Genomic DNA, 72,089 nt, shown 5'->3' with positions numbered 1-72,089 from the left:
TTGACTCACAACCTTATCAATTTAAGCAAGACTTATCATTAGTACGCTAGCTTCATCAAAATATTAATTTAAGTTATTTTCTCTTTTGTTGATATTTTCTCAATACGATACATTTATTATATGAAATTTAAATTAACTAAATGACAACAGATTAGAATTGTCTTGACTTGATGGTTGATTAAAAAGCTCCACAAAACAAATGTGGTGGATTAAAATTCTTTGGTTTGGAGGTGATGACATGGTCACGTGTAGGCTACAGATTATGGTCACAAACGGTTTGAAAAGTCTAACACCAATTGGTTTCTCAGAGACAGGGCTTAAGTTCTCTCTTACTCGATGACAAAAAAATTTACCAAAAAAGTTAATTAAAATTCACAGCATTCATGTAACTGATAGTCTTAGTCAACCTGAATTTTTTTTTTTAAGTCACACAAAAATGTTGTAAAATGTTTTACATTTCCATGATACACGATTTTGCTTCCCTTTGATAGTCTCTCCCTAGCACCATCGCATCACATTGATTGCATTATCAACCCTGACCATCGATGCTCAACTCTCCATCCAAGGTTCATGTGGATTGCTCCAATGCCTACATCACATTGCTAGATGCTACACTCTTTAGTCTTTTGGTCCTGAATTCAGTGTCATTTCATCGCCACACCCAAGATGAGAAACAACCTCGACCTCGAGATGAGCTTGTCTTTGCCAAAACATCTTACAATTCAAGACTAGATTCCCTAGTCATTGCATTAACTTTCAGACCTTTTGGGCTTGGTAACACCATCCTCTAGGTTTATCACAGCACAAAAAAATTGGTACTTTTGGTTTGATTTCTCTTTGAAATTTGGAAATTTGGCTTTATTTTCTTTTTTAAAATTGGGTTTTTGGGGTTTATGTTGTGAATGAATTTTTTTTTATATAATTTGGAATCACATCAAAAATTTTGTGATAGTAACTGAACAAGGCAACACAAGTCATTTTCCTTAACTAATTATATGTTGAAATAAATGTAAGCTCATTAAAAAGTTTACTTAATTAAATTCACAATCCCACTTTTTATGAACTATCGATCAACTACTTAAATGAATTTACTATTGTTACATAATTACTATAACCATGTAATAAAGATTCTCAAAGTAAAGTGAAAGCCAAGACTTCTTGAATACAATTTTTTTTTTAACGCTATTGTTAAATTGAATAAAAAAAAAATATATAAAAAAAAAAAAAAGGTCGCAAGAGGACCAAGACAAGCCTGTTAAAGTCTGTTATTGTCAAATTATTAAAATAATTTTTTCTTTTCATAATTTTGTTTATTGGGGTGTTAATAGCAGATGAATATTTTTACCCAAGAAAGAGAAATTTAAGATGTAGTTTACCTCAGCGGGGCCCAAGAGGACCAAGACAAGCCTGAATTTTCAAGGCCCAAAATATGGGCCCACAAGGCATGTCAAGAGGGGGCCAGGCCTAGTGGTACGACCTATCTCTAACGGGTTGTAGCAATAATTTACTTACCAAGAAATCTAGTTTGGAAAAAGAAGAGGTTATTTAGAATGGAAATTGGGAGGGAGGTAAGGATAGAAATATAAAATGAGATTGCGATGGATATTATGATAAAAAGATAAAATATATTAGACTAAAAGAGAGTGGGAAAAAAATAAGCACTTAAAATATATGAAATGAAATAGTCCAGTTAACGATTGTCTTTAAGATGGAAATTTTAATGCAATCAAGCTACATTTTATGGACAATCAATCACTTTCAATTAAAAAATCCAAATATTAATTAACTTTTGCCCATTTTGCCATTTCCCAATACATGTGAGTGAGACAAAATAGATGCTAAAAAGAAAAAATGTGTTAGATAAGAAGAGAGAGGAAAAAAAAAAAGTATATGAATTGGAAGGATGAGTTTGTCCTCAAATTTTACAAAGTAAAATAAAATGGGTAAAAAAAAGGGGAAATAAAGGGTCTAGTTAATGAATGCCCTAAAAATGGGAATTCCAATTCAATCGAGCTACATATTACAAATTATTCATCCATTAACAAAAATCATTGATATGAATCCGTTTAATAAATGCTCTAAGCATGGGAAGCCCAATACAATCAAGTTACTTTTTATAGACAACTGATAAAGGTTCAAATTATAATTAACTTTTGCATCTTTCAATTAAAAAGCTCAAATTTTAACTAACTTTTGCTTCTTTTACTACTTCTGATTCCTTATACATATGAGACTCAATCGATGCTTCTTTATCGAATGTTAAAAGCACCTGTTAACAAAGAGAGATGAAAAATTAGCTTCTTCTTTTTTGGGTACTTAAGCTTTTTGGGTTTTTTTTTGTTTTTTTGTTTTTGTTTTGTTTTGTAAGAGGGTATGCAAGTTGAAACTGATAAAGTAGTACTGGTAGTGTCAGTTAGGCAAGTATGCCCATCTCATTGACCCCATTTGCCTTACTTTCTGAAGTTATTGGAGTACCAAAGTCAAGTGATAAAATAGCTAGTGTATGCTAATGGAGAGACAGGCCGGCAAAGTTCTTCACATTCTGCAAATAAATGGGCATAGCACAGAGCTATTAGGCATTAGTCTCATCATCTTCAGCTCTTGGAAGGCGTTAAAAAATTGTGAGTTGAGGGCCCTTTTTTCTGTTCTGTCCCTCTCGTATTTGTTGCAAAACTAGTACTTCACTTCTTAATTTACTTCGTACTCATACGGTCTGGACTCTGAGACCACGTATGATAAAAGTTAACACTTCCCACACAGACCCATTAAATTTATGTTAGCAATTACATCATGAAAAGAAATAACACACCCTTGTATATAAGCATGCAATTATTGAAGAATGATTTGCTTTAACAATGACACAAATCTTTTACAGGCAGCACCAGACTCCAAAAGTTGTGCCACCCCATGAGTCCATGACTTGACCCCACGAAGTGCACTTCAGTGTACTGTACCAGACCTCAGATTCACTTGCTGTGCTGATTCTGCAAAACTCTAGGAAACAAGTTGGGGTGCCATTCGAGAGGCTTTTGTGCATGGAGTTATTATGCACAGAGCTCTTCAACTAGAATTTAATAAGGTCTTCAAGATGCCAACTAAATTAGGATACAAGCTAGTTTAACACATTATTATTAAGAGACTTTGAGTTCAAAGTTCCTTCATGTGTCAATGCACATAGCTAGATTTGTGTGCTCAAGACACAACTAGATTTCAAATCTTTTCTTGAATTTGGAAAATAACTATAGGAGTTCCCATTATTAAAGATGGAGGGACAAGATCCTACACTAGTTTCCAACAATTAGGAATAGGCTTTTTAGGCTGGAAAACTAGGACACTCTTATAGCAGGCAGAATCGTTCTCATGAATTTGGTCACAACAGCAATATCCATGCATTGTGTCCTCCCAAGCACAGCCTGTAAAAAGTTTGATAAACTCAAAAGGAACTTCCTTTAGGGAGACACACCAGAGAGTAAAAAAATAAAAACTACACTGAATTGGATGAGGTAGTCACCGGGGAAGCACGGGTGCGGAGTTTGGGCCGCCGCACCCGCGTCCGACGCGGCGCGACATGGGGACGCGCAGGCGACGCCGCTGCCTGTGTGTCCGTGCCCCGTCGGACATTAAAAATATTATTTTCAACGCGATATGCGCCGATTCGAGCCAACGCTCGTGAAATCGGGCCAATTCGCGCCGATTCGGCCCTAATCAGTTCGTATCGGGCGCAAACCGATACTGGCAAAATCTGCTGATACCGGCGAAATCGGCCGATACCAGCTGAAATTCAAAAAAAAAAAAACAACAACAATAACAAGTGCGTAACAGTTTAACTTGGCCGAAAAAAAAAAAAAAAAGAAAAAAAGTGCAAACGCACCGTTTGGAAAAAAAACCAAGACCCAGCCCTCTCCCTCTTCATTTTTCATGCGCCTCTCTCTCACTCTTTACCTTCACTCTTCAGCTAGGCTCTCTCCTATTCTCTGTATTCTAGTTATTATTTACTATTGTTCTTAAATTTGGTATATATTTATATAATGTGAAAAAAGTATGTTTAGCAATATATTAAAAATATAAATAAAAATATTTTTAATAATTTTTTAATTGCCGCACCCCGCCGCACCCGTACCCTACTTTTTCAAAAATTGCCGAGTCCCACACCCGCACCCGAATCTCGAAACGCATCCGTGCTTCATAGGTAATCACCAAACTAAAGGTTCAAAGGGGTCTATAGGAATCAAAGGTGCAATTGGTGTAACAAGGCCCTCCTTGCCAAAAGAGCTTGATCCTTGTGGCAAGGATTAGAGCAGATTTGGGCCTCAACACTAAAGAAGAAATATCTCAATAAATAGGGGTGTGTATAGATAAGGTTGAAAGGTTTTTTTTAACCAAACTTGAACTTGCAATGTTGATAAATTTCTAACTCAACAAAACTCATCACGTGTAAAAACCATCACAACCCATGTAAGTTGGGATGCAAAGTAGGTTGTGCTTGCATATTTCATACATTGTAAAAATTTGGATTTTCATTAACTATTTATTTTTTTTAATAAATTATTACAATTCACATAATATGCCTAAATTATATTGCAAATTCCCAAATTCATCATAAAAAATAATTTAAAGGCCAAAATAAATCAAACTAAACAAATTAAAATAAGGTCATAAAACAAACCTATATCTATAATGCATCAGGACCAGATTGGTTGAAAAAACTATCAATTTGAATCTAACTCGACTAAGACTTAAAATAAACTTCCAACTCAAGTCAACCCACTAACTCACAAAAACCAACTCAAGGCTTCGGGTTGAATCAGTTTTGTCAGGTTGGTGAATTGTATGCACCCATGCATAAGTAATGCAAAGCAAAAAATATTTGCACTAAGAGCTCAGGTTAGGTGATAAAAAATGACATGTCCTTAAAGCTTTTGGAATGACAATTGGACTAGCATTGGACGCCTACAAGGGACCATTAAGGGCCCATTCAACAAGGAGGAGGATAAACTCAAACTTATATATGTCTAGAATGCCTTTGGAAACCGGTCTTGAAAAAACTTCTCTATTAGTTTAAATTTTCAACTCATAAAAATCATTAGCGTTGTTCAAAACCTCTAATCTCAAACCAATAGGAATGTTTAACTTGGGCTCCATCCAAGGACAAAGCTAGAATTTTAAGTTAGGGGGTCAAAGTATAACAAAAAAAAAATTATGGGCTGATGATTGGTTGTCATTTTTACCTTTTCTTTTAATCATTTTGTAATAATTTTTTGATAAATTTTTGGGTTGATGATCTGAATTATTGTTGTTTGGCTAATTTCTGATATTATTTGGGTTTAATTGTGAAGTTGTTTGGGCTAATTTATGAAAGTAAGGCCAAGTTTTATTTTCCTTGGACACAATTTAAATTAGGTCCTAAAAAAATATCCCGAGAGATAGATTTGACCTAACAAATCACCATTCCTCGACCTAATCTAACCAATTGGAAATGGCTAGTTTGTCATGAAAGTCTCTCAGACTAATGACTTCTTAAAACAAAGAAGAGCGTACATGTTTGTCCTGTCTGTAAGAATGCTCTTAAGATTTTGCTCCATATACTTCAAGACTTCCCTTCCCATGCTAGAAAGGATTAGGTGCCTTGTGGGTGAGTCTATCTAACTTCTTCCTCCAATTGGTGGACAAAATGGAATAAACAACTCTCCAACTCTGATTCATCAACCTTCATCAATTATCAAGGGGCCCATAGTCTTGTGGCAAATCTAAACAACCTGATATATATATATATAAAAGATAGATGTCCTTGAAAACCATGTTTTTGAGCCCATAACAGTTTTCAAAAGAATCAAAGCACTACCCATAGATTTCTACTGTTCTCTAACTCCCAAAGGAAACAGACACAAAAGTCTTAGACTTGTCGACTGGGTACCATGGCTCTATGTTAGGAAATCCAGATAGATGTCCTTGAAAACCATGTTTTTGAGCCCATAACAGTTTTCAAAAGAATCAAAGCACTACCCATAGATTTCTACTGTTCTCTAACTCCCAAAGGAAACAGACACAAAAGGCTTAGACTTGTCGACTGGGTACCATGGCTCTATGTTAGGAAATCCAAGACTTATTAGGAGAGCTTGGTTCAGTGACTTTTCTAGAAACATAGCTCACACAAACACACTTATGGCAAAATTTTCGGCTCTTACACTAAAACTCAACTTAATCATTCTCAAAATCATTATAGAAGTCGATATCAAATTTGTAGGGGACATCCTCGCTTCTTGTAGTTACATGTGTTTTAATTGCCACTTGTACAATGCCAGAATCTCTTATTGCAGGTTTCTACTTCAACATTTTAAGGAGGGCTCGACTCCAACATTCTCACCATAAAAAGAACAATTATATAGATTTGCAAGCTAAGGCATCAAAAAAAAAAAAAAAAATTGTTGGGATGCTTTTGTGTTGTACTCTAATACCTTTAATTTTGCTATAAGCCAACTTTTGGCGAGTGGTTGGAACTTTACACTTCTAAACATGGTTGTTAAAATTCTGATCCTAATCCTACAATTCTATCTGCTTAAAACGATCTTGATCTTTCAAGGATCTTTGCAATCGTTCAAGATCGTATAATTCTGACGATTTCAAACAATCCTAATTTCTTATAATCTTATTTAACTTGATAGAAGGCTTAGTTGGACCCAAATAAAAAATAACATTCCAATAGACCAAGTTTTGCTATTCTAATGTAGAGAGAGAGAGTGTTAGTTGGACCCAAATAAAAAATAACATCCCAATAGTGTCACATTTTGAGGTTTTTGGTCTATTTTAAATGATGCTTATAAATGAATGTAGTGATGTATAGTAATTACATCAAATGATGCAAATTTTTTTATTTATTTTTTATTTTTTATGAATGTATAATTTATGAGATTTTTTAATATATCAATGTGTATTTTTTGTTTTTTTCTCAAATAATGTAAGATCTTACGATTTATGATCCGATCCTATGATCCACGATCCTACGTAGGATCCCAAGTTTGACAATCTTGCTTCCAAATTATTTTGTACTTAATTTTGCCTTAATTATACTTCATTTTTTTTACCGAAAAGAAAATTTTGCTATAGGGCCAAACTAGAGTATGGAATGTGAAACTTGGGAATCTTCTTCCTGCTCGTTTGACATTGCTGTAAGTAGAGCTTTGGCCTGTAGAGTTTAGTAGAATAGTTTTTACAACATAAAACTTTAACTGAAAAGATCTTTAGCATTTCAAGTATTTGACAAACTATAGTAGATAATGCTTTAAAATTATAGATTTATAAAGCATGAACAATGAATTGTAAAATTCTTCCTAAAACTTAAAAATTCAGTTTTAAGGAACCCTCTTAAAGCCATTTAGCGAAGTTGTCAAACACTTTTCTGTTAATGCGTTATTAACTGGGAAAGAAGCAACGTAAAGCCACTCCAGTAGAGGGGCCAATTTAGCTAGATAATGCCATGCTGCTTTTGTGATCTAATGAATACTCTTTTCCACCTATCAAAAAAGAAAATGAAAAATGAATACTCTTTTTACAATATGTTATAGGTAAGGATAATCTCAGATGAGTCAATCCATTTTTCCAAAACATTATAGTTTTGAGAATCAGATCCAATAATATTTGCAAGCAAACACATCCTCAGAATAATTGCTTTTTGAATATGACATCCTCCACAAACAAAAAGAGAAGATTTTTATATTCTTAACAGATTGATAGGCTTCCAAGGTGGCGTTCATATGCAGCTTAATATGCAGAATTCTAATCCTGCTTTCTAACACTCATGTAATAGTTGACAAAAGTATCACCAATAGTGCGTTCGTTAAGTGTGTTTGTTTGACAATGTTGGAATCAAAGCATATATTCTTTGGACAAAGAAGCAAACTTAATGGCAGAACATTCTCATTAACTTTCATGCTTTCAAAGCTACATATTCCCTCTTCACCAAGTAAAGAACCCAAATAAAAAAGTAGTGTCTATGTCTGCTGGATTTACACACTTTTTTGATCTCAAACCTTTAAATTAGGCTTTCCTTTTACTTTATAATTTATGAGGTGGAGAACTCATGCTTGCGTGCAATGCAATAAGCTTTATCATTCATAAATAGAATCCAGTTCTAAAAATAAAAAATGTACCAAGATTGAAAAAAGCCAAGGGGGTGCAAGTGTAAACATAAGCTATTTCAATTCAACAAGTTAAAGCAAAAGGAATAAATGCTAAATCGGGTTCACAAAGAACAACAAACTGAACAGGCTTGTACTAGCTAAGCGAACCACGCTAATGCAATACATGTAACAAAAACTGAAAGGCCTACCGTGAAACCATTAGCTAACTCCCCTAGAAAAAGCCAACTTATAAGACATTATTTAAGTGCCGACCAAATCTTCCTTTCTATTCAATTGCCCCTTCCAAAACTAGATACGAGCTAGTATAAATACAATGACTCTGTGATAACCATTTAAGCACTACATAAAGGTTGATACCAGTGAATAAGACACATCACTAGCTAGCAGCTGTTTCTCTTCCCAAATGCCAAAGTCAGAGACACAACAAGAGACTCCACCTGCAGGTTCCTCCTAATACATCTCTCTCATTGATTCTTATTCATCAAGGGACACAATTAGAGTACTCACTTTTTATCTTGGTTGTTGTTGAAAGGATACCCAAATGGGAATCCCCCCAAAGGAAATAAATGCTGCACTCGGGGTAGCAAGAGCAAAGGAGACAGAGGCTTCATAGAGGGATGGTAAGTAACATCTTTTTTAGCAATTTAAGTAATGAGATGGAAGCAGTCACATACACAACCCCCTAAAAAAATTAAAATCAGAGGACAAAGTAGGCTTTTCTAACTAGATAATTTTGATCATTGGAACTAATGACCTCCACTTCATGAGGCGTAGTCAGCCAATTATGCTATCACCTTGGAGTAAGAGGAAGAGAGTATAGTGTCGAGAGTCTTGTAGCTCAACTAATTGGCACTTCCTGGTGTTTCCAACGGAGATATCTAGAGTTAAAATCCTCCCTACCTATTATAACTATTAAATTATAAGAAAAAGGGGGGGTGGGGGGGGGAATTATAGTAAACAAAAATGTTTCTAACTTGTATCATTAACTACAATGAAAAGTCCTGGATATTCTTCCCATTAATAGTTTTGGCTCACACAGCAATTGAGTACCAGAAAGCATCAGGTTTGGAAGCCATTCTTCCAATGGTGACTTGAAAAGCTGCAGCCCTACAAATTTTTTTTTTCTTCTAGTCCACTTTTTTTTCTCAATCTCCACGTAAACTAATCTTGTTTCATTTAATTCTTATTGATGCAGCCTTTTCGCTCTCTGCTGCTGTTGGCTCTGTGAAGAATGCTTCTAATTGATGCTTCTTGTTGTAAAAGAGGATTTCAATCAAGCAAAGCTATTATATCAGCTTACCAGTGTTGATCTGTCTTTTGTTTTTCGTTGGTTTTCTGACTATTGTTCTCTATGATTATATATTATAATAACATGTGAGTTGAAACCTAAATACGATCCTACATCAGCTACTTGATGCTGATTGTAGAAACATATTTCTCTACTCTCATCACTCCCTTTTCTTCCTTCATTCTTTCATATTAGTAAGTTTTATGTGCATAATGTTGTAATATTTTATGTAAGATGGTATAAAGTTGTAATGTTTTATGTAAGATGGTTTTGAAGAATGTTTTACATATATTATAGCATAATTGTTATATAACTTTGTTAGTAACGAGCTCTTCATAAGAAGCAACAATTATAAATTGCATACACATATCCATTATAATTATTTAGTTCAAGTAATGAGTAATAAAAAAAACAACTTTAGAGAAATATTGTAGAATAAAAGTTAATATAAAATGTGTCTTTCTCTTTTTCCTTAATTCTAAAACAAATACACTTATAGCACTCCCACATCAACATCTCAAACATCCATAGTCAATCATAGCCTTTAAAAAACCCACTAGTCCACAACATTCGAACTTAACATCAAAATCATAATTGCCGCTGTCACTTAATATAAAATGCAAGTCTCCTTCCCTGGTTGTAACCAACTCATACGAGTTAATATTAGATGGGACAACAATGTTGGAGCTAGGTAGGTGTCGTCGATAGATTAAAGGTAAATGACATCGTTTTTGGTCTGTATATTTGACATGGAAATATATAAGGGTTATGGGTAGGTATATATAAATGTGTTTTGTTTGTACATACGAGGGAGGAAAAGTCTTGAAACAATGAACCAAAGGAAACAATGAATATTTATTTTTTAATTTAAAAAGTTTTGAAACATTGAATTAAATGAAACAAGAAGTCAATATTTAATTTGCAAAGAATGCGTCACATGACTGAACCTTATGCTCTCCCACATGAGGTCTCTCTTTATATATTATATAAATTGATGACTGATTTTACTAAATTTATTTACAATGTCAAATTATCCTAAACCAAGAAATTAAATAAGGCATATTATTTCCATTGTAGAGCACAAAATCAATTCTGATTTGTGTAAAATCTGGACAGATTTCTGTGTAAAATCTGACTTAACCGGCACACTAGGTAATACCAAGCAAAAATTTGAACCATCATGCGACAAGTAGAACTAGATTCTTTGTAGTAACCACAAGGTTGAGTTTTCGATAAAATATCCTTTCCTTCCCCACTGGCTAGAGTTCTAGAAAGGCCATTGGCAAAGCTTGTGCCACCACTAAAAATAACTCGGGTGTTTGTTTTTTGCCAATTTCCATCCAGGTGTTGAAATTAACACTATGTTTGGTTGCACCTAGGGAAAGGGAAGAGAAAGTGAAATGAAAGGAAAGGAAAACGGAAAAATCTTCCTCTATGTGTGTTTGGATGTAGGAACAAAAGGAATGGAAACAAATTCTTTCCCTTGCTTGGTTTTCAAAAAAATGGAGAGCAAAATAAGTATTTTACTTTTATACCCTTGAATATATAACTTGTAAGAAGAATACAAGGCATATTTGTAATTTTATAATAAAAGTTAAAATAAACCCAAAATCCCTCTCCTTTCCCCTCTCTTTCCACCCAATTTGGGCTGATAGCAAAAGGGTTGGCCCCACAGAAATTATATCACTCCAAATCAACCCTCTCTTTTCTCTTCTCCCATCTAATCAAACTAAGGAAACTAAATCCCTTCTCTTCTCTTCCTCTATTTCTTCCAATCCAAACATAGTGTAAGTGTAAAAATTTAGACTACAACAAAAGGGAAGAACTTTCCTCTGTCCTTGATATTGCTCCCACTGATAATTTAAAGAAGTACTTGATTATCCCTATTATTCAAGGGAAGGCATACATGCAAAATTGAAAACAAAACTGCTCTTCCTTGCTGGGTGAATTACTCTTATGTCCTTGGTGATGAATTATGTAAGGTAATATGCAGCATTTCTGAAAATAAACTTGTGATGATCTATAGGATCTGAGTTCACTGAAGATGGGTTATATATAATGGCGATGAAAAATCTTTGACTAATTCTTGCCTGTTGATATAGTGATCAGTTAGGTTCACAAGGGATCAGTAAGAAGGGCAGAAAGTTGGGCACTCAGATTAGGAGGCTCTCCAATTGAGATCCAACTTCCAAGTGGAGATGTCTATAAGGACAAAGGCAGCTATCCAATAGTAATGATGACATTTAAAACCAGTTCAATTGTGATACTCAAATGAACTGGCCCATTTGTCTCACATACTAAAAAGATTGATATCCCACTTATGTTTACTTAATCCATCCAAGTTGTGACCCTTTCATAAGGAACGAATTCCTGTTGCTGCTTCAAAAATAGACTCTTAAACTTTTCTTCACCCTGTTTTTCTACTCTCCTCTTCAAGATCGAAATCCCACTGCAGCAAGATTTATTATGAGTGTGAAAAGATTGATAAATAGCATATTGAATCTTCTTGTCTTGCTTAGAGGAATAGTATGAAAAGGATTGGTTGGACATCCGAGAGATCAAGGAAGGAATGGTTTCATCTCAAAATCGTGTTCTTCTCCAACACAAAGAAATCTGATGTGGGAAAATTTAAGCCCAAAAAAGAATGCCATTAATCCACTGTCTTTTACTTTAGTCATTATTATGTCTTGAGTAATTTAAAAGGTCATGTGACCAGCATGTGACTTTTAATGAAGTTGGACAATTTGGATCTAATTGTTATATGTAAGTGAAGGGCTAGGATTCTAGGGCTAATAACAGATATTATGAATACTCTTTTGAGCCTTTCATAAAATTTCAGATTTAAGCCTAGAAACTAGAAATTGATATTTGATTGCTCCAACTTCAATCCTATTAAACCCTTCTTCTAGACTAGACCAAAGTTCTTGTCACCACCTCACATTCACTTGAAAAAGTACTAGTTTCATGCATTTAATGGGATTGTGTCACCTAACTTTTATACATTAATAAATAAGAATACTCAATTCAAACTGTTAAATAATTTTCTGAAAATCTCACCCTTCAGCAGCAACTAAATACTTGCTGAATTTTTTAACTTCACTTGATCGATGAATATGAATTTTATTCACCAATTTATGGTGACTTGGGTACAGCCATATCTAAAACAATATGCAAAATAAATGTACATTTTGCATCTCTAGAGTAAAAATCTCTATATGGTGCCACATCAGAACTCAACCAAAGTTGCATTCAATTATATTTATTTTTTATTCAGAAAAATTAACAAGTGGCAAATTTTACCCAAAAACAAAAAACCAGCACAACTAGTACTAGTTGGTAACTGCATTTTTATACAGAATTTAGAAAGAATATATTGTCAATAAAGTAGGAAAGCACCAAAGACCAAATGCTTGCTTATTTGTTATTATAGATAAACCTAACAGAAAACATCCTTATATCTCAAAGCTCCCCTTAATTTAATGTACAATGAATACAGGATTGCTAAAGATCCTCACAGCAATGAGTAGACACAAGGAAAAACAAAAATAAGATGCATTTGAATAAATTACAAAAACTACAGATGAATAACTAACCATCATAGCATGCTTCTCAAACAGTGTCTGATGATTGGAACAGCTTCTCCAGCTTGTTATTAGAAAGGATCATGTTGGGGTCCAATTCCCTTCGTGCTTTATTGTATGCATCCACTGGAAAACGCTTCCTTAGCCTTGCTTGGAGAGCTGCCAGCTCTTCTTTGTCCTTTGGAACCTGCATTGTGTGTGGATATATGAATTAAGAAGCAAATCCTTGTAGGGAGAGGAATGCTAGGATTTTTGAAGGAACCAAAAGATCAATTCAAGATTTAAAGATGTATTTCTTCCAGACTTTGTTTGGGTGGACAAATGCATCAAGTGTTTCTATTTTACTTCTTTGACTGATCTGCTTGATAGATGTAGTTTTTATACTTTTTAGTTATGTTTGTTCTCTCACTTACCTTAGTCCATGTCCTGTGTGCTTAGGCTCTTTGTATTGATTTTTTCTATCAATGAAGCTCATTTACTTATCAAAAAAGAAGAAAAATCCTTGTAATTTAACACCCTCTTGTTTCGACAGTTGGTTCACCAAGATTAAATCAGTGCAATCCTTTGAAGAATCAAACTTGATGAGCTACTCAAAGGTATCATGTTTTGTACATTTTAAGTTGGTTCACACTACTAGACTTTGTGGAATATCAAAAAGTTTGAAATAAATTTAAGCCAGAAAAAAGGCTCATTTCCTTCCAAGTTACCATGTGGGTGACTCTTCATTATTTGAAACAAGTCAAAAGTGCAGTTTTTCCATGATCCAATTAGTACCTCTATCTTAGCCCAATGTTCATAAGCAGAATACCGATCCCACAATCGTGACTGGGTCAGATGCCGGTAGTGGAAGAACTCTTCTGTTATTTCCTTTCTCTGGCGGGCATCCATTGTAGGCAGGTACATGATAATTCCAACCTGATGCACAATCAAAAGTACACTGACTATTTTTACTTATAAAAAAAAGTACATTGACTATTTTTTTTTATAAAAAGTAAAGTTTCATGCCACTATATTAAACAGGATGAAACATCACTTAAACACCACTTTTTTTATCGGTCAGTTTAACCCCACAAATTTATCAACAATTAAGCATATTATAACAAAGAATGTTAAGACCTAAGATTTCTGTATGATCGGATGGCTGCTTTAGAAAATATTACTTATTGTTCTTTCTTTTTTTGACAGGTTACTTATTTTTCTTTCTTAGAATTACTATATAATGACAGTGTAACCTTCTTTGTATCTTGTTCTGTTTCTTACAATAAATTTCTTTTTACATATATTATAAAAATAAAAAAAGAAGACGAAGAAGCATTTATAACTATCTATTTCGTCGTTAAATTTGGAGACCTGAAAGTTCAATAATTTTTTAGGTTTATTTCATAAGTACTAAGTTTTGGAAGTGTAATTTGTCCATTTGATTGATTCCAGAAATATAACAATCTATTGTAATTTCGAACAAGGCCAGTTTACGGTTTACCACAAGTGAACTTCATGTCTAAGCAATGTCATAATATTTTGACAAATAATCCTCACCCAGATAAGATCAGGAAGACTCTTGGATTCAACTTACTGTTCAAACTCTTAAAATTTTCTATTGCAGAAGGGTCAAAATCTCAGCTTGTCAAGAAATTGGAGTCATTCTAGTCAGAGCAGACTGTCAAAATATTTTAACAATGTAAAATTTAGCTTTCAGTTCCCAGTCACTCACCAGTAAGACATCTAAAAGGTATGAAAAAATAGTAATATACACAACAGACTACAACTACATAACATTATATCACCAATTTATGCATCATCATATAAATCGAAACGCTGTCCAAAACCTCAAAAAATATCTCAAATTGTGCTGAGGGTATGTTCAAGAGAGCAACGGCCACCCCAAAGCCCTCCTTTTGTATGATTTTTCAGGAAAAAAATTCTACAATTCAAACTTTAACCAGATCATACCAAGTACATACATTTACTTCACAAAATTTTAAATGAACCCCCCCCACCCCAAAAAAAAAAAAAAAAATTCCATATTAACATAAAACCAACATTCAAAATTAAGAAAGATGGAAACAAATTGGGTTAAAGCAAAGATGCAATTGAAATTTTACCCATGAGAATATATCATTCTCTCCAGAGCTTGAAGCTGGACTCATGGGACTCTTGCTGCGAGCTGTCCAACGCTGCTCTATTGGTGCAGGTGCAGGTATATCTTGCTTCTCTATGAGCTGCTTCAGATCTTCTATGAATTCAAGGTCTTTCATGCTTGGCTTGGCTAGCGTTCCCGCAGGGAAACATGTTTCAGAAACCCACTGTTGGCCACCACAATCAAAGCCCAATATTTCATCACTCCATCCCACTCTGTATCCCTCTGACTTCCTCCAGAACTCAGCCTCGGCTTGATTGATCTTTATAACATAGTCCTTGTTGAGAGGATCCATGGCAAGTAGTTTATCTCTCAACTCTGTAAATGAAAACTCATTTATGTCTGGTTCATTGCTGTCTGGAGATTCAGTTGTAATTTTTCTGCAAGTAACTAACGTAAGCAATTAATTGACAGAATCCAAGTAGCAGACAATAGCATGCTAACATGTAAATAAAATAGACAAAAGATGACAATATAAACATATATAACAGCTTAGCTCAAGCTTTTTTTAAACAGACAAACCAATAAAGCTGCAAACTGATCTAAGCTCTTCTAATTCAGATTGTGATTGGCTAGTCTAGCTGCTTGCTTCTATATTAATCAAGCTGAACTTGAACAGAAATCCTTTCTAATTATTTTTTCAAGCCAAGCTTTCAAATATTAGATAGCAATATATCTATATATCTCTGGAGTTTTTTCTTCAAATTGTCATGAATTCTTAGAGACTTAGTTGCCAACCTTACCAGGATAGTTAAATGAGAAGTTACTAAAAAAAATTGATAAGTGAAAACAAAAAATGAGAAGTTATAAAATTGATTGCAATTTAGTTTACACTCTTAACCCAAATAATAGTAGGTAGTGATTCAAGGTTAGCAAACTTAACCAATGTGATCAAGAAAAATTTCAACACAAACTCGCAAAGGAAGAGGAAACAAGCAATCATCCATAAAATTCTAAAAATTATTAGTTTCTTCTGACAAAGCCAAATAACTTCAGCACTCTTCCCACATATATGATCAACTACTCTTTCTATGCCCTTCACTAAGGACTATATTAAATGTCAGCAAGTAAAAAAGATCACATCAAAATAGAAGGAGAGAAGCAGTAAAATTATCGATTCACACTTAACAAGCTAGAATAAGTTTTCTTTATTACACATTAACAAAAGCAGACACCAGCCTTACCTGTATTTCTGGAGGGATTCCTTATAGAGATCTCGAACATGCTGTATGGCTTCATCACTACTATATTTGGGTGTGAACTTTGGGGGGCCTCTCCACTTTGAAACAGGATTGCACGTCACAACCACAACAGTGTCAGTATATGGAATATGTAGGTACTTCACATGCTTATTCTCAGATAGCAATTTCCTGCAAAAGGAAAGAAGCAGGAATATTAGTTGGAGAGTAACAAATTTAATCCTCCCTCATCCAATAATTGATTATAAATTATGCTACACCCACACACACACACAAAGAGAGAGAGAGAGAGAGAGAGAGAGAGAGAGAGAGAGAGAGAGAGAGAGAGAGAGAATATTCCATAAAGAAAGATGAAATAAGAGAGCATATTGCCTCTGAACCTTATCACAGAAATAGAGGTTGTTTAGCACCAGCCCACAGCCATCATAATAATTCAATTTTGTGATGCACAACTAAACCCTAGGTGCACTTCAAAATCCTCATTTCACAAGTCATCACAATAATAATCTTGTACTAATTGAACAAAGCATTTCTCCAGCACTTGCTCCAGATTATTTCACCTTTCAATACATCATGGTAAATTCGTATGCTCAAAAGTACTAGATTAATTATTCAAAGTACTGCTAGGTCTCAATCATTTAGTTGCTAGTTGCAAGCTATATCCACAAACCATAATGTTCTTACAATGAATGAAACAAAGAATTTGCACATTAAACAAGCTGGTGATTACTTGTGGTTTTTCTTGATTTCTTTCACATTTGAGACAGTTGTGTGCTCCACAAGCTCCTGTCTCTCAACACATTGGATTGTGACTTCAGCTACCACACCAAGAGCGCCTAGACCACAACGAGCTAAATAAAACAGCTCCGGATCTTTCTCTTTTGAAACCTCTATTGTCCCCTTGGCAGGAGTTACCAGTTTCATGCTGATGACCTGCTCATCAATGGGAGGCAGTCTTGCACCAGTACCATGTGCCCCAACCTAATGACATGTAAATTTTTAAAAAGCTTAGAACCAAACTACACATAAAAAAGACATACCTTACTGCAATATGCTTTTACAGACTAACTACTTGTCAACTAAATTCTGTCTTCACCCGCTTTTGATTTTTATATGTTTTTCTTTTCTTCCTTGTTTTATCACCAGAAATTGCAAGTGTGATGTTGACAATCTCAAACTCTATTTTGCATAGCAGTGCCACAAAATTATAACTGCTCATTAGTTTCAAACTCTGATGTTCAAAACACAAGTACATTCTTAAAGATGAAAGACAACTACAAGATTCCTATGAAAAATAAAGTCACTATAGGCTCACATTCTTGGATTTACATTTTCATGAAATGGACGGGATATGAAAGTTTCCTGAGAATAACGTACATACACACACTACTGTAAGAAGATAAACCCAGTCTGTATCAGAACCAGGGCTAAAATATATGCACAGACAGATGTGAATCGCACTCTGGTGTGGTTAGAGAGCCGCATGGGGTGGGGCTTTGGAAGCACATCAGGATGGGATGGAACCATTTTGTGTTTTTCATTCGGTTTGAGGTGGGAAATGGTTCCCAAATTCTATTCTGGAAACATCATTGGGATGGAAGTAAAACATTTCAAGGCAGATATCTGGAGTTATTCAGATTTTTTAGAGATAAGAGATGCTCGGGTTTCAGATTATATGGAGTGGGTAAATGATAAAGTACATTGAAAACCTATGTTTACAAGCGAGGCACAAGACTGGGAGTTGGAGTCAATGGCTCAATTCTTGGATGATCTGTATACTGCACAGGTTACTCCTAATGCTTATGATAAATTGGTTTCGATTTCTTCTTCCAAAGAAGGATTTCAGACAGAGCTATTATAGGGCGCTTCAAGCAGGTGCTAAGGTTACTTCCCCATTCCCTTTGAAGTGTGTATGGAAGTCTATCTCCCCTCCTAGAGTATCCTTTTTCGGTTTGGGAGGCGGCCCTAAGAAAAATTTTGGTGACTAACCACTTCTGATGGAGTGGTTTTGTTATTGCGGATTAGTGTTGTTCATGTAAATTTGATGGGGAATCTGTTAGTCATCTGTTGCTGCATTGTCCTTTTGTTTCTGACTTGTGGGTGATCATTTTTTATCTAGTCGGGATTGATTGGGTCATGCCAAATTCTGTTGCCGCCATGCTGAAATCTTAGGATGGAGTAAGGGGAGGTCAAAGATGTGTGAAAATTTGGAGGGAAGTTCTGGCATGTCATAGTGGTATATTTGGAGGGAACGAAATTGTCGCACATTCGAGGGAAAGAAGCTATCTCCGTCAAATCTCAAGTTTCTCTTTTTGAAGACTCTATTCGAAGGGGCATCACAGTCTCTTACCCTCTCTATGTACTCTTTAATGGAGTTTCTTGATCCTTCACGCATTTGTTGTTGATACAAAGGTTGTGATATTTCTTGCTATGTTCTTGTTTTCTCTCTGCTTTTTTATTTATTTATTTATTTTTAACTTTTAGTATACTTCCTGCATACGTTTTTTTATCAGTTTTCCAGGGCTACTTTGCAAACTAGATGTTGAGAAGGCTTTTGACCATGTAAACTGGGAATTTCTTATGCAATTGCTAGAACGGGGTGGGTTCTCTACTAAGTGGAGGCGGTGGACTTTCTTTTGTCTATCTACAGTTCACTTCTCTATTCTGATTAATGACTCTCCTTGTGGGTTTTTTGAGAGCTCCAAAGGGTTGAGACAAGGTGACCTATTGTCTCCTTTGCTGTTTGTCTTGGTTATGGAAGCCCTTGGAAGAATGTTGGATAAAGTTGTCCATGAAGGTCGCATGTCAGGCTTTAGTGTGGTCAATTTAGATGGAAGATCCTTGGCAGTGTCTCATCTCCTTTTTGAGGACGACACTATAATTTTTTGTGATGCTGATCTAGATCAGATTTTGTTTCTCCGTATGATCCTTATTTGGTTTGAGGCGGTCTCTGGTCTAAAGATAAATTTGAGCAAGTTAAAGTTGGTTCCTATTGGTGTGGCGCATAATTTTGACTTACTATTGAATGTCCTTGGCTACAAGCAAGGTACTCTTCCAATGAAATATTTGGGTCGTCCTTTGGGAGCTAAATTCAAGGATAAGACAACATGGAACCCAATTCAAGAAAAGATGGAATGGAGATTTGCGGGATGGAAACGTTTGTACTTATCCAAAGGAGGTATAGTCACTTTAATTAAAAGCACTCTATCTAATTTACCCACTTATTTTCTATCTTTATTTCCTATACTTGCTATTGTGGCTAACCGAATTGAGAAACTTCAGCAGAATTTCTTATGGGGTGGCATTGGTAATGAACCCAAATTTCATTTGGTTAAATGGGCCTACTACTTGTTCTCCCATTTCTTCGGGTGGCTTGGGGATAAGGAAGGTAAGACTTTTTAATGAAACTTTGCTTGGGAAGTGGCTATGGAAATTTGGGATTAAGAAGGCTGCCCTTTAGAGGCAAGTGATAGAGGAGAAATATGACAGCACATGGGGTGGCTGGTGTACTAGGTTTGTTAATGGTCCATATGGTGTTGGTTTGTGGAAATATAGGGGGTGTTTGGAAGAGTAATTTGAGTTAGGTTGTTTGAGTGTTTTTGATATACATGTGGGTGAAAATGTGTGTAATGTTGTTTAAAATGTGTTAAAATTATGCTGCCAAACACCCCTTTAATAGTCGGGAATGGCCTTCTTTTTCTTGTCACATTCTATATGATATTGGGGATGGTTCTAGAGCGAAATTTTGGCAAGACCGTTTGTGTGGTGAGACATCTCTTACAGTCAGCTATCCTGAATTGTTTAGATTTTGTTGAGATAAGGAGGCTAGTGTGGCTAAGCTTATGAAGTCCATTAATGGAGTCCTCTTTTGGGATGAAAGTTTCTTTAGGGGTATGCATGCTCGGGAGAGGCTATGTCAAGTTTCATGGATACCATATATGGTTCTTTAGTAAGGGGGTTTGGTGAGGATAAAATATTTTGGAAACCTGATAGAGATAGGGGTTCATGGTTAAGGATTATTATAGTATTTTAGTGGGATCTAATGACTACTGTTTTCCTTGAAAAAGTATTTGGAAACAAAAGATTCCTTCTCGAGTGGCTTTCTTTGTTTGGACTGCTGCTTTAGGGAAATGCTTAATGATTGACAATTTACGAAAAATGAAGGTTTGGATATTGGATTGGTGCTGCATGTGCAAGTGTAATTATGAATCAATTGACCATCTCTTTCTTCATTGTTCGGTTGCTATGGATTTGTGATCTATGGCGTTTGGTTTATTTGGAGTAAGCTTGGTTATGTCGCAATCTGTTGTGGGGCTTCTAGTTTGTTGGCAAGGCAGGTTTGGTCGTCATCGAAATGGGTATAAATGGTTGATTGTTCTCCATTGCTTATTGTGGTGTCTTTGAAGGGAGAGAAATAGAAGGTGTTTTGAAAATAATGAGAGATTCATACCAGACCTCAAGTTATTTTTCTTTAGAACTTTATTGGATTGGTTGGCTGCTATACGAAACCAATCATTCTTTTCTTTTCTTGATTTCTTAGATTCTTGTAATTTTTGTTCTTGATTTGTTTGACCACTTGTACGCTCTATGGTACTAGGGTGTTCCATTTTTTATTATCAATAAAACTTATTACTTATCAAAATTTATTTTCTTATAAATTCAAAGGCTTCTCTCTTTTTCTTTTCTTTTTTTTGATAGGTAGTATGAGTAATATTATTGATGAAACAGTAAAAAAGAAACATACAATGGGTTTGAGGATGAACAACAGCAAAGCACAAACATAAAATTAAAAAAAAAAAAATAGAACAGCAAACAGGAAACTAAATTCAAAGGCTACTCAATTCTTTCTTAGCTATCTTCCTCAGTCCCCTGTTCTCACATGCTCTACAATACAGTTAATTCTCCTCACATGATCAATCATTCTTTTTAAACATGAATAGTTCCATAAGTGAAAAGGGGCACTAACATCACATCAGAGTGTGTTTCCAGAGTTGATGACTAAAACACATTCCTACGCTAATAACCCAGCTTTTTCTAATAGTAGATCCATTTCTTTCCCAAACCTTCCATTATATTAATAGAATGTGCCAATACATTTGCTAAACATTTCCTCATTCTCACCTTCAACATGCATTTGCTAATACCTCCATTTCACAAATGGACAATTCCTCCATTTCCTCATTCTCACCTTCAACATGCATTTGCTAATACACGTGCCAATACTAAAAGTAAACAGCTGCTAAGGAGAGATTGTACAAGTTGAGAATCTGGTCAACTTGAATACATTCTTCCTACCACAAGAAGAAAAGATATACAACGAGCAATCTTTTTTTTTTTTTTTTTTAATAAATCCTGGGGTGTAGCTTTTTCTGAAAGCTGATTTTAGCAAATGTTGATTAAAGTGTAGTTATACTGAGAAAAAAGTGAGGCTTTAAAACTATAAGATAGAAAACCAAAAAAAAATGTAGCTAAACAGAGACACGATCTCCCACCAAGCATGCAAATGAATGAAACCAACACAAACCCAATAGGTGAAACCCTAGGAAAGTAGCAACCTTTAATTTTTTTTGAATTGCCTTCAATCTCAAGCAAGTACTATATAAATGAATTGAAACCTTAAAAAACAAAAAAAAACAAAATCATTTCCCACCAAACCCAACACGCGAATATATCAAAACCAACACAAACACAAACCCAATAACATAAACAAGCCCACCTGCAAAATAATGAAACCTCAAAAACACTCATTTCTCACCAAAACCAACATGCAAAACTAACACAAACCAAATAGGAAAAGCATAAAAAATAAAAAAAAAAACAGCAAACTTTTGTTTTAAAGGCTACCTTCAATCAACATCAAGAAAGCAATATATAATTGAATTGAAACCTCAAAAAAAAAAACACTCATTTACCAGCAAAACCCAACAAGCAAAAATATATGAAACAAACCCAAAAACCTTGATCCCAGATAAACCCAATACCAAAAAAAAAAAAATCCCACCTGAACAATGCCACCAATCTGCTGCTCTCTAATGGAAGCAAAATTCTGCAAAGTAAGCCCAGAATCCTTAATCCCATCAACCAATTGCTGAACCCTTATCCCAGCTTCAACTCTCACAGTCTTCTTCCCTTTATCCACTTCCAAAACCTTATCCATCAACGCCAAGTTCACCATCCCAGCTCTGGATAACCCGATCCCATTCGGGGAAAGCCCCGACCCGACCGGCCTAATCCGGGTCTTAGCTTTATGAGCTTCCTTAACCACATTCTCCAGCTGTTGGAGATTCTCGGGTTGGTGAAAAACCCGGGTTTGGACCTCGTGGGTCCCACTCCAGTTGGAGACAGTGTGGAGGTCGTCGGGCAATGGGGCGTAGCGGAAGAATTGGGCTTTTTTGTGCTTGGCGTTTTCGGGGAATGGGAAGGAGTAGTAGGTGGCGACGCCGCAGAAGAAGACGAGAGCTGTGTAGCCGAGGTATTTGCGGAGCTCTGAGGTGGTGGAGGAAGCGATGGGTGTTGGGGTGGTGGTGGTGGTGGTGCAGAAGGTTCGTCTGGGTGTGGTGGCGGTGGTGGTGGCGGTGGAGGTGGAGGAGGTGAGGGGTTTGAGGAGGTGGTGGTGGTGGTGGAGAGAAGAAGGGTGAGAGCGTTTGAGAATGAGAGCTCTGAGCATTTTTGGGAGTGTCTGTGGGGTTTAGGAGTGGTTTCAGGAGAAGGGGAGATGGGTTTTTATCATTTTTCTTTTTGTTGAGAGATAACCTGTAAAAAAAAGTGTAAAAAGGCTGTAGTGTTTTATTTGGTAAATTACACTGATAAATATTTTGTATTTCTCATATAAATAAATAAACAAATTAAATTTGGAATTCTTTTTTTTTTAATTTGAAAACTGAAAGAGTTGAGATTTTTTTTTTTTCAATTAATACTAAAAAGAGATTCCTTTCTCAATTTTTTTTTTAAAAAATAAATATACAAAAGTTTTGTAGTTGAATTGGTACCTTTCGAGTGGCAGGATTAGAAGCATATTGTAATTATCTCTCAAAAAAAATTATAGAGAGTTTGATCATGGGTTTAAAAACTCTTTTTAGTCCTAATGAAGTTGAATCCTATGTTGCTTAAGTGAGTGTCCCAAGTTTGGTTCATATGGAGAGATGTCACTCTTTATTGTAACTATGCGTTTTTTCTTCCATGGTCAAGTAAGGGGAGAAGCAAAGTCATGAGGGCCTAATGAAGGATAAAATACACCATGTATGGGGTCTACATCCATGTGATATAGAGGAAACATGCATCTAATGCATAATATACCTCCTCTTAACGAAGTCAAAACAAATTTTAAAATATTAAAATTTTATTACTAAGAATATTTATAAAATAAAATAAATTTTTTTTGCTATAAATGTACTTCATTATTAAAGTTTCAAAATTTTTAAAAATATTATTTTCATCAAAATTTTATCATTAAAGATATTTATAAAATTTTAAGAAAAATTATTGCTATAAATATTTAAAACTTTTCCATTCAAAAAATGCAATATCACTTAGGAAAATTCCTTAAACTCACTGGTTGGTAAATTCATAAAACTACAAATGTGTACTAAATCTTCCTAATATATTTGAAAAAAGGAAATTTCGGTGTTGCAATATATTAGTGTTTATTAATATGCTCTCCTCTCTCTCTTATCACTAGTGTACCTAACGTAGGGAGTAAAAAAGAAAGAGAATTTAGGACTTTTTGCCAGGTTGTTGTTATTTTTTATACTAAGAAAAAGTTTGCGATCATTTATTTACGATATAATTATTAGAAGTAAAAAGAAAAGGGTAAATGCTTTGCTTTCTTCAACTTGGCAGCTTATATCTTGTCTCTCTCCCTCTCTCTCTCTCTATCATGTTTTTATTTATTTATAATTTTTGTTGTTATTATTTATTTAGAGGAAGGAGACACTGAGAGAAGGTCACATTGTCAATTTATTGAATCTTAAAAGATTCTTAATAACGATTATAACATTCAAAGCGTGCATTTTGGCAGTATCTGTTAAAAAGTCTCCTGATAATCACGTAGTTGTGGGTTTTTATGATAACTTGACAATTTTTTCTTTTAGAAGAGTAATTCTTAAGTACTCTCGGAGCACGAAGAATGGTGCTCCTTCCTCTCACATTCATAGTGGGGTCTGCTCATTAAATTCATGGTGGGGTCTACCATGAATGTGAAAGGAGGGAGCATCATTTCACTATACTCCGGGAGTACCTAATAATTTTCCCTTTTAGAATACTTTTTTTTTTTTGATATTTACTACAGTAAGTTTCTTTAAAAAATCTTCTCTCATTTCTCTGTGCATTTGTTAATAATAATTTGACAATGAATTAAAGATTTAAACCATAAATACCTCAATTGTAAAAATTAGGAAATATCAAAGAACCATAAGACTTTGCACTTGTAATTGTGAGTTAGACAAAGTGTCATTGATTTTTTTTTTTTTTTTTTGCCCCTTATTTTATAAGTTATTTTTTTCCGTATTACTAAGCAAAAAAAAAAAAAATGATTTGGTCATATCATATAAAATCTGACCATTAAAGGTGAAAAAACCGTACACCTATAAATATTATACCCAATTTCACATGTGGATAACCATGTAGAGAGTTTCCCCTAATATTTGGAAATGTTTTAAATTGTAATCGATGTTCTTCATTGGGTCCATTTGATTGGGCATTTTGGAAGCTTTAAAAGCGAGTTTTGAAAACTCAGAACTCTATTTCGTAATAACTCCTAATAGCTTTTTCACAAACACTCATTTTAAACCAAATATATGGTTTTGCAACCGTTTATATAAACGTACCCTTTATCATAGAAGAAGATGGTAGTAACTTATGTCTTATTTAATACCAGAGCATTTATTCTCAAAATAAATCTCGAGGATATCCCTATCGAGCACAAATCCAAGTCCACACACAGCCTAGACAAAATAATCCAGTTCAAACGACATCATTTCCTAATATTTCTTTGGTCACATTTATTGGATTTTGTTAAGAATCCAATTCCATAATGTAACATAACAACATTGGAAATTTACATGATCCATGCCATATTGATCAGCCCCATGAAAATGGTAAATTTCCCTGGTACAACTGTCATAAGAACTGTTAGGGAGCAACAAGATAATTATGCTATAGGATCCTAGGAATTCTCTAATTCATAGAGTTGGATCTTCATTCTCTGGTTCAAATTCTGGTTCTTCTTCCCCTGCTGAAAAGAAAAGTTCATCATCTGAATAAGAATTCTCCATTGCAATAGGCTTTTCTTTCTCTGGCATAGGCTCCTCTGCATCATGTTCCTTTGTTACACTCTCTTCCTTATCTACAGGAGGCGTCTCTTTCTCAAAAACACCATTCTTCTTGTCTTTACTCTTTTTTCTGATGACAATATTTTGGTGCAAAACTGAAGAAAATAATAGAAGAAATCGTGTTATTACCATTAGGCAGCAGGAGCACTTGAAATCATTTGAAGATGTGCATGCAAAATAAGAGAAACAAATTTTAGGAGTGAAGAAAAAATATATTATAAATAGCCAATTACCTTGACCAGTGTTCTTTGATTTGCCGCAGCCCATGACTTCCTCTCTAAGAGATAGACACACAAGTACACCCAAATAGTGATTGGAGCTTTAAATAGAGGTTGGTTCTTGATATGGTACTTTCCCTTGGGTAATGATATGATCAATGGCATTCACGAATCCAATTAAGCAAATTTGCTGATTCATATTTCATGCACACCTGGACGTACAATGCACATGAAGAGAGATCGAACACTTGGATTATAATGGTTAATATTAACTGTACCTTTAGAAAATTAGCTATATGGAAACGTGCATAGGTATAGTATACCTTAGTTTTAAATTTTTGTTTTATTTGTTACTAAACTTTTAAATTTGAGGATAACAAAGGGATATTGTTGTGATTTTATTTTGTTCTTAATATTGGTCATAACGATCTTATTGGTGCATTACATTTTGCGTTTAGTACTTTAGTCTGAAATTTAATTATGACAAGATAATTTTGTCAAATTTTAATATGGGTAGTTTTTTTTTTTTTTTTTTTAATTTGAGAAACACACACACACACATATATATATATGCATAGTTTTAACAGTGCCGTTAAAAAACAATTTTATGTCAATAAAGTCAGCTTTCTGTCAGATTTTTAACTAATTTTATAAGATATAAAACTAATAAAGTCAACTTTTTGAACTTTTTAATACTATTTTTAATTATTTTATCAATTTATACTAATTTTTTATTAGATCGACCCCACAATAAATCATCCTTAACGAACACCTCACATAGTGCCCATTTACATTTCCCTTTTAATATTATTTCTCTTTATTATACTTTTTAATTTGCAGATGACGAAACCAAGGAAAAACCTCTGCCATCTGTGCCTTCCACACTCCGGAGACCATTAAGACACCCCATTTCAACAAATCCTTTGTGTATGTTATTTGTTCTCATTTCCCAAGACCAGTGCCTGTTACAAGGGGCAAGCAAAAACAGCAAGTCATTCATATTAACATTTAACAAGCCCAAAAACTCATCAAACACCACTCCTTGTTCGTCTTCACTACCCTGTCTCCTAAAATCTCAGACACAGCTTCCTTCTCTCTCTCCAAGCACCTCCTCTCCTCCCCACATCCCAAACCCTCCAGAGTCCAGACTCCCCAAACACTCCCCCCACTCCCACAACCTCATCCTCCTCTCCCCAACCCCTCCCTCCACCACAACTTGCTCCATAGACTTCAAGAATCAGGAAGGTTTTTAGAACATACTTTTGTATGATGACTGTCTATTATTTGGACAGAATTCATTGTAATTTACCAAATTTTGCGGAAAACTAATTAAAGAATAAATGGCTACTGTTTAATGAAGCATCATCCAATCCATCATTTCATATCTATGGTTGAGGTCAAAACCAGAGGTTCAAAAGAATTATAACAGGTGAATGTAAGTACGATGGTCTTATGATAAATGCACTACGATTAGCTAGGTTGAATCCAGGATGTGTTGTTTAAACAAACACGTAATCATAGAAAATTTTAACAGTTTTAATCAAACATGAAGAGTTACTAAATATCTCTCAGCGTAAGTTTTGATCAGAAACAGAAAACTACAGGCTTTCCAAGAGGAGGTACACAATACAAGGGAGTATTCTGTACAGAGAGCTTGTATATACATAAGATTTGCAACAACCCAACGGCATTCCAATTTCATGTACCTCAATGTCTACTCCTTAGAATAACTAAACTATGACATATACTCCCTTGATGTCCATCTCTCTTCATACCTCCCAAATGAGTAGGCCATGGAAGGAATTTCAGCCAAGTGTGAAGGGTCTGGTTCAATGCCATAGTCTGTTAGTGGCCTATGCTCAAGAATGTCATCATGGTTTTTCACAAATTCAGGAATCTCAACCTCCGCCTTCTTAATATCTTCCCAAAGGTACTGCAGGCGGCTCACATACTTGATTTTCCAATATAAGCTACAAACAAAAAGAGAGAATATGAAACAAAAATGCACCCAAAACCACTAATGGGCATAGCTCAGACACAGATCTAATTTGGAAACAACAGTGACATGTATTTAAGATATCAAGGCCAGGGAATCATGCATGTTTAATTTTATTTGATAATAATTTGGGACTAGAAATTCTAAGGCCATTTGCAACACCATAGTTGTTTCTGCATAATTCACATGTTAACTACCAAATCAGAAAGCAATTCACTTGTTGACTACATGCTAAAGTTTTAGTTTAAGGCTTAATATGTATTTCAAATCAATTTCAAGTAAAATGGATACTGGTAGGCAGTTGAATGATTTCTAATGGCCTGAGAGACATAAGTCCCCCAGAATTACTTCCTTTCCATATTCTATCATCACCAAATGCAGCTCACCCAACTTTCTAGGACTGTTGTTTTACAAATTACATCAGCATTGTTGTATGACTTGCAGTTATTGAGTTATGTACATTAAATAAATAAAGAAACACCAAAAGTATTTGCATTCAAATAATAAATTTAAAATTTCAGAGACCTTTGTAAGTATAAGAATCTGGAGTATTGTCTAGCTTAGAACACACTTTGCTCACAATCTCTAACATGAGACCTTTTTACTTTAACAAACTTGGCTAAAGAATTAGACCACGGCGATGCCCATGCAACTTGTAACTTTTAATCCAACTGTGGTCTGATATCAATAAGCATATTGCATACTTAAGTCTGATGGCCATCAGAAGTCAACATTCCTAATTATTTAAAACATACCCTACTGAAAATTCAAGTATAATGCAGAACTTTTTGGATAAGTTGTTCAGCTTTTTCTCTTAACTTATAAAACAAGGTTATGTTCCAAATCTGGATATTCTAATATAACCTGTTGCCAAAATATTTTATAACATCCATAAACAAAACAAAACCACTCACCCTCCACTAAGGAAGAATCTGCCAAGAGTGGCAAAAACTAGTCTTGAGCGTAGCCCAGGGTGAATAAAATAAACAGTTTGAAGCCTCTCCTTGATGTTCGAGGGAAGTTCTTCATAAATCCACCTCAAGATAGTCATTCCGGGGGAGTTGTCCTCCTTTTGCACAGTACTATGCATGTAAACAATGCAGAACGGCCCTTCTGGCACTTCACTGCATATTTTGTGGAAAATATACTTCTTCAGCCTCTCTCCACTCACAACCACAGCTGTTCCATAAAAGAAAGAGGCCTCTCATAAGGGCATCAAATAATTAAAATATGTCATTTAGAAAAAGGTTATCCAACAACATTAGGAGATAAAACTGCCCAAACAAGAAAATTTTAAGTTTTTAAACTTCTTAGAGAAACAGGAGATACTCTCTTACATCACTCACGGCATACAATTGATTTTATGAAACATCTACAAGACTGCCCCCACACTGTTTGTATTCATCAACAAAATCATTTTAGCTGATAAAATAGTGCTAAGGTATAAAAACAAAAGCTATGGAGAAATAAATTAGTAGACATGATGGGACAGTAAAAATCAATAACCAAAAGATATACATAAGTATGGTTTCTATAACTTGAATGTAACATACACAAAGAAGAAGTTGAGGAGGTTGCAGCTAATATGATTAGAAACAAAAATTAAACAGGAAACTTGCATTCAAAGTATTGTAAGACAATGGGAACAAATTATGAAAATATCAGATTAATATGACTATAAGCCCAAACATTCAAAGATTGTTGATTATTCAAGATGCAACATGCGTTTAAACGTAAGTACTGGTAAAATGAGAATAAAAAGAAAATAAGCAGTGACACAAAATATCAGTGAATAAGGTAAAAATCAATTGGAAACAAAATGGTAATAAATAAATAAAACATATATCATCAAGAACATAGACAGCAACAGCAAGGAAGTGCTATGGGTTCAATGTGAAGAAGTCACAACTCACAAGAAATTAGACGGAAACAAAGGGGTCAAAACAAAAAAAGAGAGGAAAATGAAAGAGAAGAAAAACAAAGAATGAGGTGAGAGAATAGATTCATATCTTACAACTAATCTAGAAAACATTGATGAGAAAATTATACAGCTGCACCCAAGATAGTTTTTTTGCCTGAAAAGAATCTGTACAGCAGCCCCCAATATAGAGTTTTTTTTTTTTTTAATGAAAAGAATTCATACAGATGTCCCCAAGTTGTTCAAAATTTATTACTTTATTTAACTAGTATTTGAATATTATAGAAACATCAGATAATCCTTTCCATAAGTACAAATATATTGAACTTAGGTAACAAATTCCTGTAAAGAAAAGTAATTTCCAGGCACCAGTTTCAGCTATTAAAGCAATTAACAGAACAAAACACGAAAAGTTTTCAACATTATCAAGAGAACGCTAGGTGCTCTCACAAGTCCTTCACCATTGTTTAATGTTTCTCATAAGCTTATAATGTTGATCCATCTCCATATGCCATAACCATTTGTTTAGAAAACTTCAACATCAAACCTATCAAACACATTGTTTGTGTCTTGGGAATATGGAGAACTGAACAGAAATCACACAAAAGCGGCAAAAGAAAAGGCTCTCAAATCAAAATTAGTCAGCTTCCACAAAAGACCACATAGAACCCATTTCACTAACTAATCTAACAGATAAAACCAAACAAACCCCTTACCTGATTAATCAGAACTCAAGCAAAAATAAACTATCTTCCATATAAAACATGAAAAAAAAAAAAGAAAAAAAAAAAACCCAGATGCCAAAATAACCCAAAAGTTACTCACAACATTACATCACTTAATTCGAATCAAATTACAACACCACAAAAAAGGAGGATTTTTTTTTTCAAAACCAACAAAAACCCAGATGCCAAACTAGCTGAAATTGCTTAAAAACAATAAGAATCAGTATCAATCATAATATTAAAAAAAAAGATACACGAATTAAACAAAACCGAATAACAAAAACACAAAACGAAGTGAATCAAAAAGCGAGAGAGGTCTTAGTCATGTTTGTTTACCAGGAAAGTACTTTCCCACAACACGGAAAATGCGGTTGCCGTGCTTGTCAGAGCCTTGGAGGCGAAAGAACTGGAGGAGATCGAGATCGGAGAAATCTTCGTCGGGAAAGAGGTACTGGTCAGAGCAATCATGCCAGTTCTCTTGCTCTTCTTCTTCTTCTTTGTCTCCTAGACTGTGAGACAAGAAGGGTCGAGCATCTACGCCAAGATCCGAAGCCAGGACCAGCACCGAGAAATCGTCCGATGAGGCAGCCATTTCTGGTTTCTATCACTGTCTCGCTTGTTTTTTCTCGCACTTTGTTTTGGGAAGGAATAGGATTGTGGGCGAATCGTAGGTGGAATTTGCACGTGTGGATACAGGGTTGGCTGAGAATACTGTGGAGGAATAGTCCAAAAGGTGAGACCAAAAGCCCGTTCTGATAAGGTTAAAATTTTATTTTATCTTTATATATATCTATCCTTGGTTTACCAAAAAAAACATAAAAACACTCCTGTCAACTCTATTAAAAAAAAAACACTTTTTATAATAGAAAATTTTGTTAAATCTATACATTTAAGTCCAAAAATTACCTTTGAACTAAAAAAAAAAGTCCTAAAACTACCTACATTAGTCAATTTATAAATGCGTATATTTACATTGTTATTATAATAATTATATATATTTACATAATTACTATTTACATGCAAATCTATTTTTTTTATACTTCTTTATTCATATACGCAAAATAGGAAGGGATAATTTAAGATAATAATAATAAAAATAATAATAAAATAAAATTTAATTGAAATATCGTGTAAAATAGATTATTTGACATAAGTGTTTTTTAAGATTGGTTGTATAAAATAAAATAAAATAAAAGTAAATTTTTATGCTAAAATATACATAATTTTTTAAAATGAGCATTAGAATGGCAAATTTATAATCTTATCTAGGATAGTTTGATGCACTAATCAAACCTGAGCATAGCACAAAGTCAACGCAAATAACAGTATAACTATAACCTTACAAATCTAAGTATAGCTTCAAATCAACACAAAACTATTTTATTAGTACATCAAACTATATACTAATTAAACAATAAAACCATATTATATATATTAAATATAGGTGGGTTGAATTGGGTTAGGCGGATTTGTGAACTTGCTAACCTGCACCTGACCTAACTCATCAACTCCTAAAAACCGACCCAACTAGTGCAGGTTAGGTTGGGTTGAATTGGATCGGATTTTAATGAATTGATAGGTTGGCTGCACACCCTTAGTTGTAATTTGTATAGGAATCAAAATGTGTTCAAATTTGTGTTTGTTAGGACATATGTGATTCATGTTAGAGCAACCACATTAGTATGTCTAAAAGATTCTGTCTATTTTACATAAAAAACTTACTTTTTCTATTTTATATCATCACTTTTACAAAACACCCACATCAGTTTATCTATTATACACATTTTTTTTATTAAAATAATATTTTTTATTCTTTTGTTTATTATTATTATTTTATTAACATTAGCCAATCTCTCTTTCTTTCATTCTCTTTATCTCCTTCCTCAACTTTTGGCCTTTCTCACATCCCAAACCCACACACTCACACATGGAGGCGAGGAGATCAGACGAAAATGGTGGCAAAGATTACGACGATGAATCCGACAATAACTGTTAAAAATCAACACTAACTCTCTTGTCTCTAAAAATTTCTAGGGTTCCACTCAATTTGCTTCTCTCTGGAATTCTCTAGAAACTTCTAGAATTTCTTACACAATCTCTCTTTCTAGAAATTTATCTCTAGTTTCGAAAATTTCTTTCTTGCTCTCTTTCTGGAATTCTCTCTAAGAAAGTTCTCTAGAAGCTTCCTTGCATTAGTGAATTTTAGTCACATGTTTATAGAATAGTCTAGAATGTTGGAGAATGGCATTAGTTTAATGCCAATAAAAAAGAAGATCTAGAAGCTTCAAGTTGGTTCCTTAACCAACATACACCTAGTATAAATAGAAGTGGAGTGTAAAGTGAAGTAGAGTGTAAGGTGAAGTAGAGTGTGTGAGTCTTCTAGAAGTGTGAAGTGAAGTAGAGTGTGAAGTTGTATGTAAGGTGAAGTGTGTGTAGGTGTCTAGAGAGTTGGTGTGTGTCTTGTAAAAGCATTAGTGCTTGTAAAGTGTTGTAATTCAAAGTGTAAAGTTTTTAATAAAAGCTCTCTTGTTCAGTCTTTTGTTCAAAAATTTAGTGTCAGAGCTTTTGCTAACCCATCAATAACAGCGGTAACTTTGAGGTGTATTGGTGGCAACTCCAACGGTTGGGTTTTGATTTGTTTTGGGTTTTTCTAATGGGTTTTCTAGCGGTTTGGTTTTGATTTGTTTTTTGTATGAATTGATTTTGTGTTGAGTTTAGGATGGGCTTTTCAGTGGGTTTGGGTTGATTTTAAGTTGGGTTTGGGATGGATCTTTTGATAGGCTTGAATTGATTTTGGTTTGGATTGATTTTGAGTTGAGTTTGAAATTGATTTTCGATGGTTGTGTTTGGATTTTCAACCGCTGAAGTGGGTTGTGGTGGTGGAGGTCAGTAGTGCTGGATTGCAGTGATGCTGGTGGTTTTTGGTGATTGGCCCAACTCAATTGGTGACGTGCTGGCTCGCCCGTTCCAAGCAAAGAATTGAGTTGTTGGGCTTGGGCAAAAGCTCTGGGTCCAGTGAGAGCAGAGGTAAGAGACTGAGGAAAGGGAGAGAGAGATTGATGAGAGCAGAGGTGAGAGAAAAAATTAATAAAATAAGAATATACACAACTATCGTGCATATTTGCACGATTACTATAGCAAATGTGTATATTTGCACAATAATTGAAGGACTGATGTGGAGCAAATTTAAGAGGTATTGTGTAAATTTTGCATCTTTTTCTATTTTACACAACTTTACACCCACTGATGTGAATGCTCTCAGGAACATATGTCAACATTTTATGTATTGGCTAATCCTTTGACAAAACGCACTTTACTTGTATTTGGGTAGATCTAGGATGCGTTTAATAATTCAAGAAACAAGGTTTCAAGTTCAAGTGTAAAAGCCATGCAAGTCTGTCCAAGAATCAAGTGAGGAAGTGTTGTTCATTAAAGCTCGACAGTTAGTATCAATCGAGGTTTAAAAGAGTTGTTCAGCTCGAGGCTCGACAACTGCTCAACAGCTAGGGTATCTGTCGAGATTTATGAAACTCAGTTTTTCAGAGTTGATTTTCATCCAATCCATGAATGTATGTTTGAGTTTTCTTTTCTCACAACCCTAAACATATATAAGAATTATTTTAAGAGCCGTCTAAGGTTGCGCGAGTATTGAGTAAAATCTTGTTCATGCAAGATCAGAGATAATATTTTCCCTAGTTCTTCTTTCTCTTGAGGAAGCTGCTGTGTTTGTACACCGTAGGGTTTTGTGACTAAGCAACTTCGTGATCTTTATCATGTAATGAATTGAAGAACTTTGCAACCAACATCCTTCTTAAGTTGGTGATCAAGTCACGTACTAGGATCCACACATCTATTGGTTAGTCACGTACTGGGAGCCATGTAATACAATGAGAGATTGTCACTACAGAACAAGTCCAATTAGGTATTGGGGTAAGGGTTTAACTGTAAGTTGGTATAAGGTACTGTGAATCATTTACTTGTAACCGCTTGTTTTGATAATAGTGGATTATTGGGAATGGTGATCTTAAAATCACCCGATGGAGTTTTTGCCTTGGAGGTTTTTCTTCATTTGTAAACAAATCACCGTGTCAATTTGATTTTCGCTGCATATTTAGTTATTTGGTGATTTGTTTGTGCTGCCACGTACATTGCATGCTAATTTGATTAATTAATTAAATTTGGCTAATAAATCAATTAATCAATTAATCCATTACAAGAGGTCAATACATTTTTAGCCTATTAGTGTTGAACTTCTTGTTGAGAAATTAGTGAGACAGGGTTGTTCAAAGTTGGGGGAAATTGAGTTTTTGCATTTATGAAGGCCATGTACTCAACCTTCAAGGCTGCATACTCAACTTGCAACCAACCCCACTTTAAAAAAAGAAAAAAAATCCCTGAAATGAAAGTTCTAAAAAAATAAATTTTGACATAAAGACATGTGGCACTTGGTTTAGGTATATTAGACCTTTGTGTAAAGGTTAAAATTGGTTCCTAGACTTATAACTGTCTGACAATTCATTTCTCCACCCTCACCTCTAAGTTAGTGGTTTATTATTAGGTCCATGTTTAGGCTCGTTCTAATGTCAACAAGCAACATTTAAAAGAGTTACTTAATTGGCAATATTAAGAAGAGTTTAATGGAACTCACATGACTATCCATGATTATTTTATTTTTATCACATTAAATTCTTTGGAAGATTGTTTGCTTGTTGACATTAGAACGAGCCTCCAATTAGTATGAGGGAAATTCACCATGTTTGTTGATTAGTTTGGACCATTGTTATTAATGCCGTTTCGGACCCAGTTTCGGTTTGTCCAGTGGAATGGAATATTTCGGTACCGGCCGATTTCGGCGTACCGTTTTAAGGTGTTTCGGGTTCTTAAAAATTAAATTATATATATTCTTGTAAAACATAAAATTGTCAATTCTAATAAATAAATAACTAAATTTCAAATAATACAAATCATTTAGTCTTAACTCTTAAGTCTTAAACATCAATATAACATCTATTTAACATCACACAATAAGAAGATTTAGAAGACAATAACTAAATATCAAATAATACAAAACATTTAGTCTTAACTCTTATGTCTTAAACCTCAATACAACATCAAATAATAAAAAGATTTATAACAAGTCATTACTTATTACATAAGCCCATAATAATTAATAACTAATAAGCCAACAAAATTTATAACATAATATTAGCCATCAAATAATATATATATATATATATATATATATATTTTTTTTTTCCATAGGCCAAATCATGTACCGGCCGAAATTCACATCTCGGCCGGAATGGCCGGAATGGACCGGAATGGCCCGAAATCTGGCCCGAGGTGGAACGATGGGTATCCTGGTACCGGTTTGCATACCGGAACGAAAAATTCCGGCCATTCCGGCCGGAACGGAATGGAATCAATAACAATGGTTTGGACTCCTTCGATTACCAAAAAAAGGGACTAAGGATGGAATGAGAAGAAACCTACAAAACAATTAATCATGACTCTTGATTATTGTTACTGTTAACGTTGTTGTGTGATTGACGGCCAATCCTACCTTGTGTGCTAGTATATCTCTAACATGAACGATGAGTGGAAGCATTAAAAAAAGAGCAGACAAAAAGATTTACATGGTTTGGGCCATATATGATTTATATGTTTGAAAACTCAAAGTAATCATAGGCTAACTATAAACCAACCAAAAATTAATTTTGTTGTTCTACAAATACATACAACTGATTTGGGCCTCTCAGAATATAATATGTTATATGTGGTTACCATAATATTGTAACTAATATTTGTAAACATCCAAATTTAGCATGACTATTGCTTTAGTTGAGAGAGACAGAGAGAGATGTGAAGGCATATTGTACTTTTTTTTCCCCTTCGCCACAGATTTTAGTTCCCACTAAATTTTTCCTATTCACAAAATTTTAATGGGACAAATTCTTAGCCAATGGTCATCTAAGGAGAAGTCTTACGAAGCTTGGGTGACAATTGTCTCACACAACAATTAATATTTGTCATCCAACCAATCAATATTTGTTTTGGGTTAAACATTAGGTCTGCCACTCAACTTGGAGTAACTATATATTTATATTATTATTAAGAGGTGTTCAGTTAATGAACAAATTTAAGAAAATTTTGATATATTTTTTTAAGAAATATAAAAAGTTATTAAGAAAATAAAAAAAAAATTCCATAAAAAGTTTTTAAAAATATTTTATAAACTAATTATTTTTAAGGTTTCTGTTATCTTTTCTCTATTAAGAGAATAGAAGTCACGTTATCCACTTTTTATGCTTTCCAAAAAAAAAAAAAAAAGTTACCAAAATGTCTTTTTTTAATTCAAAGTCAAATTCTAGAATTCCTTTTAAACTTTAAAAATAGGGGACATGAAGAATTAAGATCTCCTCCAATTGAATTTTTCACTTTCCTCCAATTTTATTACGATGCAAGACAATTGGTATTCAACATTGTCAAAAGTTGCATCACAATATGTTGTGAGATATTTGTCTTTGGATCTTCTGTGTGTATTTTGCTTGTAACACTCTTTTCAATTAGCAATATATATTCTATCTTCGGTCTCACTAAAAAAAAAAAAAAAAAAAAGGCAAAAGTTAATAAATGCATTTGTTAGTAATTATTTTAAGGAAATTTTATGGAAAAAAAAAAGTAACTAATTTTTTTTGATAATTTTTTATGTTTTTCATAAAAATATAATTAAAAATTTTCTTAAATGATCTACTGACAATTAATTGAATCTTTTAAAAATTAAATGAATGTCACGTGTAAAATTTAAAAATTTAAAACTATTCATTATCTATCAAATATTACTCCCACAAAACATCCTCATATAAACATCCACGTAATGGCTTACGATAACAAACAATTTTAAGAAGTGATTTAAAAAGATTTTAACCATTAGTTTTCAATTGTATAAGATATAACTATTTATTTCTAATAAAAATCAGCCTCTTATGCTCTTATAGCACTCGTTTAATCTAGGTTGTAAAACTTTGAGACACTCGTGTCAATCAAATTTATAGTATTTTTGTAGATGACCACTTGAAGAACTTAGTTTTATATACCATGTCATTTTTAAATTCCTTGGAAATGTCTCTAATATTTTATTTTACAACACTTTAAAAATAAGAGGAATTCCTAATTTTGAGATGTTCAAGATTCAAATAAATATAGTTGTCTTCACAAAAAAAAAAAAAATCAATATAATTGTTAGCTTATCTTTGTTATGTATAGACTGCTTGAATATCATTTTCACATGTATTTTTTTATTCACTATTCACAATCACACATACCAACACTTAGACATTTTTTTTTGTGATAAAAGTTATTTCCATAGAGTTTTATGTTGGGTTTGATTAACAGGTGCTCTTAAGACAATTATTAACAAATAATTTTAGAAAAATTTTAACATCAGGAAAAATATAAAAAATCATTAAAAAAATAATTACTTTTTCTTTTTCTATCATTTATTTAAACATATATCTTAAACTAATATTCTTAAGCATCTATTAATTTTTGGGTAAAATATAATTTTGGTCCTTAAATTTTATCAAAAGTTTAGTTTTCATCCCTAAACTTTAAGAAATTCATTTTTCATTTCTAGATTATTAAAAAGTTCAATTTTCATTCCAAAAATATTGAAAATATTTATTTATGTTCTTAAATTTTACTAAAAATTTATTTTTATCTTTCAATTATTGAAAATTTTTTTTTCTCATCTTTATTTTTTTCTTTAAACTATTGAAAAATTCTTTATAAAGTTTAGAGATAAATTTTTTTTTTAAAAAAGTTTAGAGACAAAATTTTTATTTTTGACAAAATTTAGAGAGCAAAATGGTAATTTACGCTTAATTTTTTCCCAAGTTGAACTGAGAGAAGAGGAAAGAGGCCACCTCATCATAGCCGCACTCACAGCCATAGTCACAAGTCACACCATTAATCCATTTTTATTAATTTTTATTTTCTCTGGGCAGTAGATAATTATATTATGCTTGGAGCTGTATTATTTGAGTATGCACGTAGACCCACTTCCGTTTGTCGTTGAGGACGGGCCACACATGCTTTACCATTTCCAAATCTCTTCTTAGATTCATTTTTTTATTAGCTTCTGTAAGTTTAGGCTTCGAAGTTAAAAAATGCTTCCATTTCTATCCGACTTATCTCTCTCTCTAACTCAAAGGTAAGCCATCCGCTTTGTGTGCTATGTTTCTTTTGATTAATAGATTCAATTGTTGCTCTTCTTTGTAGAAGTTCTTGTGCTTTGTACAAAAATCCAGAAACTCTGTATACCCTTTTCAGTTTCACCCTGTTTTGCTTTCCTTATTGCTTGGAGTCTTGCAACTATTTGGTAGTGAATTGAGTTCCACTGCAAACTAGTTAATGTTTGTGTAATTTCAAAACCCGGGCTTGATTTTACTTGGAATTGTGATATTCCTTGGACCCAGATTGTCTTTTTAGGATTTTTTCCTGACCCAGTTAAGATTTTGAGGAGATATCTTGAACCCTTATTGGAATTTCATGGATACTTTACTTAAAACACCTAACAAGCTTGAATTTTTTAACCCACTTCATGGCTTTTCTGAAAAAGTTAGCAATTCAAGCTCTTCAAAGCTTCAAAACCAGGAGTTTAGATTTGGTCCCAAGAGGTCTCATATGAGATGGGGTAGGAGTGGTTGTGTTAAGGCTGGTAGTAGTGCTCTTTTAGAGCTTGTTCCAGAAACTAAAAAGGAGAATCTTGACTTTGAGCTTCCTTTGTATGACCCTTCAAAGGGCCTTGTGGTGGACCTAGCAGTTGTGGGGGGTGGCCCTGCTGGTTTAGCCGTTGCACAGCAAGTTTCAGAGGCAGGGCTTTCAGTTTGCGCGATTGACCCGTCGCCCAAATTGATTTGGCCCAATAACTATGGTGTTTGGGTGGATGAATTTGAGGCCATGGACTTGCTTGATTGCCTTGACACTACCTGGTCTGGAGCTGTTGTGTTCATTGATGATCAATCAAAGAAGGACCTTGCTAGACCTTATGGAAGGGTTAATAGGAAGCTGCTGAAGTCGAAAATGCTGCAAAAATGCATATCAAATGGTGTCAAGTTTCACCAAGCTAAAGTTATTAAGGTTATCCATGAGGAGTCTAAATCTTTGTTGATTTGCAATGATGGTGTCACAGTTCAGGCTGCCGTAGTTCTTGATGCGACTGGCTTTTCTAGATGCCTTGTTCAGTATGACAAGCCCTATAATCCTGGTTACCAAGTGGCCTATGGGATTTTGGCCGAGGTTGAAGAACACCCATTTGATGTAGATAAAATGGTTTTCATGGACTGGAGAGATTCACATCTGAACAACAATGTGGAGTTAAAAGAGAGAAATAGTAGGATCCCCACTTTTTTATATGCAATGCCCTTTTCCTCTGACAGGATATTTCTTGAGGAAACTTCCCTAGTTGCTCGGCCTGGAGTGCCTATGGAAGATATCCAGGAACGAATGGTGGCTAGATTAAGGCACCTGGGCATAAAAGTGAAAAGCATTGAAGAGGACGAGCGTTGTGTCATTCCAATGGGTGGGCCCCTTCCCGTGCTCCCCCAAAGAGTTGCTGGAATTGGTGGTACTGCCGGTATGGTGCACCCCTCAACTGGGTATATGGTAGCAAGGACTTTAGCAGCAGCTCCAATTGTAGCGAATTCCATAGTTCAATACCTTGGTTCTGATGGTCTTTCAGGAAATGACTTGTCTGCCGAAATTTGGAAAGATTTGTGGCCCATACAAAGGAGGAGACAAAGGGAGTTCTTCTGTTTTGGTATGGATATTCTCCTCAAGCTTGATTTACCAGGTACAAGGAGGTTTTTTAATGCATTTTTTGATCTAGAACCTCACTATTGGCATGGATTCTTATCATCTCGACTGTTTCTTCCTGAGCTTTTAGTTTTTGGGCTTTCACTATTCTCTCATGCTTCTAATACGTCTAGAGTAGAGATTATGGCAAAGGGAACTGTTCCTTTGGTAAACATGATCAAGAACTTGGTAAAGGACAGTAGTTAAGATGACTGGGAATTGGATATCCATACATTCTATGCCAATTGTATTGATGTAGCTGCTCCTTAAAGTTTACTTTCCATTGCCTATAATTCTCTATACCGTAAATATGATGGCCTGCTGCTGTGCTATTACTTATCTCATGTGCAGTTCTTAGCTTGTGGTGGTTCCTTGTGCGAGCCGAGCCAATGTCTGTTTTTTGTTTAGTGTGTTCATACATGTGAGCAAACATTGTTTATGTTTGATGCCGTCACATCAAATGAGGCTATTTTTATTTGTTGTTGTTTGGATACCCATTTTGTTGGGTAATTGTTCTGTTATGCGATTTGAAGCCCATCACATTATTTTAGTAACAGCATTGGAAACAAGTCAATAAAATCAATTTCTTTTACCATTTATTTTTTACCTTTTTGCTGGAAAGCCTACATGCCTCCTCTGTTTCTTGGCTTCTTAGTTATAATATTTTTAGCACATTATTGTCTGTCTAGTTCAACCAAATAAGATAAGAAAGACAACCAGAGTCTGTTTCGTTAATGTTTAATATACATTCAAGATCTTACAAACTCGAGGTTTCATCTTAAGTTGAAGAGAAAAGGAGGAGGGGGGAAAGGGGGGGGGGGGCATACATATTGTAGGCCTGTGTAAATGAAACTAACCTTAGGTTAAGCCTAGGGTTCTTTAGTATATAAACTTTACATTGGGCTCATTATAATACAACTTGAATAGAAAAAATGCATGGGTTATAATTAGGTCAACTAGTAAAAATATTTTTTTATTGAATAAAATATTTGGGGTTTGAATTCCGTCTACACCATACACCAAAAATCAGTTTGATATTTTGGCCTAATGATAAAAAGCAATCATTATGAAGCAGACGCTATAAGTTGAAATTCTATTATGTCTATCAAAAAGAAAAAGAAAGAAGAGTAGCAAAGATGTAGTCAACTAGTTGTTAAGGGCTTTTTCCTGTGGATATAGGCTGTCAAGCCAAACCATGTCAAATATTTGCTTTCACTTTTCTCTTTTCTCTCTTTCAATCACTACAATCACTCAAACAACTATAACAACTATGAAATAAGAAAGAAATACCACTCATGACACAATCCAACTCTTGTTTGTCTTAGACACGCTTACATAATTTAAGAAATTACATACATTCTCTTTGACTTATTTAGACTCACAAGATTAAAGCAAGAAAACGTGCATGACATGGCTTTGGATGTACCTTAGGCATCCCATGCCTAAGTGTCATTAGAAAAGACTGAAGAAACTCTTCAGATACCATTTATTTGGAAATCATGTATAAGAGGTATAAGAATCTGTGCATGCAACAGCAGCACAACAAATTTTCAGTAATGTTTATCATTAAGATACTATGGATAAGTTACCTCAGTAGCTTTGTGAAGTTGGCTTGACTGTGAACAAAGCTTGGATGACACTTAAAATGAGCTCTAATAATACGCCAAAAAAGGTTGGATTCGACCAGGGGCTATCGAAATAGTCATGATAGAATTGAAACATACGACTTAACAATGTTCGATGGTGCTTGTGGATGTCTGCTCTTACATCTGAATATATGCTGAGGTTTGGAACCAAGTTGGTGCCAAGCTCATTGAAGAGTTTAGCCACTGCCTGGTCGCTGCCAAGGAAGTTGTGGAGTATTCCTGCTTTCCTTAGCTCCATAACATGGTCAGCATGATTCATGAGTGAATTAAGGAAGCATATGTAAGAAGTGATCTCAAAATTGTTGTCAAAGTCTGGACACATTTCAAAGGCCATCAAGGTGAAGAACTTTTGCCCTGTTGAGTTGTCCGCTGAAATCTTAGGAAGGTTAAGATATCCAATGAAACATGAAGGATTATAACAAATGTCATTTAAGAAGGTAGTTTTAGGCTTCAACCAGATCCCTGCATTTTTAAGGTCCTTCCCATTGCAATAGGATTGCCAATCCTGCTTCTTTGAATTGTTTGGGCTGCTGTTATTAACCTTTTTTAGATTATCCAAGAGAGTTGTCCTCAGAAGGTGGAGAAGATGGATGGGCTCTGAATCTCCATCCATTGATAATCTTTGTTCATGTGGGATCTCCATTGAATGAAGGCTTTCGCCTTTCTTGCTTTCTGCTTGATGCGCCTCTAATTGCTGATGGGACAAGCTTTCAATGAAAAACTTAATCAATTCCTGCAACTCTTTTTCCTTCACACTCAACCTCATCAACCATTTCAGGAGACAATAAGGAAGTTGGTTCTCTAGCAAAAACAAATCCTGTTGTCCAAGGGCTGCACAGTCGTTTTTTATATTCAAATCTTTGAACTTGTTAGTAGTAGCACAGTATATGTATTGTAGTATTGCACAGCCATCCACAAACAAAATCCAAGTGAGGGCCTTATCCGGATAGTCTTTAGTCGCCTCCTCCTCGTAGCATTCCCTCAGTTCCTTGATGTTGTCCTCAATCTTCTTGTATAATTCGTCTATAACCTTGCCGCTATTTTTGATGAACTCAGAGGCCAATATAAGCTTGTACTTCTCTGCTAGCTGGTATTTTGGCTTGCCATAATGGATAGGACCAAGTGATACTGCTCTTGGCTCATAGTACTTCTTGAAACCCTTGTTCTCTCGCTGCAGGGATGCAAACTTTTGTATAGTTTGTATCTTTGGCGTTGCGGTTGGAGATCTATTGTTTGCATTTTCTCCTGCTTCCATTACCATTTTAAACATTTCCTCCAAGGAGGGCAGTGATTTATATTGAACTGCTCTGCTTCTGGGCATTGTCAGCGGCAATGACAGGTTAGTCTTGGCTGCTGCTTGTTTCACCAAGCTTCTCTTCTAACAATCTCCCTCCAAAGCAACTTAAGTTCTTGTTCTAGTATTTAATGCATGCTTGATGATACTTTGGTTTGAGAAATTTAGGACGGTTGCTTTTATTCTGAAGCAGCAATATTTTATAACTTGATAAGCATACAAGCTTGGAATTTAATTTACAAGATATGTAGAACAAAAGTATAAAAGAAAGTGTTACTTGCTTATAGCTTTCATTTACATTGCACAATTTTTTATGAATAAACTATTGCTAATGGCTAGCTTTATGTCTTAATTATCTATTGAGCAAGCTAGGTATTTAACATGCTTGATTTCATGTAAACCTTTGCTTTTGTACTAGCTCTGTGCTAATATAAAAAATCTAACTTATTTTCACCGCCAGTTTATTATAGTTTTTTTCCTATAAAAAAAGAGAGTTCACTATAGCTTTTTAAAACCATATTTATTTCATGTGTGGTTGTAATTTTATTCAACTTAATTTTTGAAGAAAATAACAAATAAGCTGTACCAAATGAATCCTACTGGGATAATTTTTTCCCATAAAAGACCCCAAATTTAATATATATATATATATATATATATATATATATATATATATATATATATGATACAATAAAAAAAAAAGCTGGTTCCTTCATAGTATATTTACGCATAGCAAGTTTGGTATTGTACACAATTTTGCAATAAGATCAAAACTGAGGTGGGGGTTTTGATTGGATATGGGTGTATGGATGGGGCAATTATGCGTTGGTAAGGATTCATTTAGAAAAGAAGATTTTGGTTTTCCCTAGTCAAAATACTATGTAACCCTAAAAAGAATTATATTTTTGACTTTTCAAATTAATTACTTATCTAAGAAGAAAAAACAAATTTAATAATTGTGAATTCCTAAAAATCGTTTAGGTTGCTATAGCATGTGACGTGTATGCATGTTTATTTCTTTTCCTTGATTTGGACCTATGAAAATTAAAATTTGTAATTCATTAAAATTATTCTTATCAAGGACCAGTTAAAATCAATTAACATTGACGCAACCACGTGACTAACAAGACTAGGTATTTTTTGAACTAAACTTCTAATTTTTGTGCAAGAAGTGGTTATTTTGCCCTTGAGAGTCCAATTTGATGCGTATTATGTGTTTTTTTTTTTTTTGGAGAAACATTTCAAAGTCTTATTAACCAAAAAATAGGTAAATTAGCTGTTACAAGACTACTAATGTCAAGAGAAATAGACTCCATTCAATATGAAAATAGAGAAGAAAACCTAGCTCTCTTTGATAAGGCATCCACAACAGAATTACCTTTGCCTAGGTATGAGAAAAACAAAAGCTATGTAAAGAGTTGACATAAAACATAGTGATCTTTACTAAATGACTAAAAGCAGAATGAAACATATCACCATTCCAAAGAGAATTGATGACAATTTCAAAGTCTCCTTTCATAATTGATTTCTTGAGACCTACTTCATGGACAAAAAGTACTGTTTGTCATGCTACTAACATTTTAAGAACTACATTCATGGTTTTAAAAATCGGAACGGTCAAAGAATTGGGAAAGGGTGTGATTCCTGGTTTTTCTCGGTTCTTGACTAGTTTTTACAGGTTATTTTGGTTTTACCAGATCGGTTCTAGGTTTGACTCTTGATTCAACTGGTTAAATAGGTCCGGTTTGGTCCGGTTTTTAATGTTGCCAACTTGCCATAACTTCCTCTTTATAATTTGATGCGTTATTATGTGTTAAGCTAAATTTCAAGTTTTTTTTTTTGGATAAGGCTAGCTTTCAAGTTAAGTGATGGCATAAAAAATGACATTTTGCCCTTGGGTTTGGAATTTTCAGCCAACAAATTGAATTTATCATTGGTAGCAAAATAGAATGTCAACAAAGATAAGCGGTTATATGCTAGACCTAGGAGAATCCATATTATTTTTATTTTTTTTGATACTTTTTGGATTTCTAACTGAAATAATTCAACATTTCTTTTTAAGTAACAAGTTTTATCTAATCATTTCCTTCATTCACTTGTCTAAAAACGAAAAGAAAAAGTCATTGAACTTAATGGGCCACAGAAATGAAGATAATTCTCTCTCATTACTCAAACTGCCACCACTTCTGTACAATGACAAGAATGTGGCATTAAGTAAATGCAATTGGCAACGGCCAATGCAACTTCCTTGCATTGTACTAATACTGTTGCAGAAAAGAGGGCAGAGACAGTTGTTTGTATCTATTGGCGTCAAAGCGTTGCTGTGGTTCATCAGTCTCAGTTCATCGAAGTGTTGGGACTTCAATCTCTCACTCTTTTATTTTAATTTTTTTTTAAAATTTTATAATTCATTAGTTATATTGGGAGGAAAGATTTGAAATCTGGATTTTTTTTTGATACAAAATAAAATTATACTCTAGCTTAATCTAAGTATATATGTGTGTGAATTTTCCTCCTAGAAATTTAAACTCCGGGCAATGCCAGGATGACCCCTTGACTCCTCTAAAAGTTTCTGCACTCTACCTGTATCATGCCAAAAGTTTGCTTCTTTGCCCCACCTGAAATAGAAAAGAACAAAACACACACCACATCCACACTAACAACTACAAACTATCACTGCAAAATAAAATGCAACAAAACACTCATTGACACTATTGATAGCATATCTCTTTGATTTTTATTTTGAACCATTTACTTTTATGCCCTTCTCACTAAGTAAAATTGTTTTATTTTTTTATTAATACTAATTACAATTCAAATTAATTGCATTTTTAATTAAGTCTTTTAATTTTGGCCCCTGACCATTGCACCAAGTTGACAACTAATTGAGTTATAAACCTCTTCGCTTCCTCTTCTTCTTTGTTTATTTATAATTTTAATTTATTTATTATTATATTTTAAATACTATTAGAATCGGGTCAATAAATTTAATTCCTTTTATCACTTCTTCCTATTCATTTGTTTTGCCTTTTTGCTTAAAAAGCCTACCTGCGTCCTCTGTTTCTCGGCTTCTTAGTAATATTATTGTATAGCAAAGGGTGTTATCCTTTGGTAGACTGTAGACATGATGAAAAGCATAGTTCAACTATACAAGATAAGAGAGTTGACAGACTCCATTTCTTTTATGCATTTTTTTTATTATAAAAAAATGTTTATTTCATGGAGGTGTTTTCTAAGTTACCTACAACTATCAATATACATACTGAATCTATTTGAAAGGAGAACTGTGTTTTCTTTTACCTGCACTTAGTGGCTGTTTGATGTACTTACTGGTTGGTTTCCAAAGGAATTGTATGTATGATATATCAGATGAAGTATTAGTGCAGATAAAATTATAAGCCACAAAATTATTTGAGTGAACATCTTAGGATAAGAAAGTCCAGAAATCTGCATAATTGAGCTGGAGAGTATGGCGAACATGGGTGGTGGAAATGTCACTAATTGTCATGGGGAACTACTGCCTTTTAATTTTTTCATAGATGTGCAAGTGCAACTAGCAGACTAGCACAAATGGCCCCTGGATACTATATATATAATATTTGCTCTTTATTATCAAACCAAAATTCTAATCGGTATTTTAAGTACATCAAGTTTAAATTTTAAATGATTCTCAAAAAGGTTTAAATTTTAAATTTCTTATTTGACGAGAATATACTTTACCAATTAAAATTTAATTTATCATATAAGTGAAAATAAAATATAAAAAGATTGAAAACCCAATGGGTTTGAAGTCCGCCTACACTAAAAATCAATTAGTATTTTGGCCGAATAATAAAGATTGAGCAATTATAATGAAGTAAATGCTATAGGTAGAAAATTTATTGCATCTATCAAAAAGAAAAGAAAATAGCAAAGGTGAAGTTGTTAAGGGCTTTTCCTTGGATTTAAGCTGTCAGCTGAACTATAACAAATATTTTCTTTGACTTTTCTCTTTTCACTCTTTCAATCACTCAGCAACTGTAACAAATATTTTCTTTGACTCTTCTCTTTTTACTCTTTCAATCACTCAACAACTGTAGCAGTTGTGAAATAAGAAAGAAATACTACTCACGACACAATCCAACGCTTATTTGTCTTAGACAAGCCTAATTTAAGAAATTACATACATCTAAATAGTGTAAAACACTATAGCTTGTTTAGAATTCCAATTTTAAACTTACCGCTTGATTAATTTTATGTTTAACAAACTTAATGCAGAATATACGTGATTAGCAAATTAATCAGTCGAAGCATTTAACAATTGCATGGATGAACAAATAAGTGCAATGCTATAATGGAAAGGATAGTGGGTAAAAGATTAACAAACCCAAGATAACACAACGATATGTTATCGAAGAGGAAGCCAAAGAACTTGGCGAAAAACCTCTCTGTGACTCTCCAAGTCGACATGATCCACTAGTGAATAAGTTAGAGTATAACGATTAACCCTAAACTTTACTAGTTGTATATAAACCCTATTAGGGCCATTTTAATTTGTTCGCTTCATCATGGTAGAATAACAACGTAGCTAATAGGGTTTTTCACCAAATTAGGCCTATTGGGGCTTTACATAACAACCATAATAATATTATCCCTAACATGAACTATGACTCTTAATAAAGGAGAACAAGTTATTCCTCTAAGCTATAAAGCTTTTGACAATCACGATTAACCTTAATCTTATAGGCGTATAATTGCGTAATGCCTGGGGTATTTGAAAGGTTTGGTTTTACAAAAGTGGGAGCCCATGCACAAACCCCACCCCCCAAGCAAAAAAAATTAGTTCAATGACCCTTTTAATTAAAGAAGTGAGTGATTGGCTAAGTTCTTAGAGAGAAAAGTTAATTTTTTTTTTCAATTTCATTTTTTATTGTAAAATTTTCTCTTACATTTTCTAAAGTTTTTAGATCATTTGTGATTTTAAAGATTTCATTGGTTCCATAGTAGTTTTTACTATGTACTTTAGGAGACAATTTGATTATATATATTAACAACGAAGTTTTTTTAAGAAATTAATTCACTTTGGAGATGCATGATAATAGATGAATTTAATACTAAGTGATGATGAAAAAAATCGTCAATTGAACTCCTTGTCGATACAAATGGACGAAGGCGTTTACTTCGTCCAGAGATGAACCTGTTGGTGCTATTCTTCTTTGGCTTTATAGCTTTAAGTGCTGTTCTTCTCTCCTTGTCAGTATAGACGGACGAAGTTGTTAGCTTTGTCCAGAGATGAACCTACAATAAGATATGAGATGGAGAAATATGGATACACCGATGTGGTGTTTGCCAAACACCCTCTAATGATTAAGTTAGAATGAGATTCAAATAAAGTATATTGCAAAAGAATTCAACTTGAGAATAGTTTTTGGGATTAGAATTGTGTATACCTTTGCCTTTGGTTTGTGAGGGTTTTTATAGCCATTGTCTTTATTGTCTAAATGAATAACTGCATTCATGAGATATGGAATCGTTGGTATTAATGGCTGGCTTTAATTGTCTGCCAATGGCTATTCATTTGTTGGTGCCCGTATGTTACTCTTTAGCTGTCTTAGGCATTGAATGTCTTTTATAGCTTCATCTGTCATTGATGTCTATACGTTACGTCTTGCATTGAATAGCAAATAATTCGTCTATCAAGAGATGGACAATCTTAATAATTCATTAGTAATGAATGTGGGGGCATAATAGACTTTAATGGTCTTCTGCCTGTTGGTTATGCTTTTTCCTGTTTGGTGCGTTAACCGTTACTTATGTTATTTATGGGGAACTTATTTAATGTATGATGTAGTCGTTTGTCACATGGACAATGCTGGCTTGATGGACGAAGTTGGCTCTCTTCTTTTGGACGAGGGTGATGTTTTTCCTTATCAGTTGCCCCCTGTTCATATCGTTGTCTGTATAGGCACAGTTGGAATATGAAAGGTGATGAAGCCACTTTTGTCAGTCGATAGGTTCATCTAAGCAAAATCTGATGTGAATGAGTCTGAAATTTGCAAGAGAATAACAATAATGTTTAGGCCTTCCACCCATAGGCGACTTTGTGTTTAGACCGTCCACCCGTAGGCGACTTTGTTTAGACTGTTCACCTGCAGGCGACTTTGGTTGTCCGTCCAACCGTAGACGACTTTTGTTTAGACCGTCCACTCGTAGGTGACTTTTGTTTAGATTGTCCACTTGTAGGCGACTTTGGTCGTTCGTCCACCCATGGGCGACTTGAGTTGTCCATCCACCCGTAGGCGACTTTATGTTTAGATTGTCCACCCATAGGCGACTTTAGTCATTTGGTTCCTTCTACCTAATGCATCATAAGTGGAGAAAATATTTTTATTCAAATGGTAAGCTCATAGAAAAGTAAGTTGAGTCTCAAATAAGAAAATAACATCAAACTATAAGTTGCGTCAAAACATGACACTTATAAGCAATGCATGCAAAGGAAATGCAAACAGAGTAAATGTAAACATGGTTGCAAGGAGTGAAGGAGTGAAGGAGTGAACTACTGGTATTAAAGTGTTTGGCGTTTTGAGGACGAGGTAGCTTCTACCCGTCAAGTGTTTCTTGTCGGGTGGTTGTCATCGAAAGAGACTTTCCAGTTCCTCTTTTGGTTCTTCCATCAATCTTTGGTCTTCAAGGGGTGCTTTAAGTCGTTCTTTTGCACTGCCATCAATCTTGCAGTGCCTCCTGTGATCATTCTTATCTCTCTAAGGGGTGCTCTAGACCACTCTTCTACTCTGCCTAGTTGCTCTGATCCTTGTGAAGGTTGTATCCTAGGTCCACCTTTGATAAATCGTTGCAACTTCTCTTTTCTAATAAAGGCTTCGATTTAACTTTTTAGCTCGTAGAATTCAGAAGTATTGTGCCCATGGTCATGATGGAAGTGGCAATATTTTTCCATAGATCGTTTGTCTGGGTCCCCTTTCAGCTTTTCAGGCCAATTGAGTGCGGGGTCATCACTGATTTGCATCAATACTTGATCCAGTGGAGTATTTAATGGGGTGAAGTTGATGATTTTCCCGGATGGAGGCCTCGCCTTCCTGCTGTCTCTCTTCCTATCGTACTGAGAGGTCTTCTCTTTAGTGTTAGGTTGAGTGTCTTCTACACTTACTCTTCCTTTTACCTTTTTCGTCCTTACGAGCAATCAGTGCATATTCCATATTCATGTACTTGGTGGCTTTAAAAAGCATATCAGCCATGGTCTTCGGCTCATTCTTCAGCACAGAGAAGAGGAATTCTCCTTCTTTGAGCCCACTAGAGAAAGCTGTTACAAGGACCATCTTGTTCGCTTCGTCTATCAATAGGGCTTCCTTGTTGAATTAGGCCACGTACGATCTCAGACTCTCGTCATCCTGTTGCCTGATTTGCATTAGAGCATGTGTTGAGCATTTATGCCTTTGCCCCCCGATAAAGTGGGTGACGAAGCTATTGCTTAACTCCTTGAAGGTTGACATAGAGTTTAGCTTGATCTTGCTGAACCAAACTTGTGCTGGCCCTTTCATGGTGGTAGGAAAGGCTCGATACAATATCTCATCAGGGATGCCTTAGAGGTGCATGAGAGTCTTAAAAGATTCAAGATGGTTAAGTGGGGCTTTCGTCCCATCATAAGTCTCCAAGGATGGCATAGGAAACTTAGGTGGTAGAAGGCAAGATGTGACTTGTGCTGTGAAGGGAGAGTCAGTGCGATGTACTAGGTCGTCAAGCGTTGCTGTTCGTCTTTTCATGGCATTCATCATAAGATCCATCCTATCCTCCATTGCCTTCATCTCAACCTTCCATCGTGCATTGCTAGCTTCTGGTTCGTGAGGGTGGTGCATTTACTCTTCCGGTTCGCTTGTTGGGTACGTTGCTCTCAACCTCTTCTTCCTCACGACAATCATTCCCAAACTAGTGATGGTTGCTGCGCACTTGGTGGTTGCTGGCTTCAGGTCATCGCTTTCGCAATTGTTCGATTTGTACTTTTAGCGCTTGATTCAGTTGCACTAGGGTTTCATTCTGTTGGGTAAGTTGTTCAATGGCAGCCAAAAGCGTCTGTAGTTGCTTCTCTACGATGGTGGGGGGATTTCCAATTTTTGGATTGACTGATGTCATTGATCGAGTTTGGACCATATGGCCTTTTATCTTAGGAGTAAATCGATGGCTAATTACTCAGTCCCTACTAATGATGTAAAAAATCCTCAGTTGAGTTCTTCGTCTGTGTAGATGGACGATTTCAACACAGCAACTCTAAGACCTTGCAAATTTGCTATGCTGTGGAATCCAACAAATATTGAGAGGAATTCTTTTGTCAAGAAAAGGGAAAATGTAAGGCTTTGCAAATGTTCCCATAGACAGCGCCAAATTGATGATGCAAAAAATCGTCACTTGAATTTCTCGTTGATAAAGCGTTCACTTTGTCCAAAGACGAACCTGTTGGTGCTTTTCTTCTTAGACTTTATAGCTTTTAATGTTGTTCTTCTCTCCTTGTCAATACGGATGGATGAAGCTGTTGGCTTTGTCCAGAGATGAACTTGCAATAAGATATGAGATAGAGAAATATGGATACACTGATGTGGTGTTTGCTAAACACCCTCTGATGATTAAGTTAGAATGAGATTCAATTGAAGTATATTGCAAAAAAATTCAACTTGAGAATAGTTTTTGGGATCAGAATTGTGTGTACCTTTGCCTTTAGTTTGTGCGGGTTTTTTATAGCTCTAGTCTTCATTGTCTGAATGAATATCTGCATTCATGAGATATGGAGCCATTGGTATTAATGGCTGACTTTTATTGTTTGCCAACGGCTATTAATTTGTTGGTGCCTGTATGTTACTTCTTAGCTATCTTAAGCATTGAATGTCTTTTATGGCTTTGTTTGTCATTGATATCCGTTCGCTATGCCTTGCATTGAACAACGTTTAATTCGTCTGTCAAGAGATGAAAAATCTTAATAATTTATCAGTAATGAATGCGAAGGCGTAATAGACTTCAATGGTCTTTTGCTTGTTGGTTACGCTTTTTCTTGTCTGGCGCGTTAACTGTTACTCATGTCATTTATGGGAAACTCATTTAATGTATGCTATAGTCGCTCGTCACATGGACGATGCTGGCTTGATGGATGAAGCTAGCTTGATGGAAAGTTGACTTTCTCTTCTTTTGGACGTGGGTGATTTTTCTCCTTATCACTAAGTATGATCATTATCTAGAATAATTTTAATAATCCCCTGAGAATATTGTATGTGTAAAAAAATAACCTGACAAGGTTTACTAATACGTTAAAAAATAAAAAAAAATTTATTAGAAGTTTTGAAGAAAATGGTAATATATGTGTGAAAGTTGATAATTTTGCACTTCTTCGTAGAAATTCTTGTGCTTTGCATGAAAATCCAGAAACTCTATATACCCTTTGGAGTTTCAACTTTCAACCCGTTTCACTTTCCTTTTTATTTGGAGTCTTGCAACCATTTGGTAAAGTGGTAATGGGTTTGAGTTCCACTGCAGACTACTTCATGTTTATTTAATTTCAATACCCGGGTTTGAGTTTGGATTTGTGATATCCCTTTGACCCAAATTATCTTTCCAGAAATTTGTGCTGACCCACTTAAGATTTTGAGGAGATATATTTAACCATTATTGGAATTTTATGGGTACTTTACTTAAAATACCTAACAAGCTTGAATGTTTGAATCCACTTCTTGGCTTTTCCGAAAAAAGTTGGCAATTCAAGCTCTTCAAAACGTTAAAGTTTAGATTTGGTCCCAAGAGGTCTCATATGAGATGGGGTAGGAGTGGTTGTGCTAAGGCTTGTAGTAGCTAGTAGTGCTCTTTTGTGATACACGTGATATAGTCTTTGCCTACATGGCTACATGCATAGCAAGTTTTGTATAAACTTTTACAATAATACTGTTTATGTTTCTCTCTCTTGCATCAAGCATGGTATCAAGCATAAGTAAAACTGTTTATGTTTCTTATTCACAGTCATCTTTCTCAGGGGAAACATAAACAGTTAAAAGAGGCAAAATATAAAGAACAAAAATTTCTGGCTCCATCATTGATTTGAAGGGAGCACTAGCACTAGTCTTAGAGGCAAATTGTAGTGTGGAGACTACAACGGCCATATGATCCTATTGGTTTTTGTTTCTAGTCAGACTTATTTTTTTAGGTAAAGTGCAAGTATATATGTTAGAGGAGTTTTTTTTGTGTGAAATATTTAGGAGTTATGACTATTAAGGAGTCTTAATTTATACAAAGAAATATTTTTGGACCGATTTGGAAATTTATTGAAGTTGGTACTTCGAGGGGCTGGGCCAAAAAATGGGCTAGATGCTATTTTCTTCATGGTTCTCTATATTTATTTTCTGGTTTTTTTTTTAATAATAAATTTATTCAGAGATTTGAGGGAAGCCCAAAGCAATTTTAAGAACTACATCAATACTATTTGTTTTTCCTCAAGATCCTAGGGGCGCAATAAGTTTAATGGTCTATTTGGATATCACTTAATTTTGCTGAAAACTGAAAATACTATAGTAAAATATTTTTTAAATATGTAAATAGTACTGTAGTACCCAGTTTTAAAGTTAAATTTGCATTTTTTTCAAGTTGCGGGTCTCATGAACAGTGCCCATGAACCCACTTGTGCGAAATGTAGACGCATTGGATAGCGCAAAACACGATATCCAAATGTGCACTAAGAGTAATGCTATTGCCACAACCTATTTTACAAACTATTGATGTGGTAAAATCTTACTAGTTCTTATATGAGTCCATCACTAACATCATATTTTTATTTACCAATAAATATTAAAAAAAATTCTAAAATCACATTAGCAATTTGTAAAAATGTTGTAAAATATATTGTGTCTGTAACATTTTTAAGTTTAATTACAACCAATAATTTATAAAAAATTTGTGAAATTTTCGACATCATAAATAAGAATTTCAAGAAGCAGGGGGGCCATGGCCCCACCTAGCTTCACCTCTCAAGACCTTACAAAAATGAAAGATTTATGCATTGAATACAACTATCTATTTTTCATTAATAAATTAGAAACTACACCGTCAGAGTACGGTAATAGTTTTAAAACTTTTGAAACATGCACAGATATATTTAATTTAAAGTAATTTAAATAATAAGTCACTTTATATAAAAGACAAATGCAAGTAAGTAATAGTTTATCTATTCATCTCCTTCATTCAGAAAGAAAAATAATAAAAAATCTCACTGAGTTAGCCACAGAAATGAAGATAATCCCCCCTCATTACTCAAACAATGCAACGACGAGAATGTGGCATTAATTAAGATGATGCCTTTGACCATAGGCAATGCAACTGATGCCTTGCACTGTATTAATATTGCATGCTGCAAATTAAAAAGAGAGGACCGAGAGAACTGTCTATTTCGACCCTGCTTTGCAAAAATTAGTAGATCATAACATATATAGGCCAGGCACATGTGAATTTGGATGAAGTATATATTAATCTTTGAACTTTATTACATTTAACACTTGAACACTTATCACGCACAAACTCTGACACAATTATTTCCATTCATCAACACACAATTATTTTGTACTTGCAATGAAACAACAATACCAAGTTAAACAAATTAAAAAGATGACTCTGTATGGGGAAAACCCATGGAAATCATGACTCGTATAGCAATAATTAATGTTAGTACTACACATTTTCACACATATTTTGTCATAACTGTACTATATGATAAGTTATGAATGGTAGAGAAAAAATAATGAATTAATTTAATACAGTAATGGTGACAAACAGCCATTCATATTATGACATATAAAAAAGTTGTGACAAATTGTACGCCGAAGTGTGTGGTACTAATTATTTTTGCTCGTAAAATCCCTAAAGCCTTATTATTGGGAAACAGTGGTCTGAAAGGCGTAGAAACCACATTATTTTCAGCTAGCTAGACACACTTGGAAAGAGAACAGCAAATAAAATTTTAGCTTTTGCATAATTTGTCTGGTGTCAATTTCTTGCATAAGTTACACAGGAAGAGTCGACAGCATACCAAGTCTGAGTGATAGTTAGAGCAAGTACTAACAATGCGCCAAAGAAGGCCGTGAACGTCCAGGGACTACTGAAATGTTCGTGAAAGGCTTGAGCTATCCAGGTCCTACCCTGGTTCTTGTAGAGGTTCTGAATTTTGCTTTTGACATCACCGTATATTTCGATGTTAGCCACCAAGTCGGTACCTATCTTATTGAAGACTTGTGCCACTTCATCATCGCTGCCAAGGAGGTTGTAGAGTATTCCTGCTTTCCTTAGCAGCTTAACATCGCTGGGTTCATCAATCAGTGAATCGAGGAAGGAAATGTAAGAGGTGATCGCAAAGTCATTTTGGAAATCTAGACACATCTCGTAGGCTATCAAGTTCAAGAATATTGGCCTTGTTGAGTCATCAACAGTTATTGGAGGAAGCCAAAGGTATCCCAAACAACCGAGTGTAGTAAAATCTATGTCCCTCAAGCAACTATTTTTCTTTTTAGTTCGTTCCACATATATACCTGCTGCTCGAAGCTCCTGAACATTGCGATAGGACTGCCAAGTTTGGACTTTCACTTTTGATTTCTCTGGGTTGTTTCTTCGTTGATGATTATCCAAGAGATGTGTCCTCAGAAGATCGAGAAGATGGATGGGGTCCTCATGTAGCTTCGCCTTTGAGTGAGGGCTTTCTTCTTTTTCTTTTTCTGCGTATTGGCAGAAACGCCACGACAACGAACTTAGCCATTTCCAGCTGGAAATTTCTGATTGATCGTCTGAAGGTGGTACCGTAACGAGTTTTTTAATGTAAGCGTCAATTGATTTCCTCAATTTGTCTTCATTCGCACTCCCACTCCAGGTCATCAACCAATTGAGCAGACGATAGGGAAGCTGGTTCTCAAGCAAAAACAAATCCAGTTGTTTAAAGGCTATGCTGTCGGGTTTTATCTTCAACACTTCGAAGTTGTTGTTAACTGCGCAGTCTATGAGTTCGTTTGGATAGAACTTATTGCTAAAAACTGAAAACTGAAAACTGAAAATACTGTACAAAAATAATTTTTTAATGTGTAAAAATTACTGTTCATCCCAAAAAGTACTGTTCATTGGCCTAAAATCACTGTTCATGGCCAATGAACAGTAACACATGCGCGTGGAAAAAAAAAAAAAAAAAAAAAAAACTGGCCAGACGTGGACGCAGCCCTCCTATCCAAACGCAGTCTATGTATTGTAGTATTGCGCAGCCGTCCACCAACAACAACCAAATGAGGTCCTCATCCTTATAGCCTTCGATCACTTCCTTCTCGAAGCACTCCTTCAGTTCCTCGATCTTTTCCCCAATCTTCTTGTACAAATCGTTTATCATCTGTCTGCGGCCTTTGACGAACTCATCTGTCAACATAAGCTTGTACGTCTCATTACCATTATGGATAGGACCCAGTGATACTGTTCTTGGTTCATAGTGCTTCTGGAAATCCTCGCGATCTCGCAGCAAGAATATAACCTTTTGTATCTTTGGTGGTGGGGATGATGTCAAATTTTTTCTTGCCTCCATTACTGCATCAATCCTTGTCTCCAGGGTCGTAGATTCAATAGAAATGCTGTGCGTCTGGGTGTCCTCAGTGACACCACTGCTTGTTTCACCACCTTCTCTTCTGAAAAATCCCTTCATAGAAACAACATGCTCCTTCCCAGGCATAGCAAAGGATGATGCCAAAAAATCACCAATAAGTTGCAAACACTCCCAAATCAAAACAATACCTACAAAACGAAAAGAGCAGACCTAACAGATAGCATCGGTGTGATGCCGACCAAAAACCCTCCGAAGGTCAAGTTAGAACTTTTTTCACAACCTTAGAGTGCCAGAGTTGAGTCAATAATACGTACCTTGATTTGTGAGGGTTTTGGGTATTTATCGTGGTGTAGGGTTAACATCTATGCCTTGACTATGAAGTCATTTCCTTCTAAAATTAGAACTCTTTCCTTTTGCATACCTTCTGGAGTTCTTTTCCTTATAGGAGTCCTTTGATCAAGGCTAAATGTGTGACGCAAGAATTCTTCTTATACACGTTCCCGTGGAGATCAAACAAAGCCACATCAGACTTAATCGTAAAGCATAAATTCTATTTAAGGATTCTTGGAACCAAACCTGGAAGGATGACTACTGCGTTGTATCTGTCCGTCCACTGTGGATTCGAGCTCTTTGGTTGTGTCAACTACAAATCCGTCACCCTTGTACCGTCACATCCAGCCACATAGATCTGTCATATTCATTTTTACTCCCCTTTAGCAAGTTTGTACCAAAGAAAGAGAATTGAATTTTGTAAGTTTACTGTCCTTCCTCTTATTTAGTTTACTGCGTGGAAAATTTAGCGTGAGAAATTTAGGGCTCTTGCTCTTATTTGAATGTAGAAACATTCCTAAACTAACTAGTTTTTATGATGAATAAATATACCGGGATTGGAATTTAAAATACAATATACTAAAAAATACAAATAAAGGAAATGAGATTGTGCTTATCACTTTCATCATTATGGTACACTTCTCTGAATAGGAAAATTATTTGTATATATAAATAGTACAATCTACACTTTACATGTTTTTTTTGGAGAAGAATCTACACTTTACACTGTCAATTCTTCATTCCTGAAAAAGAAGGTTTATGCTATCTACTAACATACCAAGTCAGGGATCATCTTTTCTATGAAAAGTATGTCTATATATATATATATATATATATATATATATATATATATATATATATATATATATGTATGTATATATCACTACTTTAAAAATTGGACCGGACCAACCGGTCAACCAAGAACTAGACACCAATTCAATCTAGTAAAATTCCCAAAAATTGAGAACTGAAGCCAAAATCGGTTCTTTGACCGTATATGTTTTTAAAACCATGATATATATATATATATATATATATATATATATATATATATATATATATATATATATAATTATAGGGTAAATTCCACAAACCACCCCTGAGGTTTGGGTTAATACTAATTAGGTCCAAGACATTCCAAAATTGACCAATTTGGTCCGTAAATACTATTTTGTCCCTAAAGGTCACTAACACCATTTGTGTACCGTTATTAAATAGATTTTTTTTTCTTTTCTTCATCTCACCCACGCCAAGCTCTCCCTTTTCTCTGTCTTTCTGATCTGGAGCTTTCTCCAGAAACCAAAAACCAACCATGACCAATCAACCATGAAAATCACTCTCTTCCCTCACTGAAAATCACTCTCTTCCCTCTTCGATCTCACCGATCTAAACAGAGTAGAGCCTCCATGCTCCTCCACGGTGAACCTCAGCCAACATCACCACAAAACCACAAACCCCAAACCCACTCACTGAAAATCACTCTCTTCCTTATCTGATTCTCATTCCCTTAAAACCCCAAATCCACTCTTTGATCTATGAGCCAGAGGGCCCTAGACGACGTGTGGATTTTGGTGTGGATCGGCGTTGGAGTCTTTCCCTTCTCTCTCTCTCATGGTCTTTGCAGCGGCGCCATGGTGTGGGTAAGTGGTGATTCGTGGGTTTTGGTGTGGATCAACATTGAAAGGTTTGGGTGGGTTTTCTCTCTCGTGGTGTTTGTGGCGGTGCCTTGGTGTGGGTTAGGGATGGTTAGGTTTCGATTGGCGGTGGTGGGTTTTTTGTGGGGTTGGTTGGTGGTGGCTGGCGATTGCGAGATCATAGTTTGGTGGAGCTCATTGCCGTGGGTATGAGTTTAATTTTTTAATTTTGATTTGGGTTTGTTTGGGTTTGTGCATGAATCATATGATGTTGGATAGTTGGAATTGTTTGGGTTTGAGGAAGATGAGTGGGTAGTGATAGGTGGTGCCGTGGTGGACGGCGGTTGCTGGGCCACACGATGGTCTTTGTTGTGGGTCTTGAGTTTTGTTTTGAAATATTTTTGATTTGGGTATGTTTGAGGTTCGCTGTTGGATGGTTGATTGGTTGATTTTTTGTCACAGTTCTTGATTGCATGTTCTGTGGTTTGGGTTTAAATTGTTGTGTTTTCCTCCTCATTCAAAGAAAGTGAGTTTTGATTGTTGGTTTCATTCAAGCATTTTTGTTGTTGTTTGTTTACTGAGAAACAGAAGAGAGAGAGAGAGACGATGTAGTTAGTGAGTTAGAGAAAGGGATGAGAGGTGAGTTAATGGGGTTAGGAATTAAGATGCTTTCAGGGACAAAATTGTCTTTTTAGGATGAAATTGGTAGGTTTTAAAATGTTATGGACTTAGTTGGATATTATCACAAATCTCAGGGGTGGTTTGTGGAATTTACCCTATATTATATTTTGTGCAGAGTCAATTATACTTTGTTTTTTTGAGGGTTGTGGTTGTGGTTGTTTTGTTTTTTTATTTAGTATAATTCCATAGTTACAACTAAGGCTATAAATTTCCAAGCCAAGTTGAGTTGAGCCGATTATTAAGTTCAGACTTTTTTATTTATTTTTTATTTCAAACATGAGCCAAACTCGAGCTTATCATATAGAAAATTACATGTTCAAGTTTGTTCATGAGCTTCTTTTTTCATATATATAGAAAAATCATGGCTAAAATATATTAATTTTTCATATATAATGATTAATTTTTACTAAGAATTGACTAACTATACTATCAATAAACTACAAATAATAATTTTTTTCAAGTATGTATGGATATATTTTTAGATAAATATACATATTAAACTATAATATTTTTTATAGTCAAATTGAGCATCATGTTCACGATCACATTATTATGATTGAGCTTGATTCATTTAATAATTGAGCCTAAAATGGGGTTTAAAGATAGTTCTTTTCATGAACGAGCTCAAACTATTTATAAACAATTTGGTTCATTTACAATCCTAGTTATAACAATGAGGAGAGAGTATTCGAACACTGACTCTCCTAATAGAGGAGAATAGGCTATGCCACTGAGTTATAAAGCTTGCTGTTAATCTTAATCTTTTATATATATGTGGGCTTAAAAAAAATTTATGCTATGCCTAGGGGCAATTGAAGTGATTCCTAAAAAAAAAAAAAAAGGTTTATGCTATCTACTAACATACCTGGTCAGGGATCAGTGTGTACGTGTCTATATATATATATATATATATATATATATATATATATATATATATATATATATATATCACTATTTTAAAAATTGGATCGGACCAGTTGGTTCAACCAGGAACCAGGCACGAATTCGGTCTAGTAAAATCCCAAAAAACTGAAAATTGAAGCCAAAACTGGTTCTTTGACCGTACATGCATGTTTTTAAAACCATTACACACACACACACACTGATTCCTTCTTACTTTATTTATCTAACTAGTTTGGTATGATATATTATATTTTGCGCAGAGCCAGAGTTATACATTGTTTTTCCAATGGTTGTGGTGGTTTTATTTTTTATTTTGTATAATTCCATAGTTAAAACTAAGGCTATAAATTACCAAGCCAAGTCGAGTCGAGCCAATTATTAAGTTCAGACTTTTCTATTTTGAACATGAATCAAACTTGAGCTCATCACATATAGAATTACATGTTCAAGTTTGTACATGAGCTTCTTTTTTCATATATAGAAAAATTATGACTAAAATATTTTAAGTTTTCATATACTATGATTAATTTTTACTAAGAATTGACTAATTATATTATCAATAAACTACAAATAATAATTTTTTTCAAGTGTATATGGATATACTTTTAGATAATTATACATATTAAACTATAATATTTTTTATAGTCAAATTGATCATTATGTTTACGATCACATGAGCGTGATTCGTGTAATAATTGAGCCTAAACTTGGGTTTAAACTTAGTTTTTTTCACGAACGAGCTCAAACTATTTATAAATAATTTGTTTCATTTATAATCTAATTAATTATAACAATGAGGAGGGAGAATTCGAATACTGACTCTCCTAATAGAGGAGAGTAGGCTATACCACTGAGTTATAAAGCTTGCTGTTAATCTTAATCTTTTATATACATACGGGTTTAAAAAAATTATGTTATGCCTAGGGGCAATTGAAGTGATTGGCTTACAAAAATATATATAGGAGCCCCTACCCGAGGAAAAAAAAAGTAGTTCAATGATCCTTTTAATGAAAGAAGTGAGTATTGGTAAATGATTATAGATACGTTATTTTTTATATCACTTCTTATTTTAAATTTTTTCTTTCCATCCGCTAAAATTTTGGATCACTTGTGATTATAAGGATTTCATTATTAGTGAAGTATGAATGATGTGAATGTGAAATGTTTTTTTTTTTTTTTTTGAGAATTTGTGAATGTGAAATGTTAAGGTATATATAGAATTATATTTAGATTGTTTAAAGATTTTAAATAGGAATTGGTTGAACCGGCCAGGAGATTTCGATCAGATTAATTATGCAATGTATCCGCTTCAAACAATAAAAAGTAAAAATGTGATACACGTGAAGCTGCCTTTACCCACATAGCAAGTTTCGGATAAGCTTTTTCGCAAAACTGTTTTTGTTTCTATCTTTCGCATCACGCATGGTATCAAGCACAAGTAAAACCGTTTGTGCTTCTTATTCACGGTTAACTTTTTCAGGGAACAAAAGGTAGAACGATATATATTATGCCATTCGTGCTTCAGACAATGCGAGTTAATTGTGATATACAAAAGATTGATTGTGACGGATTGAAAGATTTGAGACTCTAGCTTGAAGAATTTAGACTCTTAATTTGAGCTTATTGATAGACCACTAGAACTAATTAAGTGTACGCACTTTTGTAAAGTTTTAACTTGTTTTATAACTCAAGTTGAATGAACAATGTGTCGGAGTCAGAATTTCTTTCGGAGACGAAATTAAATATATCAAAATTTAAATATAAAAATAACCTCTAAATAAATAACATAAATGATGAAATAGGATTTCGCCTTGTTAGTATGCCCTTGTCAGTATGATGGACGACCTGTCAAACCTGTATCACAGAAAGCACTCAATACCTTTTACTTGTTTTTCTTGGCTTCATATAGCCTTAGGCTGAGTTTGTCACACCCCAAATCCAAAAGGGTCTAAAGCATGAGAAATACATCCCAAAGGTACTTGTAGATTTTTCCTTTTTGGCAAAACAAACTATAGGAGATTTTTTTTTTCCTTTCTTTTCCATAGGAAAAGAATATATAACCATATTGAAATCTCCACATTACAAGTCAGAGCTCTATAACACATTTACAAACAATAACTAAAAATTATGGGTCTCCACATGATACATAATTATATTACAAAACTCCAAATAATTTAAACAGAAAGTCCCAAAGTTCTCTAAAATATGTAATCCCAACAAAATTCTTGGGCTAACAAGCCTCAAGAGCCCAACTTCTAATAAAATTAACTACTGCAAGCTCCCTTAAAAACAACTAGATCAAATCACCAACCATTAGTAATGTGAGTCTCCCAATTCGGCATGAAACTCCAATCACTACCGATAAGGCAAGCTCCATTCCCATGATATAGCTAATTAATCTGTAAGATTGTGAAAGATTGGAATGAGCTAAAGCTCAGTAAGTAATATAATTAATGGGGGTGAGAGAAATGCAAGTTTCATCTTCAATAATAATAATATGACAAGAATGATTAAATAATGAAATATAAAGTTTCTCAAAGTAAATACCTTGAAACTATATACCATAATCTATAATCTGTGAGCACTAACAATATAATTTTCAAAGCCATAAAATCTAACATACGGTAAATTTTCACAAAAATACCACTACCACATAGACTGGTCAGGGGATCCACCCATTCACAACTAGCATGATATTATCTTCTCTGGTATGCAGACTCTTGGCCCCATGGACAGCAGCTTCACCCATACCCTCAAGATTTTTCTCTCCCCCCATGGGCAGCAGAGAGAGCACGTCAAATAGGCCTTCTCTTGCATGTAGTCTCTTGGCCCTATGGACAGCAGCCTCACCCACACACAATCAAGGAACCTCTTCCCCCCATGGACAGCAGGGAAGAACACGTCATCCAAAGTGAAAGGGCACTGACCTAGATTTGATCCCATCGTCACAAAGACTACGAAAACCAAATCCGGTGATCATCGGGAAAATCACACATGGCATGGTGTTAAAACTACATGAGGCTCACAAGTTACATTACTTTGAAACACATAGTTTATATCCAAGTAGTTTCAGAAAAACCTTAAATAATCTACTTCCACAAAGTTTGTAAGGTTTTTAACTTCATTCTTGCCAAAAAGATTTTCTATAAATTTTTCAAGTACTAAGACAAGATAAGCATCTTTAAATTTTCTAATATACCATGAAATCCATAATTTCCTTATCAAAGATTAAATAAAAGATGCTCATATTTTCCATGTCAAAAATTCATGCATTTCTCCAAATGCAATACCAAATATGATGCATTTTTATATATAATAATATGTAATAGGGTCACAACTAAGGGTCGTCAATGGGTCGGGTCGGGTCGTCCCGACCCATTTTTACTTGGCCCATGGGCATAATGGGCTAGGCATAATGGACTATTAACTAGTTAACGGGCCAGGTTGGGCTGGGCCGAAAGAGAAAACCTCAGCCCATGACCCTGCCCATGGGCAATGCCCATTTTGTTTTTAGCGAGCTGGGCTATCGGGTTGGGCCTAATGGGCTACCCATGGGCTTGTGTTAGCATATTATTTTATTATTTTTTATAAGGAAAGAATCAATTTTTTGTAAGGGAATAATCAATCTATTTTTTTAAAGGAAAGAATTAAAGAATTTAATACTTAATTACAAATATTTTTACATTCAAATCTATCTAATTTTTTGTTTTGTTGATGGAAACCTATTTAATTTTTTTTATTAAGGCTTTAAATAGTTTTTTATTTTATCTTTAATAAAAAAAAAATGTCAAATGGTTAATTCAAATTTGCTAGACTACTAGAAAAATATATATTTAGTAAACTAAGCTTAGCACAATTACTTTGAGTATCTTAGTGGTTGAGGAAGTTCTCTTAAGAAATTCCTCTATAATATTTTAAGATCAATCCTTCATACACTTCTTATATATTTTTGTTATGAATTATGGGTTATTGGGCTGGGCCAATGGGCTAGGCAATGGGTTGGGCTACTAGGCTAGCCCACTGGGTACCCATGGGCATAAAAACTAGCCCATGACCTGACCCACTGGGCTAGTGGGCTACCCATGAGCCTCAATAACAACGGGCTGCGCCACCCATTAGCCCAGTGGGCCGTCGGGTTTCTGGGTCGGGCCATGGGCCGTGGGCTATTTGATGACCCTTAGTCACAACACAACAATTTTAAGAAAACATATATCCATATATAATTTTCCAAAATGTGTTTGACTCAAAAACATCATTTATGAAATATGGTCATTTTCCAAAAATATCCCATTAAGAAGTACTTACCTCAGCGGTCCATTCCAAATTTATCTCAACTGGGCACCACATTCAACCAATCAGGTTACTAGTTCCATCACCAAGTACCTTGGAACCTAGAAACACAAGTATCAAACCTATTAATAACAAGGCCTACTACAAAGTTACGCTATCAAATATGTCTCCATAAATCGGAAGGGATTCCCTCAAAAATCAAACCTAAGGCCCTAAAGCTTAGCTTGACCAGTCCAAGACAAGTACTCCTACCCAAAAGAGAACCAAACAAGCATATAAGAAACTCATAGGATTACAACACAACCAAAGCCTTATAATACACTATTGCAAGAGATTAAACCAAACCATTATTAAAGTAAACTAAGTAAAACACACGTCAAAGAAAATGTAAGAATTTAAAAGCCAACCCACTCAACAAAGGTTTCAAGTAAATTCCACAAAATCCTAGCATACTCGTCATACTTTCAGATTCACTACACAGCAGGTCAGCCCCTTTTGTAAAAACCGTTTGGTCCATGAAAAGTTATCCGATCAACTTGAAATTAAATAGGGATAAGCTCTTATATGTGTAGTATGTACCACCAAAAATTCAGCTCAAAACTTGACATGCAACAAGCACATGCCCACATTCACATATGTCAAAGCCATTCAAGTGCATAGGAAACACTTTGAAATCAACTCATGCAACAAAAAAACCCATATAGCTGCTCTAGGAAACCAAACCTCAAATACCCATTAGTAAAAATAGACAACCAAAACATTTTAACTTCATTACCGCAAATAATGTGCATCATAGGATAATATAGCATACTCATGAATCTCTTTGGGTACTAAATAATACATTTAAGCTAAGATAAGATCAACCAAGGTTTGGGATTAATTTCACAATTTCTCAACGTTTTAGTCTTACTTTCAGATTCAGTACATAGCAGGGCAGCCATTTTGTAAAAATTTTTTGGTCAATGAAAAGTTATCCGATTAATTCAAAACTTTAAGGGAAAATTCCCCAATATGTATACAATGTACCACAAAATATTCAGCCCAAAATTTTTTTTTTGTAATTTATTAAAAATCATACATCGCAGCTGACTCAAATCTGTCGTGACAGCTTTAGAAAATTGCTATAGTTGTAAGACTAGCCCAAATTATTTGAGAATTTACTCATATCAAAACCACTAGATTTAAAGCATATTAAAAACAAGGAATCACAGCCAACATCTCATATAAACAATTTATCAAACACTAGGTATGCAAAAAGCACATGCTCACACTCCACTTTCAAAAATTCGAAGTTAACACTTCACTCACAATCACATTTGCCAAAGTCATTTATATGCAAATAAACACATTCCCAAAAATCAACCCCAAACTTCCATAAAAATCAGCTCACAATTTGCTCAAGGAACCCAAGTTTTTAACCATGAAGAAACCCCAAATGATCATCATTTGTAAAAGCCCTTAACCATTTAACAAATAAACCCACCAAATCAAAAAACCATGTACCCAATCACATGTATACCACTCATGTAGCTTAGATTAGAAAGAAGTCTTACAAAAACTTGAAAAGCTACATAACAATTGAGAGTTTTACCTTTAATGTTTGAGAGAATGGCGCATATGGGGTTTTTAATGGGATTCTCTGGTGAAATCCGCCGAAAGTGGTGATGGATGGCTGGTTTACCAGTGAGGGAGTGAGAGAAATTGAGGGAGCTAGACCGTGTATGTGTATGGGCTTCGGTGGGTGAGTGAGATAGGAAAATAGAGAAACCGAGAGGAGGCAACAGGTCAAGAGGGAGAGACATACCAACGTGAAATGAGGAAGAAAGGGGGGGGGGGGCTGACTTAAGTTGAAAAGATTAATTACCAATTTGCCCCAAAAATATTTTGTGAGTAAATTACCAATTTGTCCCTCAAGCTTCCTCCAAATTACATTTAATAACTGGGGTGTTACAGAGTTAATACTCAATATACCGTTATGTCGCAGTTGGGTAATCAATGCTTAATAATTGTAAATTAACTCCAACGTTTTCTGTTTGTAACCGGTCCTTAATTCTGTATTATTGGACACTGGTAACGGTTTTGTGCTATTCATTGCTCGGTCATTGATTATTGCCTGGAGTTAATGCACATACGCTCGTCCATACCCCTACTCGTCATTGTAATGGACGGTTTGTAGGTAATGGACAACTATTTATATGCTACTCGTCAGTTGCCCCCTTATTCCTTTGTCGTCTATCGTCTAGACGAGCTAAGGAATATGGAAAGTCATTTTTGGGCGAATCACTTTGTATGTGCCCTACGATTCTCATCCCATCATATTTATTGTGGGGCAACATTTTTGTCAGCTGATCGCCACATTCCACATATGTGTTGGCTGCACGTGTGAGTTTTCCTTGAGTTTCCTGCGCATTGAACTCTTTTTTATTTTTTATTTATCTGAAAGCCTTCTCAGCATCTTCTTCTTCGTTATGCATTGAGCTTGGAGTCTGAAACTAAAAGAGAGTTCCTACGACTCCCATACGATAAGACTCCTCTTCCTCTCTTAATGGTTGATTTTGATTTCATTAAGAAGGAAGCTTCCACTGTTTTGTTCTTCTTTGCTAGGCTAGGAGTGTTTCATGAGTCCTTAGGTGGTTGCCGTCCCCACGTTGGTTTATTTGTACCTCATGATTGTGGGGCTTTTAAGCCTGTTTTGACCAGTCTTTACCTTTGATTCGTTGGTCCCTAATTGTCCATCATCTAGAGATGACTGCCGTAGAGTATAGAGATAGCGATGTTAGGTCTAGTGAGTTAGAAACTGGTTTGTTGTCAAGTGGTGAGTCCACCGATAAGGATTTCAAGATTGTAGTGTCAAAACCTCCCTTGTCTTCAAAGCCTTCATTTTCAAAAACACCTTTGTCTACAAGGCCTTATTCTTCAAGAACTCCTTCGTCTGCAAAACCCTCTTCTTCAAAAGCTCCTTCATCTTCAATCCCTTTCCTTGCTCTCTCTGAGTCTTGCTTTTTAGAGTCGAGACATTTGAAGTCTTACCATAAGGGGTTTCAATTCCCTGAAGGGGTAGTCGTAAGATTACCTCGTCCAAATAAAAAGCATGCACTTTTGCTCATGGCGAGGTTAGTTTTTACGAAGCTACCTTTTTTGTGTGGCCTTCGTTTTCTTGTTCATCCTTTTATTATGCAACTCCTTTCTGTTCTCAATGTTGCACTCGGTCAGCTCATCCCTAATGCACGGAGGACGATCATTGGTTGTATGTCGATCTGGGTATTTGTCCATGATGGGAACATGATTATCGTAAATGAATTTCTTTATTTGTACCGTTTAAAACCTTCCACCCACTATGGGTACTTTGAACTTCTGCCTTGGAATAGGGAGTCTAGAATTGTCCGTAGCTTCCTTACTTCCTTTCGTGACTGGAAGTCACGTTATTTTTTTGTTCTAGATTTGGATGGGAAACCATGTTTGAAGACCTGTGGGGTGAGGTCCCGTGGTTACTACGGAAATGGTCTCTTCTCTTGGTGCGTCTCTCTTTCCTTCTTCGTTAAACTAGTTGTTTTAAGTTTACTGTTTTTTTTTTCTTTCGCAGTCTTTGATCGTCCCCTATTGGAAGAACGCTACCAAGGATTAATTAAGGCTACCCTTGAGTTTTCCCTCACAGTTGAAGATTTCGACAAGCTGGTTGATCCTCATTGTTTGTACGAGTGTTGCCTTGGACCCGAGCCTTCTGCATACATTTAAAGAAAATTTCCGGGGAAGAGAAGAGTAGGTTTTTAATTCTTCGTCTTTCCTTATTTTCACTTATAGAATTTCACCCTACTAACCTTCTTTTTGTAGAAATGGCAACTAGATATAGCAAAGCCAAGTATGCCCGTGTCAAGAACTTGAAGAATGAACCCCTATCTCACATTACCCCTGGATCAAAGAACCCAAGCTAGATGAAGGGAAGGATGAGACTCCTGCCCCCCTCTCACTTTTTGGTACTCCGTCTTCTCCAACACCTTCTCTCGAGATGATGACCTTCAGTCCTCCAACCACACACTCTAAGGGGAAGGCCAAGGGTGGCAAGAGTGTTTGGGACGACCCTACTACTGCTCTTGGATGAGCTCATAGTGTAATCACTGACGACGAGCTTAAGGGTCTCTCCTCTATCCCTTCTCATGAGCTGGTCAGCCGCCATATTCACAAGCTAGTGTAGGTATTTTACTCAACGTTTCTTCATTACTTGTTAAGTAGTTAGACTTGTTAAAAATTTCTAACCTTTCTTTCATTTTTTCAAGTTTTTGGTGAGTCCCTTCGCTTGACGATGGACTACCTAAATAGCGAGCAGAAGGTAGTAGTGGCTAACCCCAAGGTTGATTCTGTTGAGGCCGAAAACTTAAAGTTGAGGAAGGATCTGATGAAGCTATGGATTAATCGACCAAGGCTAGGGAGAAGGTGAAAGAACTGAAGGAAGCACTGAAGGTTGAGAAAAAGCTCGTCATCCAGAAAGACGAGGAAGTTCAAGTTGCACTCCTGAGAACGGACGAGGAACATGAGAAGGTGATTGCCAGGTTCCTAGAGTCTGATCGCTTCTCCGACATGCAGTTCGAGTAGTACTTCAAGGGCTTCGAGCTTCTTTGATGGTCGATGATGAAGCACCATAGCCATGCAGCTGATTTTGCAAACTTGGACTTTGAAGCTATTGATATTGAGATCCTTGCCGATGAGACTAATGAGAAGGAAGATGAGACCATTGTTGAAGCTACTGATGTTGTTGAAGGAGAAGGTATTGCTACAGGAGGGGCTACTGACGAGACTTAGACAGAGGCGGGTCGTGTTAAGGAGATCGTCAGTGCTCTTTAGAGTAAAAATTTAAGTAACTTTTTTGTTCCATTTTATAGACAATGGATGCCTCTTGTTTTGAGGCTTTTGTTTGAGAAATAATGGGTGCCTCATGTTTTGAGGCTTTTATTTTCGAAACAATGCATTTATCTTGTTTTGCACTTTGAAGTTCTTCTACTTATGATTTATGCTTGCTCTTTTATTACCCTGCTTAAGAATTTAACTCGTAATTTGTGCTTTCACCATGTTTAGTGATTTTAGCTCATTGTTAGAGTCATTACCACGTTTATGATTTTTACTCTATTTTGTGATTTTAACTCGTGTCGTGAGTTTTTACCACATCTATGATTTTCAACTCGTCATTTTAAGTTTTTACCATATGCCCGATTCATCTTATTTATGACTTTAACTTGTGATTTTGACTTATCTTGTGAGTTTCTACCACACTTATGATTTTAACTTGTCATTTTGAGTTTCTACCATATTTTGTGATTTTGACTCATCTTTTGAGTTTTTACCACACTTATGATTCTCACTTGTCATTTGAGCTTTTACCATTCGTGTTCTTCTCACGTTTGTGTTGGGGTTTGTGCCCTAAAATCTAATTTATTGGTATGTTATAAATAATTAAATTGTTTAATTATATGAGATTATTTATAAATGAACTAATGAGACATTATCTTAGTCCATGAGATGCATTGTATGTGATTTATGTAATTTAGTCACAGAAAATGTAAATTACAAGTTCCTTGTAAACTCAAAATGTAGTTCGTAGTCGGTGATGAAATTGGGCATTTCATCTGCGAAGACTATAACATATCAACTAAGATGATCTGTCTTGATCATGGAAGTGGAGACTTCTAATTAGTATGTTGATATGTTTTAAGAGTTAAGACATATTGAATTGGACCACTGTGAGATTTATTATTCTCCTAATGACTGTGAAATGAATAATAAATCTCACGACTTCTATTTACATCAACTCTAAATCCTGAGAGAATAATGGACCTGATCATGAGATGTAGGTTGCTTTGATATATCAGGAGTGAGATCTGTTAGTCACGGTCAAAACCTCAGTATGTTGGGTAGCCGCATTTAGTGTTGATGGAATATATATTTTCAAGATTGAATTCATAATCTCTTAACGGAGATACAAAATATTCCCTTGAGATAAGTTTAATGAGTTTGGTTATTCAGAGAGTTGGGCCCAACCACTTTAGTAAGGAGTTACTAAAGTATATATTTATGGAATTAGATTTCATAAAGATATGATGAATAACTTAAAGGATTAAATCGAGTACTTAAGGACTAAAATGTAGTAATCTTCAAAGTGGCAGTCTATATTCATGACTTTGTATTACTACGAATATTTTAATGAAGAAGTTGCATGTACAATAAAATCTTGGGATATAATTTATAGATAAGGCCTAGAGTGCAACTATATTTATATAGTTGTATTAAATATAGTTAATGGTAACTTTGGACTTGTCAAGAGTTGACAGAAAAGCCTAAGGTTTATTGGAGCTAGTGTCTTATTGGTCTCTTCTGGTCCCACTCCAAGCCACACACAAGAGCCTAATTGGATTGGCCCAAAAGGCTAGCCCAATTAGATAATCAGTTATATATAAGGAGAGAAACATACAGAATTATATAGTGGGTCTTTTCAGAAGTCTCTTTTCATAAGGGTTTTCATTAAGAACATACAAGATATGAAATGGTTTGTATGTGAGTGTTGAACACTCTCTTATTCTCTCCTTGGAAACTAATTGAGAGACCACACATCTTGGGCATTAAGTGGAATTGGAGTGAAGATTAAAAGTATTCCCAAGTACTTCTGATTTTCGGTTTTGAATTTCACCGCACCAAGGTACGCTTTCTTGTTCTCTAATTTTGAAACTTACATAGTACATGTTATTAATTGCGAGTGAAGTAGATCCGTTAATTTTTCCGCTGCGCATGTTTTGTATGTGATACAAACAAGTATTTTCTATGTATTTTCCAACAGTTTGTGATTTGAACTTGTTGCTAGATTTCAAATACTTCCTTTTCGCCCTTGAACTTAGCTTTGACACTTTGTCAAACTTTATTGAAAAAAGGAATGGCTAAAAAAGCCTTATTATTTCATGCAATCCTCATATACGAGGGAATTACAAGGAAACAACAAACTGAAAATAGCTTTAAAATTCTTGAAGGAAAAGAAATGCTTAGAAAAAACAATTAAATCTCGCTTATCTAATGTGTCGTTAGGCGAGGTGCTCTTACAAACAGAGCTTATTAGACTAGGCAATAGCTTTTACTGATAATACTTCTTGAGATGTTCCACGTTCCAAGGACGAGGAAGTGGATTGCTTTCCAAATCCTTCAAATAATAGCTTCCTCATTTGGAATAACGGACGACCTTGTATGGGCCTTCCCAGGTAGGCCGTAACTTCCCTTGCACTGGATCCCTAGTAGCTTGTGAGACTTTCCACAACACCATGCATCGGGTTTGAACCTTCTGAGCTTTACCCTCTGATTATAG

At 34.9% G+C, this 72,089-nt stretch overlaps 4 protein-coding genes, 1 long non-coding RNA gene and 1 pseudogene across 5 annotated transcripts; 2 read left to right on the top strand and 4 right to left on the bottom strand.

Annotated features, from left to right (window-relative positions):
* Positions 1-7,124: 7,124 nt before the first annotated feature.
* LOC142610358 (L-galactono-1,4-lactone dehydrogenase, mitochondrial) lies at positions 7,125-23,052 on the bottom strand. The gene is made up of 7 exons (XM_075782161.1): positions 22,345-23,052; positions 17,074-17,324; positions 16,329-16,514; positions 15,110-15,524; positions 13,782-13,922; positions 13,020-13,194; positions 7,125-7,511 (listed from the first exon to the last, which is right to left on the bottom strand). The coding sequence occupies exons 1-6, from the start codon at positions 23,008-23,010 to the stop codon at positions 13,036-13,038; spliced, it is 1,818 nt and encodes a 605-aa protein (XP_075638276.1). The 5' UTR covers positions 23,011-23,052; the 3' UTR covers positions 7,125-7,511; positions 13,020-13,035.
* LOC142610359 (uncharacterized) lies at positions 8,144-9,739 on the top strand. The gene is made up of 3 exons (XR_012839816.1): positions 8,144-8,581; positions 8,671-8,758; positions 9,334-9,739. It is a non-coding gene; the product is annotated as an uncharacterized LOC142610359 (long non-coding RNA).
* Positions 23,053-27,383: 4,331 nt separating the features above from the next.
* LOC142610943 (uncharacterized) lies at positions 27,384-31,283 on the bottom strand. The gene is made up of 3 exons (XM_075782931.1): positions 30,866-31,283; positions 28,801-29,065; positions 27,384-27,860 (listed from the first exon to the last, which is right to left on the bottom strand). Exons 1-3 carry the CDS (start codon positions 31,119-31,121, stop codon positions 27,626-27,628), a joined length of 756 nt encoding a protein of 251 aa, XP_075639046.1. The 5' UTR covers positions 31,122-31,283; the 3' UTR covers positions 27,384-27,625.
* A 7,294-nt stretch (positions 31,284-38,577) lies between these two features.
* LOC142611214 (lycopene beta cyclase, chloroplastic/chromoplastic-like) lies at positions 38,578-40,861 on the top strand. Its single transcript, XM_075783262.1, has one exon. It carries the CDS (start codon positions 39,080-39,082, stop codon positions 40,589-40,591), a length of 1,512 nt encoding a protein of 503 aa, XP_075639377.1. The 5' UTR covers positions 38,578-39,079; the 3' UTR covers positions 40,592-40,861.
* A 940-nt stretch (positions 40,862-41,801) lies between these two features.
* LOC142609358 (UPF0481 protein At3g47200-like) lies at positions 41,802-43,563 on the bottom strand. The gene has a single exon (XM_075780929.1). It carries the CDS (start codon positions 43,349-43,351, stop codon positions 41,975-41,977), a length of 1,377 nt encoding a protein of 458 aa, XP_075637044.1. The 5' UTR covers positions 43,352-43,563; the 3' UTR covers positions 41,802-41,974.
* Positions 43,564-55,169: 11,606 nt separating this feature from the next.
* LOC142609901 (UPF0481 protein At3g47200-like) lies at positions 55,170-57,038 on the bottom strand (annotated as a pseudogene).
* Between the last annotated feature and the right edge of the window lie 15,051 nt (positions 57,039-72,089).

This window comes from Castanea sativa, chromosome 9, assembly GCF_040712315.1.
Source record: "Castanea sativa cultivar Marrone di Chiusa Pesio chromosome 9, ASM4071231v1".
Classification (NCBI taxonomy): Eukaryota; Viridiplantae; Streptophyta; class Magnoliopsida; order Fagales; family Fagaceae; genus Castanea; species Castanea sativa.
The sequence above is the reverse complement of the archived record's forward strand: the minus strand, read 5'-3'. Positions and strand labels throughout refer to the sequence as shown.

Coding starts and splice junctions, on each gene's coding strand:
- LOC142609358 (XM_075780929.1), bottom strand. CDS start 43,351: ATGCCCAGAAGCAGAGCAGTTCAATATAAATCACTGCCCTCCTTGGAG.
- LOC142611214 (XM_075783262.1), top strand. CDS start 39,080: ATGGATACTTTACTTAAAACACCTAACAAGCTTGAATTTTTTAACCCA.
- LOC142610358 (XM_075782161.1), bottom strand. CDS start 23,010: ATGCTCAGAGCTCTCATTCTCAAACGCTCTCACCCTTCTTCTCTCCAC. Junction 17,325..22,344: donor AGATTGGTGGCATTGTTCAG/GTGGGATTTTTT, acceptor ACATGTCATTAG/GTTGGGGCACATGGTACTGG. Junction 16,515..17,073: donor GAAATCAAGAAAAACCACAA/GTAATCACCAGC, acceptor TTCCTTTTGCAG/GAAATTGCTATCTGAGAATA.
- LOC142610943 (XM_075782931.1), bottom strand. CDS start 31,121: ATGGCTGCCTCATCGGACGATTTCTCGGTGCTGGTCCTGGCTTCGGAT. Junction 29,066..30,865: donor TGTGGGAAAGTACTTTCCTG/GTAAACAAACAT, acceptor TTTATGGAACAG/CTGTGGTTGTGAGTGGAGAG. Junction 27,861..28,800: donor AGATTCTTCCTTAGTGGAGG/GTGAGTGGTTTT, acceptor TTTTGTTTGTAG/CTTATATTGGAAAATCAAGT.